The sequence below is a fragment of the Lygodium microphyllum genome, chromosome 8 (genome assembly GCF_053477565.2).
Source record: "Lygodium microphyllum isolate KBCC chromosome 8, Lygodium_microphyllum_v1.1.10, whole genome shotgun sequence".
NCBI classification, from domain to species: domain Eukaryota; kingdom Viridiplantae; phylum Streptophyta; class Polypodiopsida; order Schizaeales; family Lygodiaceae; genus Lygodium; species Lygodium microphyllum.
The window spans coordinates 58,660,331-58,732,419 of NC_141142.1; the positions used below are offsets into that span (position 1 = coordinate 58,660,331).

Sequence of the window (72,089 nt, forward strand, 5' to 3'; positions counted from 1 at the left end):
GAGATGCTCTACTAGAGTTAGATATCAACCTGAACACTTTTTCACACACTCCATGGATTATGTAATGGTGACAGATGCAGGTGAGCCTCTCTCCTTATGATGAGGCCATGCATAGAGATGATAATCACTCATGGGACAAGGCTATGCAATCAGAGTTTGACTCTTTGTAAAAAAACCATATATGGGATTTGGTTCCTTTGCCTAGTGTGGCAAGAAGGCATTGCCATGCAAGTGGGTATACAAGTTGAAAAGTATCCTTGCACACGCCAAGTCCACTTATAAGGCCAGATTGGTAGCTAAGGGTTTCAAGTAGGAACATGTTGTTGACTTCAATGAAGTATTTTCTCTTGTAGTCAAGGTGATGACTTTACGCTTGATACTAGCATTGGTTGCTCAGCTAGATCTAGACCTTTATCAGATGGATGTAAAAATGGATTTTCTACGTGGGGATTTACATGATGAGATTTATATGCAGTAGTCTAAGGGCTTTGAGAAAAAAGGAACGAAAACACCTAGTGTGCAAGTTGTAAAATAACCTTTATGGCCTTAAGCATGTACCTAGGGAATGGTACCACACATTTGATGATTTTATGCATTCATAGGGCTATAGCTGCACTGCTATAGATCCATTTTTAAACATGAAGAAGGCTCGTGATGGAAGCCTTATGATTGGTACTCTATGTGGATGATATGCTTATTGTTGGGAGAGCTCATGATGAGTTGGATGCCTTAAAAACTCAACTCAAGAAGAGCTTTGAGATGAAGGACATGGGACAAGCCTTGTATATTCTTAGGATGCATATTACATGCGATTTCTTTAAGGGGCTCCTTTGTTTGTCACATAGTCCTTAAGGAGTATATCCAAAAATTCCTTGAGCGGTTTCATATGTAGGATGGTAAGCTTATTGGTTGTCCTGTACCTTCTTATGTGAAGGTTTGTTGGGCCATTTTCAACAGTCTGATGAGCAAAGGGCCAAGATGGCCAAGATCTTGTATGCCATGATAGCAACTCGTCCTAACATAGCATTTGTAGTGGGAGTTGTGGTATGCTATATGGCTACACTTGGCAAGCAACATTGGGATACCATGAAGGGTATCATGAGATAGCTGAAGGGCACAACATATATGTGCATATGTCATGGTGGCCATGATATAGGAGTGGTGGGATACATTGACTCTAATTATGTAGAACATGTAGAAAATAGGAAGTCCACCTCTAGCTATGTCTTCACTTTTGTTGGAGGTGATATTTCTCGAATGTATAAGGTGCAGAAATGCAAGGCCCTCTCTACTGCCAAGGCTGAGTATGTTGTAGCCCCCACTAAGGCTTGCAAGAAGGCTCTATGGTTAGGCCCACTGGTGACTGACCTTGGCATGACTAATGTGATCCCTACACTGCCTTTTGATTCTATGAGCACTATTCACTTGGCGAAGAATCAGGTCTTCCATGCGAAATGAAGCAGGTGCATTACACTTCATTTGAGAGGTCATTAAGGACATGTTTGTTGACCTTGTCAAGATCTCAACTAACCAGAATACTACAGATTTGCTCACAAAAAGTCTATTCACAGCGGAGCGTTTCTTAGGAGGTTGTTGGGCGTTGGATGAGATGATGTCTATTTCTCATCCTATTGTACTGTATTTACATGTTGTACTTTTTTTTTTCTTTTCACTCCTCACTTGAGGCACATTTGCCTTTAAGTGGGAGGTTGCTAGGGGTAAAGAAGTTATTTTAAATTACATTTATATAGAGACTATTTATGCTTATATATAGTGTGTGGACTAATTAAGTCTCTTTGCATCAATCTTCAAACATGACATTCTACTTAAAATTAAACTTTCAAAAGGTTGAAACAAAAAATGAGAATTAATGAGAAATATTAGAGACATGTAGAGAGAGAGAGAGAGAGGTGGCTACATGGGAATCTTTTTATGATGATATGCATGCTCTCTCAATCGTGCATTAAGTTGTATTTAGAAGGTTTATTGTTGCCTATACAGTTTAGAGAGTGTGTGTGTGAGAGAGGAGAGGAGAGGAGTTTAAATGGCATTGTGTTACAAGCGCCCTTAAGACCCACACTTGCTTGGGTTCTAGTGCAAATCCTAGTGTGAAGCAATAGGATAATGAACACCTACACTTGCATGGGTACTAGATAAAACCTCTCTACATGCCAAGCCCTTTTCTCCACCCTCACTACCACCACAATGCCACCACATTGTTACCATATGGGAGAAACAAGAGGAGGTGCCACCAACCAAGAACATATCAAGGGGGAGGAGAGGAAGTTGCATAGATGAAAATATATGCTTTTATGGTGTTCAACATGTGATAATTAAGATCGTGGGATCACATGGATTCATGGGCTCCTTTTTCCTCTCTTTATCCCTCTAACACTCTTTTTGTATGCAAGGGAGGATCAAAGAGGAGTTAAGGGGAAAACAATGGAATTTTATTGCAGTTGATAAGGGTGTATATTCTTAATAGGCACCACTCTATTACCCATAAATGATGTCTTTCTCTTCTTTAAATATACCACTTTATGTTGATTCTGGATTAATTATTAAGGGCATCTCATATGCACCCTTGTGCATTGCACACATGTGCACTTTTGCATTAGTTATGCATGTATTTCTACACCCACCACTATGGACATGTGCTTGCATGCAGTAGTGCACCCATGTATACCATTCTACACATTGGTGTGCCTAAGTGCACATCGATTACCCTTGTTTTAGTCACACATCTTGTACATAACCTCTAAGTTGAATGTAGTCACCATTGCATCTTGTACACATCATCGCACACACACCCACCTTGCACTTCACCTAGGGCACATCACAATCCTCATTTCAACCCTAGTGGACATATACATTAGTTCAATATCCTTCCACATAGGCTAGGGTACACTAGCACCACTACACACTAGTGCACTTATGCAAAACTACTGCACCTGATCCCAATAACCTAGTGCACATACCTTTGTGTGCATGCTCTTGCACACTAATCCCTTACATTATTCCTGGTACACATATGTGCACTCGTGTACCTACCACAATGTTGCATAAATGCACTAGTGCACCCACCCTGCACATGGCTTAGTGTGCACACCTTGACGCACAAGATTCTACACACCATCCTTGGCACATCACTTCACCATCGGCACCTATAGCCCCACTTAGGCACAAGAAGTCATGCATCACATAGCACATATAGCTCCTTGCATCTGGACCTTCATGTAGTTGGTTTTGTCAGAAGTTTCATATGTAGAGACTAACAAGCATATGTATGCCTTATGTGCAAGGGTCTTGGACACTCATCACATTAGTGCACTCTCATAATAGAGATATCACTAGATTTACACCTATGAACACTCTACATCAATACTCGTGTGCTTGTCCACTAGCATACATATGTGCATATACACTACTGCACTTGGCCACACATGCACACCCTCGCATTGAGACTAGAGTCAACACTCTCTCCCTAGTGCATGGCATCCTTTTCCTTGAGCACACCTTGTGTACAAAGTGACATCTACACCTTGGAACTCATGCACTTAACCTTGGGTGCACTTATGCACTTAGCTTGTGCACCCTACCTTGTGCACACCCCACGCATACTTTGCATCTAGTCTAGTATGTATCACAACCCTTAGTTCTACCCTAGTGCAAATATACACTAGTACAATCCCATTGTACCAATACAACCACCTCGCACTTGACATAGTATATATTCTTTCATACATGTACCTTGCACACCATTGTGCAGTCGTAAAAAGGAGTGCACCCTTGTGCATATCCTCTTGTGCACTAGCCCATATTTATCCTCCTTGCACTTACACCCTCACCCCTATCATAGCTCACACCCTCACATCTTAGAGCATGTACATCGATGTGCAAGCACAAGTGCAATCCCTTGCACCTTGTCATGTGCACAACCCCCTTTCATCCCATTATACACCTATTAGTGCACACACAACTTGTGTACTTGTGCACTAGTACACCAGTTGTCCTGGCATGCACTGGTATACATCCCTTTGTACATCCACCATGATACCCTAGTGCACTTGTGCACTAGTGCACCCCCAACATAGATCATTGTATACCAGTGCACACTCTAGTAGGTACCCAATACATAACTCTTTGCATGTAGCTTAGTGTACAACACTATATTTAGCACACACCAACAAACCCCTTTAGGCATATACATGCACTTGTGCACCTAGTAGTGCACACTGTGCACCTACCTTATAGTATCTTCGTGCATAGATGCTGCTGCATACCTCTATGCATTGTCCACCTAGAACTCTAGTACTACACACTCCTCGATGCACCCCTCCTACTGCATGCATGATTTCCCATTGTGGACACTCTTGCCCTTAATACATATGCTTGCACCCCATAGTACACCCGTACATGACTGCATCATAACACTCACATCATTGCACTGTAAGAATACTTCCAACCCATCCATGGATCCAGCCTATGCACTGTTGAGATATCAAGCTCCACACGAGCTAGCACTCACTACATGCCTTGGTGGTGTGGTAGGACTTTATTCACTAGTGCATTAGGTGACAAATATGGGATTTCATCCCTACTTTATGTGCTCAAGTCTCCATTTTGTTGTGCGCTCTCTCTCTCTCTCTCTCTCTCTCTCTCTCTCTCTCTCTCTCTCTCTCTCTCTCTCTCTCTCTCTCTCTCTCTATGTTAAAGCCTTGCTTCACCTCTCCCTCCTCTTTTCCATTTACATGGTATAAGAGCTATCCCATAATTGTGTGGAGCTCAATCAAAGACTAAGGTAAAAGTTGCATAGCACAAAAGTGAGTAGACAAGTAATAGGTAAGAATCTCTTCCATCTTGTTTGATTTGCCTTGGAATATAGCCAAAGAGACTCTTGAGGCTTGCAAGGTTGCGACTCCAATTATAGTGCTCTTGTTGAGCATGAAGAGTAGTATATATAGTAGATATTATCCTTTCAGGCTTTTCCTATAGTTATTATTGTCATTTGAGGTCTTTTGGTCTCTGTTGTGGCTCTACAAGTTAGTCAAATAAAGTAGTTCCTAGGTATATTGCAAATTCAATAGTTGTTTATAAGTGTAGTAGTTAAACATTTAGAATCTATAAGGTTTCACATATTTGCTAGGTTTTAGACAAAGAGAGCATCCATATACAGTTTGCATATTGTACTTATTGTTGTGCAGTCAATAAAAAAAAGGATGCTTGTTTTGGTTATAGTACAGATGGTATTGGCTTGGTACAAATTGAAAGTTCTGCAAGATTACTTATCTTATAAAAATATTTATCAATTTTAGCAAAATTTTCAATGACAAAATTCATAAAAGAATAATTAGTCTATGTGGAAGTTCAAGATGATAAATTTTTGAAGGGCAGAGGCATTTTGAATTACATTGAAGGAGACATGGCATTGGCATCCAAAGTCCCTCTGCAAAATGTTGCTCCTGCAAAACAAATAAAGGCTAAGAAGAATTGGGAGCAAACAAAAATTAATATATTTTCTATCTCTCAATATCATAAATAATATGATGGGCTATTTATAGGAATCTAAAATCCCTAGTATTACTTGGAAGAATCTAGCAAGGTTGTTTGAGATAAACACAAAGACTAGAAAGCTATAGCTCGAGTCAGAGAGCTAAATCAAGTTAAAATAGGGAATCTATCTATCGATCACTATGCATTAAATATCAAGAATATTATGGAAGCTCTTGGATCTATCAGTGTAGCAATTGATGATGATGATGTTGTGTGAGCATGTTTAGATGGACTTTGATGAGCACAAGAGATTCGGCTCATCTATGAATACTAGGCGTGATATCCTTGACTTTTTGTAGATTTGAATTTTTATGCTGACACTTGAGGAGAAGAGCCTTGGTTTGGATTTCTCTTCTTCTTAAAGTAAGAGCAAGTATGAATAGGTGTTTTACTTGAATTTTTATGCTGACACTTGAGGAGAAGAGCCTTGGTTTGGATTTCTCTTCTTCTTAAAGTAAGAGCAAGTATGAATAGGTGTTTTACTCGACTAGTAGAGAGTGGTCATGGTTGGGGCCAAAGTGGTGGTTGTGGTTAAATTTATGGTACACAATAAAATAGGGGGGGATGTTATCAAGGAAGGGGGAGCCAAAGAGGACAAGTTGCAAATTTTAACTAACAATAGAATTTTGCTGATAGTAGAAAATGATGGCATTGTGCTAGGAAAAGCCACATTTTAAACAACTATTTCAAAAAGAAGGCTAAAATTAGAAATGGGAAAAGCATCAATGTAATTATGCTTCCAGTAGCAAAAACAATGATGATAAAAGTGAGCTCTTTATCATGGATCATTTTATGAATACTATGATTGCTGATGATTCATCTAAGAATGGTGTATGGTATGTAGGCTTAGATGCCTCTAACTATGAATTTTCATGGAGAGCGTTTTAGAGAGATGGGCAATCCAAAGTCTCTTGGTTATGTGGAGATGGGGATGATACAAGCCACCCCATTACTAATCTTGAAAATGTTCCTTTGAGTACGTAGGTTGATAAAACAAAGTACTTAGCTGATGTGCTACATGTGTCAACCATAACTAAGAACCTAATTTCTGTTGTTCATATAGTGGGATAAGGATTGTAAGTTCAGCTCGCATCTGACTGTTGTTATGTAGAGGACCCTAGAAATGATTGCAAGTTGATTGCAAAATGTAAGTGTACTAGTAGATTGTTTACGCTTGATGTAGATCTATTTGAAATGGAGGCTACTATGTTTGCACAATGCTCAAGTATTGTGGTTGATATTGAAATCTGACATAAGCAAATTAGTAATGTAAATGTACAGCATTTGAAAAATATGTAGTCAAAATAGATTGTGGATAGCTAACCATTCAAAGTTAATGGGATGCATAAAGTATATACATTATGTGAATTTGGAAAGTAACTAAGGTCTGCATTTCCACATGAAAAGCATGTATGCAAGAAGCCACTTGAGTTTATATATTTTGATGTGTAGGGTCCTCCAAAGGCTACAACTATGAGTGGTTGCAAGTATTATGTCTACTTCATTGATGATTATACTCAATAATGTATGGGCTTATGTTATTCATGGAGGGGAAATAGTAATTCTCCAATGAGTTTTCTAATTTTTTGTAGAAAATGATATTCAGAGGTAATTTGCATGTAGATACACTCTGTAGCAAAATGGAGTTGTTAAGCGAAGAAACGTGCATATTGTAGAGGTGGCTTGTTTGAAAGAGATTTGCCTCATTACGATTGGGTTGAAGTGGTTACTATTGTTGCACATTATGAACAGGACACCCACTGTTAGTGTACATGGTATGACAGAGAAGTATACAAGAGGTAAAACGGCAAATCTCTCATCGCATGTCACTTCACCAAGTATATCATAGGAGAAAAGGCAAGAAGGTTGGTGACTCGCCTCTTATAACTAATGTATTATCAAGTTTCTCTCATGTTGATGTGGATTTAGATGGTTCTAAGAAAAACTTGGATGAAAAGTTTGGGATTCCATCTATTAAGACACCTGGTGTGAGGAAGGCACAAGAGGATACTAAGGCACTTAATAGTGATCTAGGCCCATACAACTCAACTAGAGTAAGAAAGTGAATGCAACAATTGACATATGTTATCGCATGTGCATTTGATGAATGGGTTAGACACCCATACAAAAACTTGGCATCTTTTTCCATCAAGTTCCTTATGTAGCAACACATAATCCAAAAGGGGATGGACATTTCCTTCAAAGTCTTCATGAAGTATGGGCCATGTAGGTGAGTTGTACCTAAAAGCGATGAGACACTGCCATTTGCAAGCCTTGATGAGCATTCCATGACAATAACTTGCTAGTCTTTTTCTCCTACAAGTAGTAGTGATGTTTCAATAGGGATGGGAGCCATTAAGATGTGAGTAAATTTGCAAATAAGGATTATAGACACTTCGCAAGCCTTTTGGTTTCAAAAGGCAAAAGGAATCTTATTAATGTAGAGCACATACTTAAGGAGCTTCCAATCTAATTACCACGAGCTGGGTTGTCTTTCTTGATATATTTGTGGATATTTTGCACTAATGAGTAACTTTTGTAATGATTGCTTGTAGATAAGTGACATGGGTTTGATACAACTTGAGTTAACAAGTGATATCAAGCTATAGTAGCAAAAAGATTGAGAATCACCGTCTCTATTGAGGGCATTTTTGTCAATGTCAATTCATCCTATAGACATCTAGGTCCTTAATGCACATGAATAATCCTTGCATAAATGTTGGAGGTGTAGTGAGGGGGTCACCATAGCACAAGTTAGTTACTTCATCATACCATACGTTCTAAAATACACAAAGAACAAACTAGTGATTCGTTCCTTCATTAGTTATATAAATCTATAAGGACAATTGATTGTGGCTATTTCTAAAATATCATCCGTAATGTGTACATGTGCACGGGCGATGTGCATGTATGTGTGCGCTCATGTACATGTGTGATCAAATTGCAAACAAAATCATATAAATATTTTTTTAGGTACAACTAATTAATTTGAACTTTCACCATAAGATATTGTTGTAAGGGGTGGCTATATATATATATACAAAAAGTTTGGGTACAATACATTTATCATAATCTCTATGATGCTGCATTACGCATATAGGCCCAACTTCCATTAGAAAAAAATGTGGTATACCTAACTAGAGGATTCACTACAATGTTGCCAATAATCATATAAAAGTGCAACCGATATGAATCCCGAATCTTCAAACATTTACAAAATCCAAACGAACAAAAATTATGAGGGAATGGTACCCACAAGCCAGCCATAACCATGAATTAGTGAGAACTAACACACAACTATGAGTTACATGTGTCAAAGACACATCTCGATTGTTATTCAACACATCATAACCAACACTTAACCTTTAATATTAGAGGAAGAAGACATTATTGCAACAACATTGTCGAGGTTTTTTTATCACATAACAATATTCAAAACCGATGTGTCACCCCACACCCCTATATTTGGAACCAAGTGTGTGATGTGTCCTCTAACCATTGCAAAGGCGCATGGGACTAAATGCAAATACATGGAATTCCATTATAGTTTCCACTTGGGTCTCATGGGACAATCTGAACTAGAAACACATAGTTCTAGTGTAGCTCATTTCTAAGACTTTGACATTCCTTTAAAATTGTTTTTGCAAGAAGCTCTTGTTTACCTTCTCTCCTAATTCACATATTTGCAATTCCACCTAGCCTTTGGAACACCAATACACATCATACTTGCATTGCAATTGTGTGATGGCACTATCTTAAGACATAAGAACTACTTAGTCATAGGAGTCCTCGTTTTTTGAGGCCATCTTGAATTCAGCTTAAGCCTGTTGAAAGTTCAAAGAGACCATTTATCACACCTTGGCATGACCCATCTCAAATACCTAGAGCAAAATTACCCAAAATCTACCAAAAAATTCATTTGCTAGAGGCATATTGCAAAGAACACATAGCCTCTAACTTGGCATGACACAAAAGATTGGCCCAATTGGGCCACCTTTCTACAAGTGCTACCAGCTCCCTCAGCCTAAACAGTCATGAATTGCAACACCTTGGGATTATTTTTCCTAATAATTGAAAGACATATCGACTGTTAACATGCCTTTCTCTCCCTTGATTTATGGACCTTTGATTCTCCTTGGTCTTGAGGGGCTCAATGCATTCTACAACTCCAATGAACTTGGAGCTATCTTTACTATTAGTTAAGGGCAGCCCCCAACCTCCCCACAAAGAAACGCACAAAGAAACGCGGGGGCGGGTGCCACGCGTCCAGCACCTGCCCTCGCCACGAAAATTGCGCCCACTCCGGCGCGAAGCACCGGGGCGAGTCTAGGCGCGGAGCACCTAGTTTGAATGATTAGAAACTTGTATTGATACTAAGCCTACAACACGCCTACATTTGCTTTATAGGACATAAGTAACTACAATATATGGAGTTTCCTTTCGGTTCTCATTCCCATCTTCATTCACAGGACAATATATCACACTTCAGGATGACATATCAACACTCCCTAATTTTTAAACAGTTGTGAAACTCTCGTCATGGCTTGACAAAACTTGAGCATTAACTTCAAAGTTCAGAAGCTTCGCACTTACATTAAATCAAATGTGTATGAAAACTGATACATCTTTCTATATCAACAGCCACAGAGTCTTGATGACCATTGAGGGACCCATCATAGGCATGAAAAATTTTCGGCACAGTATAGAATTTGAAGGGCCTTAATAAAGTTTCAGGTTACTTTCACCACCAGGAGGCTGTCTCACTCCACGGCGGTCTCTAACATTGCAAAATGGGGCATCAGAAAATATGTCATTGCCAAGCATCTCCCGCCGCTTCGCAGCACTGACATTCTTATCACAAGAAGAGGGCAGCTCATCCTTGAAAATGTTGCTGCCTGACAGCTCTGCTACTTTCCTATCGTGCCCAAGCGTCCGGAGCTGCTGCTGTTCTCCTGAGGACCCTTCCTCACAGCCAAATGAAATCTGACTTCGCCCACCTGCAGGCTGCACAGTGACGAGCACATGATCACAGTATAGTCACACAGTTTTAAAGCTTAGGATCTATCTGAAAGTGAAAATTTTCTATAAATAATTTTGAACTACACTATCTCACACAATCTGCAACGACCGAGTCTCATTTATGGCTTTGTAAAATAAGAGGCATATGCTCATTTTGACACAACCAAATTAATAAAACTCACATTGGAGACCTTCACGCTCGTTCTTGGAGCTTTGTTCTCTTCAAGTTCATGCTTGTTGCCAGAGCATAATGGATTACGCAATTTGCCAAAGATATTACTGCCCTCAAGCTCTTTACTTTTTGCTGATGAGCAAGGTCGCTTTACAACTGAATTCTCACCTGCAGCCTCAAATCGTGTCCCACAAAGTCCGCGCTGCTTTGCTGCCTCGGCTGCAGAGCTGGACTTTTTAGGGGACACACCAGGAGCAGTCTCACCTGCAGGCTGCTAAACTTATTCCATTAGATTGACCTCTAAATCAACTTGAGGGTAAACAAATAGGTAACTATAATATTGCAAATTAGAAATTACTAGCCCATTGTCCACTTGCCCCACACATATACAGAAAACAGACTTCTAAGAGACACAGAGACTGGACATATTTTTGAACATCCTGTCAATTTAATAAAAAACTTAGATAAGATTCATGCCATCTTATAAACAATACTACATAAAAGTCAGCTAAAATCTTATGCTGGCTTTATGCCTTCTTATAAACAATAAGACATAAAAAATCAGCTATCTGAATTCACTATTTGCACTTGGCCCGCATTGTGTTCATTACATGGTTTTTGTCAAAGTACAACAGTTGTTGAGTGTCACTAACAAGGTATCTAAGATTCATGCCTCTGTATAAACAATACCACATAAGAATCAGCTGAACTCTTATACTAGCTTTGTGCCTTCTTATAAACAATAAGATACCAAAAATCAGCTATCTGAATTCACTATTCGCACTTGACCCACATTGTGTTCATTACGTGGTTTTTGCCAAAGTACAACAGTTGTTGAGTGTCACTAACAAGGGTAGTCACAGACAATAACTTAAAGTTATGATCATTACAATCCTTGATTTTGTAGCTTGCACAGCTACAGATGGCTCATCTTGATAGTGCATGTATTGACTTTAGACCATGGCATTATTATCTTGAGTAAACATGTTCTCAAAGTTTCAGCATTAAATAATGTATATCAGTCTAGCTGTTTTCTGACCAAAGATTTGTTTGAAGGCAATGCATCCTGTGACTCTGAGGTTGCCTGAAGATTAAAGATTCCATTTCCTGTCATTTCTCTTCTCTTGTGGTCAGAACCTGTTCTCCTACATTGCAAAAGATATTGGGTTTGCATTTATCAAGCTTCTACTAAATGGAGGAAAATAAAGCATGACTTCAAAAACAGCAAGCTTGCTTAAGTATAATCGACTGCTTGAGTCATTCCTGTTTGTGTGCACTTTTTTTAGCTAAGAGAAGTTGTTCTGGGACACCCTTGATAAAAATGACACCTTTCAAAATGAGCCTTTCCGATGAAATGACAGCACTAGACAGACAGAACTTACCTCCGTAGAGATGTCTCGGTTTCTTCGAGGGACAAGTTCGAACCAAATGCTATGCTGCTGACACCTCCTGCAGGCTACATCAATCAACAGAAACCATGATGATACAAAACTTGCAAAAGATTCCAAGATACTGTTGCTAATATTACAACTACATGGCACCCTGTATAATCTTTTGATTGGACAACTATGAGGGGCAAGGGTTCCCTGTGAGCAGTATCTATCACATGTTATGTGCTAAAGACCAAATTCAAAACAACTGATGTGTATCTAGTCAATTTCTTTTGAAACAAAGATTTGTATAGACCTGATTCGTGCGAAGGGTAAAGGGATTAGGTGGAGACTTCTCAGGAGGCTGTGTCTCTCTGGATGCATTGACAAAAGCGCTGCTATCATTTGTGGCAGAAACCCTTGGAAGAACCAACTCAGGAGGCCGTGACTCGATAGATGCATTGACGAAGGCGCTGCTATCGTTTGTCGCCGAGAACCTGGGGGGAGGCATTTCAGGAGGCCGCAACTCGATGGATGCATTCACAAAAGCACTGCTATCATTTGTTGCCGAGACTCGGACAGGAGGCGCATTCTCAGAGGACAAGGCGTCCGACCAGCGGAGAAGGTCCAGGCTAGAAGCAGGCCGTGTACTGGCGGGGGTGGGGGGATCTTCGGCAGAACCCATGGCGATGGCGACGCCGTTGAAACGGGGCGCTGGAGGCCTGTTAGCAACTTCAAGCAACAGGGCAAAAGCAGATTCAATGTACCGTGTCGGTCTTCTTCTTCTGCTTACTTATTCGTTTACAGAGCCTTACTGTATATCCTGATGCTGCATCTTCTTCAATGGCTAAACCCTAAAACGCGCGCAGGTTTCCCGGCATTCCTCTCTCTCTCTCATCCTCCCTACCCTGGTAGCTTGCTCCCGGGGCATGCATGCAGTTTCTGCGGAAGAGGACGGGAATGAAGGTAAGTAACCAACGGGAAAAAACGTGAAATTTCTTGTGAGGACGAGAGGATCGGTTCCATTTTGTTAAGCGAGTTGGTTAGCAGTTTAAAAGGCCATAATGCCCCTCCCAATGGTTCACCCAACAGCCGTGATGAAACTCCATTATCAAAAGAACTGTGATCTATCTATCCTTTGCCTAGATGTTGATTATTTCTTTAAGCTTTGTATGAGAGCTTGTTTTCCACAAAGGCGAAAGTGTTTAGGGTTTTCTAATCTTCTCATTTCTATAGTATTGTCTGAATCATTATACATACACATGATGCCAATCATGTCAGTGAAAGTGTTCAGGGTTTTCTAAACTTCTCATTTCTATAGTATTGTCTCAATCATTATACATAGACATGATGCCAATCATGTCAATGTCGTGTACAAACAAAGAATGAGTGGTGTGATGTTTCTTTTCTTCCATAATAATGTGGTGCCTTTTAAGGCATGTGTATTCAGAAATGGGATGTCACCCAAACCCCAATAGGAGCCTTTCACCCCATAGGATCAAATGCCACAAAGGTGCGCAAATGAGAGGATTTGAACCAAAAGACCTTCCAAAACACATGTACCTGCCCCTACCATCTAAGCTACCACTTATTAACATGATGTTTCTTTTTACTTAGTTGTTTATATTGCTTTGTTTTTCAAAACTAGGTGCCCCATGCTTAGCTCACATAAAGCATGGCACCAGCCCTATGCTTCATACCAATGTTACTGACATTAGGGCACTTCACATTCTAAGACATGCTTCATGCAACGAGAGGGTTTACGCACACACATGTACATACAAAACTTGTGTGTGTGTGAACTATTTTAAAAGAAATTTCTTAATAATTGAAACATACATGAGAGAGTGTGTGAGTGAATATGATAGAGAAAGTAGAAGTATTAATTGGCCATACCACTTGGCGAGTTCTCTACACTTGTAGTGCATTGTTTGACCTTGTTGTTACCCTGACTGCATGCAAAGGAAGCACCCTCTAGATCCCTTGGGGGAATCCCAAGAGGGAAGGAAGGTCCTTCACACTAGTGGCGATGTTAATATGGAGTAGACATCTTATGTTGATCATATAGAGAGGCCTTCATATGACTCAAATGCTATCTTCAAAGCTATGACAACCAATCTACAGAAGATTAATAGTGACTGAAAGTTGTGTCTTCGAGAGAAACCAAAAGAGTGCATAGAGCTAAGATTAGTTTGGTAATGGAGTCATTGTGTAACAGGTATTATGACATGGTTGCTTTTGATTTGTTCATGTTTTTTATGAGAAAACTACCTTTCGAGAAGGAATTTTCGAAGTGGTTTTGTAATGCACGTGTAGATGCCTTGCCTTTAGCAAACATAGAAGTTAGGAAAAGCTTAGTTCACCTCCCAGCCACTTAAGACAATAGTCTTTTTTGGCACCACACAGATATCTTTAGCCATATCCATGGACTATTTTTAGATGGACTTTTAGTAAGTCCATTCACACCAATTTCCTATCCTTTGTCCCTTTGGTCCATATATCCTTATGCTATAGTGTAGACTATCTCGTGACCCCTTAACCCTACCAATGCCTTAACATAATGGTCCATTACCTGTTATTAGCACTACGGTCCTACACATTGTGTCTGCTTAGTACCTTTGTTTTGACATTACTCTCCCCTTTTGGAATAGTTGTTCTCCAAAACAAAAGTGGCAAATCACTTCTTGAGTGCAATAATGTTCTCCTAAGTAGAACCTTCTTCAAGTTTACCTTTCCACTTGACCAAAACTTGTTTTCGAACATGACGACATGTACAATGCTCATGGAAATTCAAGATCTGTTCTAGTTCATGAGGTTTAATTGATGGTTCAATAATTTTTACTAATGCTCGTTAGTCCACCAAACTATCATCATTACCAAGTTGCCTTCACAATTGGCTAATGTGAAAGACTAGATGGACTCCACAAGAGTATGATATATCTAATTTGTATGTAGCTTCACCAACACATTTAAGGATTGTAAATGGGCCACAATGCCATGGAGATAACTTAGGAACTAGTCTAGACTTCAAACTTCTTGAATGTTCTGGAACACATAAGTAGACCTTATCACCTTTTTCAAAAGTGACCATAGGTCTATGTTCATTTGCATATTTCTTATTACAATATTGAGCTTACTTAACATTCAAGCATGCTACTTTTAGCATATCAAAATGATCTTGAAGAAAGTCATTGACATGTTGGATTTTCTCATTTGATAATCGTACCACAATTGGTGATCAAGGTTGAGATCCATACATAAGCATGAATGAACTAAACCCTTTAGTCACATTCTTACCACTATTGTAAGCAAACGCTAATATGGGTAAATAATATTTCTAATTAGATTGTTTTCTAAATATGCTCATAGCATATCTTATAGAACTTGGTTTACCTGCTCAGCTTGCCCATCCATTTGAGGGTGATCAGGGATACTTAGATTAAGCATTGTATCTAATATTTTGAGTATGGCTCTCCAAAAATGGCTATTAAACTTTTGAACAATCGCTTATGATATCGACGACAATTCATAGAGTTGATACATATTCTCCACAAATAGCCATTATAATTCGACAGTCTTAACAATTGCCTTTGTTGGAATAAATCTACACATCTTAGTGAGTCTATCCACTACTATCCTAATGGCATCATGATATTGGTAGTAGGAAGTCTAACAATAAAATCCATAAAGAGACTTTCCCACTTACCATTAGGAATCTCTAAAGGATGCAAAAGCCCACCTACCGTCAAGTGCTTGGCTTTGTTCACTTGACACTTTTGGCATTGAATAACATATTGCTCTATATCCTCATGGATGACCTACACTAGGACTATCATGACACTCATAAAGAGTATAGTGTTGTGTTTCTAAGTCCAAGGGTACACATATTTGGCCTTTGTAAAGTAAGTCTCCGTCATCAATGGTAAAGTTCTTCCATTAATTGAGTCATGACACTCATAAAGAATTTAGTGTTGTTCATCTAAGTCCAAAGATACACATATTCGACCTTTGTAAAGTAAGTATCCATCATCAATGGTAAAGTTGTTCCATCAATTGAGCTCATAACTTGTAAGAGAGGAGCCTTGTGTGGAATTCACATCTTGTGCTCGAGTTGGTGAGGGGTCCCTTCTTTTTACCCCATTTCACATCTTTTCATAAGACCGATTGTGCTCACATTTGCCTCGTATAGATTCTAATAGATCACTTCTCAATATTATAAATGACATAGTATCAATCTCAAGCATTCTTCTTAGAGCATCATCTACAACCTTATAGTAACCCTTGTGATATTGCAGCATGTAGTCAAACTCTTGAAGAAATTCAGTCCATCTAGTCCTTTCTTTCAAATCCTTTTGGGTAGTAAGCCTTTAGTATCTCAAATGTAGCACCATACAGTTATTGGTGCCATTTTTTCAAAGCATAGATAATTGCATAGAACTCAATTTTATAAGAAAAATAATTATGTTGAGCCTTATCTAGCTTTTTTCTTTCAAAAGCCATAGGTCTACCTTCTTGGAGTAGCACGACCGCAATGGTTGTGGCATTAGTTTCCTCCATAAAGGATTTGTGCAAATCCACCACAGTTAGGATTGGAGTAGCAGCAATAGCTACTTTACTAAAGTGCATTGTTATTCCTCACCCCAAGATAAAGTGTAACCTCAAGCTTTTAATTGGTTTGTCATAGAAACAACTATCTTAGCATAATCTTTACTAAACTTATGATAATATCTTGCAAAACCAAGAAATATTTGCAACTCCTCTAGATTTGTAGGATGAAGCCATTGTAAGATAGTTTAGATCTTTTCTGGTTCCATTCTAGCACCTTCTTCAAATGTGATATAGCCAAGGTAGTGAACTTTTGTCTTAAAATTTTCATATTTACTTTCCTTAGCATTAAATTTGTGCTTCCTAAGCAACTCAAAGACTAAGGAAGATGTTCCCTATGTTTTTCTTAGGGACATCATCAACGAAAATAACAATATTTTTTTCAAGATATAGGCATAAGACACTATCCATAAGTGTCATACATGTGGTAAGAGCATTAATTAGACCAAAGGGCATAACGAGAAACTCATAATAGCCCCGAATGCGTTCGAAAGTTAGTTTTACATACTTCCTCTGTATGTATTTACACTTGATGGTATCCTGACCTCAAGTCAATCTTTATTAAGTGTTGTGCTCCTTTAACTTGAGGAAACAACTCATCCATACGATGAAATATATATATTTTTTAAATTGTGATCACATATAGGCCACGATAGTCTATGCACATATGCATGGACCCATTTTTTTCTTTATTGATAATATTGGAGAAGCCCATGGAGAATAACTAGGTTGAATAAACCCTCATTGGAAATAATCAATTAGTTACTTCTCCCCTTCGCTAGCTTCACTCACACTAAGTTAATAAGGTGGTTGACTAATAGGATTCCTTCCTGGTAAAACATCAATACTATGCATTACATTACATGTAGCGAGTAAACCTAGAGGCAAATCTGGAGGAAATACAATGTTATTATTTGTTATAGAGTTGGTACATATGGTAGAAAATGAGAAGAAGAGTTTGTAAAAGAATGTTGTAGTGAGGAATTTTCTTTTAAAGATAGAGAAGAGAGACAGCATGTACTTCATTTATTATTGGATTTCAATTGAAAAAATATCCACAACATCATGAATAGAAGACAAAGACTTGTGCGAATAAACAAAGGGATACAATATATAGCAGAAATAGACATATTTTATTCCATTATGTTTGGACAAATAATGAAGTTTAGGTGTACATATAGGAGGGGATGATGGAACATTCTCCTCACCATGTAACAAAACATGCACACCATTGTCCTCAAATGCAATAGCATTATGCTAATAACTACATTTTAAAAAGTCAGCCAAACCATATAACCATTCTCGACCCAACACCACATCTGCCATAGTCATGTTCATAGCTTGAAAATTTATTTAAATAGTACACCCTTACACTTCTAATGGAACATCATGAACTATTGTATCCTATACATTCTTGACACTCCCATTTATGAGAGAGATGACATAAGTATGAGTACTAGGTACTTGGGGCGAAAGTAGCTTCTTAACCAACATATAGTTAATGAAGTTGTGAGTCGACCCATTATCCAGACTTGTCATCCATTAATCATACCATGTATACGAACCAAGTCATGGGGGCTAAACATGAGTTGCCATGGTGCAACAATCAAGCAACACTCATGCTCATTAGTTTGATGGCTAACTTGTATAGCTAAATATTTAAAACAAGCTTCCAAAGGAAGCATTTACACCATGTTCACTACTTTTGCTTTGTCCTTATTCTTATTAGGCTTGTTGCCTTTGAGTTTTAGACAATTCCTTTTTTATGAGGGCCTAAGCAATTGAAGGGTAACTTCTCCTTACATGCTCTCACAAGCTCTTTCCTTGGGAGTAGCCCTCTAACCCCTTTGGGCTTCTTAGTATTCTCCTATTTGGATGCAACATTGAACTTTCTCTTCCCTACTAATGTCAATGTAGCTTTTGAGCACGTAGATGCATATGTAGATGTTTTCCTATCTAACATATCATCAACAATCTATGCACTCTTGATGGATTTTTTTAGTATTTAAGGATACCAAGCTTTCACCTTAGCGTTTTGCTCATTATCCAAGCCTCCAATGAATCCCCTAACCTTTTGAATATCATCTAAGGCATCATGTTTGAGAATGATTTCTCTATATTTGGAGATGTACTAGGTTAATGTTAATAAACCCTCCAATCGACACTTATCCCAAGTAGTCCAATTTTGATCCTTTTCATTCTCAAGAGTCGATATGATAGGAGAGCATGATAGCTCATCCAATTCCTCCCACACATTTGTATATATATCCTTAGGCTTAATCCCTCTACATTTGATCGACTTCACCTACTTCTTTTGGACCAATACATTGTATTTTTGCCCTTTTCAATATGAAAAGTTTTTATGATCAAGTTTTTCATTATTGAATACGTTCTCTAAACTTGATGAAGAAGCCATAATGATAAGTACATGTTTGCACAAAAAAATAGTAAGATATACCTAACTGTAAGATTAAAACAGACTAGCAAACTATAACGGAGTGCCCTACAAAGCCAAGCGATAGCTACCTAAATATCAAATAGGCATAAAAATGATGCAAAAATGATATTTAAACACTCTGAAAGGCATATAAATTGTCTCCAATGTTTTGAGCATAAAACAACCACTGAGACCAAGTACATGCAAATTGCCTTTACAAATTGTTTTCAGCATGTATAATCTCTACAATGTGAGTGTAAACTAACATGGGAAATCCTCCAAGTTGACATCAAAATCCCTATGGAATCCAAAGCCTGAAGTAATCTGCGAGCTTCCCAATGTGAGCTAGACACTGTCAACTAATGTTTGAACCTTATAGAAAGGTTTTTGTGATAAAATGGATGCCTTGTGGCTTCTAGATAATGAAAAAAGGTGGAAAACTATAGAAATCAACCCGGATAACCAAAGAGCATTAACATATGTCATTTTTACCAACCATAAATAGTCTTTTGTAGCATTTGGATTAGTAGCACTCCCCTTGACAAATCATCACTGTCATGTCACATCATCAACTCTTTCTCTCTCTTTTTGTTTCTCTATTATAGGCATAAGTAGATCCTCTACTTCAAAACAAGTAGATCTTGACCTTAAGCAAACCCATTTCTAGATCCAAGTAGAACTCTTGCTTAAACCCCTTACTTCCAAAAAACAAGTTGCGCCTATGCTTACACAGCCCCTGTGCTTGCATACATCAAAACTAGGTACCAAGATCTCTTCTCGAGTATCTAATGTTAAGCTATTTTTCTTCAATCCTATCCACCACTTATGGCTTCTCAAATTCATGCCAAAATGGGCTACTACAACCTCAAATCAAGCCTCAATGACTTAAGCATCTATAAACTCATACTTAGATCCTAGTGATGAGAATAATATCTATATCAATATGTGGGCAGCAAATATCAATGTCAAAGAAGAAGCTCAAATCCTTGACCTTCATGGAAAAGCTTTGCACTCCTTGCTCCAAGCACAAGTTCGCATTAATACTAAATGCCCTCTGATACTAGTTGAGAGGGAAGCAATGGTGAGATGCGAGGTACAAGCTATGGAGTACGTGAGAGTTAAGAGAGAGATGAACACAAGGCAGTTATGTGGATAAAAATTTAATATCACCCTTATTCTTTAGCGTCTTCATCATTTATATATGGATGTGCATTGTATACATATAATAGGAGTACGTGCTTGACTATTGGCTATTGGCCTTTACCCCCAACAGTAGTAACTTAAGGCCCACTACATCAAGTTATGGAATGTTGGAGTTCTTAGGGATCTAGAATATTTCTTGGCTAACTAGGGAAGGTTCATAATATAGTCAAGTACGTTAACTAGACTACCTTCCCAAGCTATAAAAGAAAGACCCTCCAAAGTCATAATAAATCTATCTTTCACCCAATCGGAGTTTTTTCAAATATTATTAACTTTTTGACTATCATCTGTTTGGATCACCATCTAAGCTTCACAATGGAAGTGCATAGGTGGATAGAGCTAGCTTTCTATTAATTTAATTGGAATCAAAGAGTTTTTGTTCTTCTCATATTTATTGTGTATTCTCTACTTCTTTCTTAGACTTCGTTCACTCCATTGTATAATTTTTACACTTGAATCGTGATCTCAAGGAGGAGGTGTATGTAGTTTAGCCACCAAGGTTTGAGGCCCCTCGTTCTAAGAATAAAGTTTATAAGCTTAGGAAAGCGCTATATGAACTGAAACAAGCCCCTAGAGCATGGTACCAATGGATAGATAAGTTCTTTTAGGCTTAAACTTCAATAAGTTTGACTCAAATGCTAACTTGTATATTTATATGGATTATGAAAAGTTTATAGTGATTGTCCTATATGTGCATGACCTTCTTATTATAGGTAACTGTGAGGATATGATCCATCAAACTCAAAAGGCTTTGAGCTTTGAGTTTGAAATTATAGAGTTGGGAGCATACTTTACTTTTTCTTAGGGATTGAATTTTGCAAAATCTTCATCTCTCAAGAGAAGTATGCATGGGAATCTTGAAATCATTTCGCATGACTCAATGTAAGGAAATAACTACACCTATAAAGGTCAATGGGAAGTTATCCATTGCAGATACATGAAGGAAAATCTTAACTATGGTATCATATACAATTCTAAAAATTGTCTTAAGGTGAACTATGACTTAAACTAGGCAGGTGACAATGATTATAGGAAGTTAGTTTCTGGATATTGTTTCTCTTTGGGTTCAAGAAACTTCTATTGGATTAGTAAGAAACAACCAATGGTGGCATTGTCTTCTACCAAAGTAAAGTACAAGCCAGCTTGTTTTGATGCATGTAAAGCTATATGGTTAAGAAGTATTCTATGCCATATGGAAGTGCAAGATGATCCAATATTTCGCACACACACTAAAGACATTAAAATCCACTATCACTATGTGTGTAATTTGATCAAGGATGGGATAGTAGAGCTTGCCTACTATCCAATAGTGGAGAATGGAGCAATTATCTTCACCAAAGATCTTACAAAATATTTGCTTTGAGTTCATCTTCAGAGACTTTGAGGATATAGTTCATGGACCACGAGTTTCTTATATTAGATATGCGCAATACCTCACCCTTGTGTAAGGTGCCATCAATGATCTATGGTGCTCAAAGTTGCAAGGCCCCCATTATGAGGAAAAGCGATGTGTAAGCCCAAACATTGGCTAGATCTTGACTTGTATGTCAATTGAGGCCTAAGTGATTGGATGGCACAAGGTGACCTTTGTGGGTTTAGCCGTTAGATTAGATAGAGTATTTAAGCTAGTAGCAACTCAAGGCACAGTGCATCAATTTGTGAGAAGTGGGAGTTATCAAGGATCCCTATTTTGGTGTCCAAGGGGCCATAGAAGCGACTCCTGGATAGGAGATCTCAAGGTTGGCCCCCCCAACAAGGGTTTAAGGATAGTGCCCTTGAACCCAACAATAAAAGGAATATTCCCTAGAATATTTCCTAGCCAACTAGAAAAGGTTCATAATATGGTTGGATAAACTAACTAGACTATCTTCCTAGGCTATAAAAGAAAGACTCCTCCAAAGCCATTAACAATCTATCTTTCATTGAGTCCTTCTTCTAGCTAGCCTTTAGCTTTTTGCCTATCATCTATCTAAATCACCATCTAAGATTCAAAGTAAAAGCGTACAAGTGGATAGAGTCATCTTTGTATCAATTTATTCGAAATTAAATAAGCTTTTGTTCTTCTCATATTTATTGTGTACTATCTCTTCTCGCTCACATTTGTTGTGTACTTTCTCTTCCTTGCTTAGATTTTGTTTTCTACGACATGTAAATTTTACACCTTATCACTCATGATTTCGATGAGGCAACCAAATAGGGAGATGACTTGCTCCCATAAGAAGTTTGTTGTTGTATACCGATTATTCTTTCTTGTAGCTCTTGCCCTAGCTCATTTCATTAAGTAGTTGATGGCTACTATGATATGCTTTGCTTATGTTGAGTTATGGGACTTACATGCCTTATGAAGTTTGTTCCCCATTCTTCAAATGGTTAACAACCTGTGATTAGTGTCAACTCCAGTTTGTCTTTCCATATTGGCACTCTTGTCTATTGACATCCTACACAATGTTTTATGAATTGATCCATGCTTTTAATTATTGTGGGCCACCATAATTGGGCTTGCAATTTCACAATGTTGTATTACCATTGAAGTGTCCTCTAACTATTCTTTTGTGTGATCCTTGGAGCCTCATCTAGCATCTAATGCTTATATACATATCTCATCAAGAGTCCATTGTACCTTAAACAGTATAATCATCATGTGATTAGCCAATAGGATTGGACCTTGATGAGAAAGCATGTGAGTCTAGTCTCTTTCATTGGGTGTCCATGTGATCCATTTTAAAGAATATGCATGATATTTTTAGTCCAATATGGAGTTAGGTCTACCTTGAACAAGGTTGTCTCTTGTTGAACCTAGAATAAGTTGACATCAAGTAGATTATCCATTATAACTTGTTTTGTTGGCTCTTAGTTGTGATTTATGACATGTGGTCTACCATGTAATGTTGCTTTCCTTTATGCACAACCATTGAAAAGTCAAATTCAAGTAGAAGAAGTAGCCATTTAGCAATGTGTCTAATTGTGCACAATTTATTCACAAGATAAAGCAAGGCTTAGTAGTCTACAAAGATAGCGAAAAGACTGCAAAAAATAGTGTCAAAAGCTTCTTCATAGCATAAACCATCCCCAATACTTCCCTTTCCATCCCCAATATTTCCCTTTCCATTATTAGGTGTTTCATTTCAGTATCAATGAGCTATCTATTTGCAAAGCTCATATGGAGTTCGTGTTATGTTTAATAACTTGTCATAATATTGCTCTAATAAATATGGAATGTAACTAACCCATCCAAGGCTCATAAATTAGGTGTTATTATTATATCATTTTTTCAAGTTTCATATACTCTTTGGCATTGTGTCCAAAAAAAGGTATCATGTATGTCCTAGGAGGCACTAAAGTCCCTTTGAATTTTTGGTGGAAGATTAACAACAATCACCTTCAATTTTGAGAAATTAGTTGTGATATCATTTCTCAATACCACATACCCTATAATGCTTCCATGGTTTTTTCACAACTAGCACTTGAAGGGGGTTTAAGGAGAGACTATGTTGCCTACATCTATCTAAACTTGCCTCGGTTTGTCTAGGTGCTCTTCCAAGTTAGAGACACAAAGCTCCTCGACAATTTGAGAAACTTCCTTAGCATGTCTTTGAAGATGATACACATAAGACTTTGAAATGTGGCAAAAGCATTGGCTAAGCTAAAAGACATTTGCAAGTGAATACCCCCTAGTCTATGGTGACAAAGTTGTAATGGGCCTATCATCCATGTGGACTTACACTTGATTGTAGCCTAAGAATTTATCAAAGGAAGCTATACATCTCCTTAGCTCTGCCATGCATTTAAGTATGTGCTCTGCGTATGAGAGTGGATAATTATCCTTATACTAGCATTGAATTTTGTGTTCATAATACATGCTTGGATCTTCTAATTTTTCTTGAGTACCATAATCATCAGTGATGCCTAATTTGCATGCTCAACCTCATGGATTAACCTAGCTTTTAAGAGCTTGTACAACTCCTTTTTTACTACATGCATATACGTTAGGCTCTGCTCTACTCTTTTCATTTTTCCTCTCTCTCTCTCTCTCTCTCTCTCTCTCTCTCTCTCTCCAAATGATGCTTTTAAATTTCCAAAATCCACCACAAAGCACTACAAGGATATGGAGACATAGCGACGACGTTTTTCGGCGCAAAATAGCAACGGTGCTCAGACGAAAAAACGCAGGCCGAAACCCGAGCGCGTTATTTTGCATGCAACCCACCCACTGCAAGAACTAAGAAGCCTCATCTCTTCTGCTCTCGCACGAAGTCCAGAATTACAAGCTTGCGATCCATCGTGAGACCTATCTTTCATGAGCAGCAGAAAAACGGCCAATCTTCCCTTGATGAGTTAGAAGAGAATCGATTTACTAATGGAGCAGATGAATACAGATTGGCATGTACATGCTAGCAAGGTCGGAGTTTTACTCGATTTGATATGGTTAAAGTCCAAAATCACTAGAATTACTATCACTCGTGTTTAGTCAATGGTTCATCGGCCCTGAAAAGACGGGCAGGTGAGAGTCAACTCTAAACAACCACGCTGTGCATGTCTGTAACAAACAGACTGGCTCACAAACGAACTAATGATAAAAATCCATAAGCATCTGCATGCTATCAAGGTTGATACTGCAGAACAAGAGAAACATGTTTACTCGGCAGAAGAGATTTCCAACTGCAACACATCAAGGCCCTTTCAAAGACTGCATAACAGATATTGTAAGTTAGGATTATTATCCATCACCTCCAACGGTGTGCTGATTTGTATCTGCTACCTGTGTAAGAATCTCTCCTTGCAAGATCCGTCTCCTTCTACTGTCAATCATTGTACTGGTAGCCCTGCAAGCATCACCATCATGATCGTGAAGATCTCTGTAGTGGTATATTACTGCAGATGTATCTGTATACTTTTTAACTTCATCCCATGCAACAGCTGTGTGCAAGAACTGCTAAATGGCAAGAACTGTAAAATGCCATGTTCTGTTTTGAACTCTGCGGTTGGGTATACTGTCATACATACTAGCTGTCCAAAAAAGAAGCACTCCACATGGAGCTTTCATGCTGACTTGTATGCTCATCAGGTTCCCTTGACAAAATTGAGCAAATCTCAGTGTCTGGAGATAAATTTGGGGCTAAATCATACTCTAAGTTTAAGTCTTTGATAAGTATACTGTCCCCAATATCTAAACAAGACACATCCACAGCAATCTTTGGCATGTCCACATCATCATCACACATGTAAGCAAGGAAAGTCAAATTCCGGTTCAAAAAACCACCTGCAATAGACGAGTAAGGTGAGTGCCTCTCCTCCCTACCTACCTCCCTCCCAGCCTCATTAGTCCCGAAATAACTGAACTCAAAAATACTTAGGTATATATAACCACATGCAAAACAGGTGTCACGTGAAAGCTCACAGGAACAAGAAGAAAACTTCACAGGCAATGCTTAGGACTTTTCACATGAGAGGGGTAGAGATCGCATAGCTGGTATAGACACACAACTCCGATGCAGGTGCGATGGCTGTTGGATAAATCCATCTGCTATTTCGCACTAAGGTCTTGGTGACCTACATACTTGTGCATCTCTTGAATCATGACTCGTGCTAGTGTCAGCGCATCCTTTGATTATGCCTATTCACCCTTATTTATTCATACCATCTTCTAGGGAGAGGCTTCTCTATCTGACACCCTCTTGCACCACCTGCTTCCTCTACCTTGCTAATGACTGAGTTTGTCACACTAATAGCATTGACTGCCTCTATATTTTCAAGTTGCAAATGCATCACCTAATTTTCACCTGCAAGGCTTTCTATTCGTTATTCCTGAAGAGTACTCTACACTCCAAAAAGGTTAAGATGAGGAGAATGAATATCCATGTTGCAGGATAAGATTATGCTTCAAGCAACAATGTAATGGATAAGTCAAACTTGGATTGAAGAATATCAATACCAAGTTAGGGGTATAAGATGGAGCCAAACTGTTATACTGCTTTAAGTGACCTATCCAACGTGATAGGCTTAACAATGGGCATTTTGCTTATTCTCATAAACTATAGGGCATTTAATACGTCTTACCAATTTTGCAAAGTTAAGTTGGCAACCTTCGAAAGCTAAGCTGAAATAAATTACATCCATGCTACACCTAAACAAACATAGGGAGTACCACAGAGATTTTTCTTTCTTGGGAGTACCACTGAGATCTTTCTCTCTTTCTTTCTTTCTTTTCTTTTTCTCTTTTTCTCCTTTTGTGTGTGTTTTTTTTCCGGGTGTGATTTTTTGTGGGTTTTTTTTTGTTTTTTTTTTGTGTGTGTGTGTGTGTGTGTGTTGGGGTGGGGCGTACCTTGGGACTGAACTCAGTACTGCACGTTGAGGGTGAAAGAAATTGAAAAACTATTGCTCGTGTATATTGAAAAATGTATATGCCAAACTTATCAGGAACAGTAATTAGATACTTGATCACTAGTGGGGCGCATGTTTCTGCTTGGTCCAAGCACCTTGACACTGAGCTCAGCACTGAACATTGACGGTGAAAGAGCTTGAAAAACTATCACTCGTGTGTATTAAAAAAGGTCTACACCAAACTTATTGTGCACAATAATCAAACACTCCATCACTAATGAAGACTTGTATGCAATTTTATCGATCCAGCCAGACTCCCAAGCCAATAATCCTTTGTATGTGATAGATGGCCCTTAAGTTAGGGCCACAAGCCTATTTAAGCCATTAGGTGGAATGTCTACTATTGATGTTCTTGCCCATTGTGGGTCCACTGCAGCATGTCCTCATTTATTTATTACTATTTTCATCTCTTCCAAATGCATCCCCTTTCAAAGGAAAATCAAAAGTCACTTTTAGTGGAAATGCTATAATTATTCCTATTTTCATCTCTTTCAAATGTATCCTCTTTCAAAGGAAAATCAAATACAGATTTTACCCAAAAGAATTAAAAGAGAAAAGAAAGTCATTGAGTTGTAGCAATTCCTAATGTCATCGGTGTAATTCCATATGTGCATCACAAGAGTGTATCACGAGGCTATGAAATTTTCATACTTTGCTTAGCAATTTGATTGAGTTGTTAATCAAATGTGCAAGTTAGTTATTTCATAATGACAAATGAAAGACCCTGAGAAGTATATGAGTACCAAAGGCAAAAGTTGTGATGAGTTATCCTTAACAAGTACTAAGTCGTACTTGGTAACAAATTTTGGCCTAGATCATTTTATTAGCCATTAAGGTTGGTGGTGACATTAGCAACTAGGTATTACTTAATTTAATTAACGTGAATTAGGGACTAATAAATTCTCACGATCGTTTGGATGATGAATTGGCCTAGCTGTAACGTGCCCGCCTATCGACTGTCCAAGCACATTTTTAGCGGTCCATCGAGCGACGAGTCCAAGCAACGCCGCTCGGCACTCCCATGGAATGTCATGAGGTTTGTCGCCTAGGGTTTTTCGAGTCCACCTCGCAACAGAATATTTGCGGCCAAACCCACTAGAATCAACCTGAAACTTAAAGTCCCTGAAGGTCAAGGTCTTCTGACAGCATTCTAGTGTCGGTTTTGGACATCCTACTTTACACAGAGATGACCAAGCCAAAGCAGACCCATGCCGCACTTGATTCAAAGAGAATGGGAAATGAGAAGGATGCGGCACTCCACCTCTCTGCCCATAGGACATAGTCCCATTTCGATCCCCTAAAACGACATGAATCGGGGTTCTAACCTAACAATTTCTAAGCATCGATCGTCAGTAAAACCTTGTGAGAAACCTCCCAGTTCTTTGGGACCACCCTGCCGTAGGACAAACTCGTCCGGGGTTCTGTCCTCCCACTTCCCTCACTTGGTGTACTTTAGTTGTCTAATTAGCCCTATCACTTTTAGGTGTGACATGTAAAAAAAACAGCTTCTTTAATTAGCCTTTTAAAAGGACCGGATTCATTCACGTAATCTTATGGCACTGACACGAAAACAAATTCAACAAGTTCCTTGGAAGTACCTAATATTAGCAATTTATTAGAGATACAAATCTTGTTCAAAAGGGACAATATCCGCAATCTGTAGGATGCACTTTATTTCCACCAAGTTTCCACCTTGCACTACTAACAAGGGCCCCTCCAAAATCTATCCCAAGTCACGCTGATCGTTTGAGTAAGACCCGAAGGTAGGGAATTTCCAGCCAGAGCCCCCCCTGGCATCCAAGCGTTCTCCTACGTTCAAACCAATTTGCGAAGAGACCTCTCATGACGGGTTCGGTCCATGTTCCCATCACGGCTATTTAGAACCCCCTTAGCAAGGGTTGGCGGCCAGCTGGGGGTGGTTTGGCACGCCCTTCAAAAGTTTAGCCTGATTCATTATTCCCATTTCTTTTATGAGTTTGGGACTATAAAATCTTTTATAAGCAATGTTCCTAAACTTACAAGTACAATCAATGGTGCAGGCGAGTACTCGGGACATCTGCTAAGGTGGAGTCCCTCTCTTGACCCTAGCATTTGTCCTTCTTACCTTGGCGGTAATTTACCAATATCCTCCGAAGGATAGGAAATACCTTCATTCCGTCACCCCCTGTGTGAAGGGAACGAGCAATTATGCAATTGAATCTATATCTGATAGTTCACGGATAGTAGCTATCTTAGCTTGCTAGCCTTTAAATCCAATTTTTTATCTTGGAAGAAACGGACATGAAGTTATCAGGCCTAAGGCAAAAGTGAACCACTTCCCTCTGAAGGTTTATAGGGTCCTAATACCTGTTTTAGTATTGCAATGGCCTAGATATACTTAACCGTTATCATAGCAATTCAAGAACTTCATGTACTTCACTTACAAATTTCGTTATGCAAAGAAAAAAATGTACGATTTCCGCTTGATTGACGAATATGCATAAGTGTTTTAACAATCCATTTTTTAGTACCTTCAAGCATGCTAATGTTAGTGCATCATCTAAAGCATTACGAGCACAATCAATAAGGTCCTTGATTTTTTTGCGTGCATGAATGCAAAATCTTTCGTGCAATTTTACTCGTTCAAAACATGCCAAAGTGCGAGTAAACACAATTTCCAATATGATAAAACGATATAAACTAAATGGTGGTTAGTTATCATAGACTTTCACCAAATACCTTTCCCTTCCCAATGAAGTCGGCCTATGTCCTTAAGGCCTCCCATCAAGGTAGGATTTATGGGACGCACTTGATTACCAAGTGGCGCAGTTCCTTGACCTGCAGCTCCATCGATTGAAGCGGGATTCATGTTTGATTGGACCTTACTTCACTTGGGAGGCATCGTATGATTTGGCTTTAGCTTCGCGGCTACACACCCAGGTTACGAGAGAGACCGGCTCCTCGTGGAAGGAACTCATCTGCGAGGACCTTCTCCAAGGGGGGGGAGAAAGAAAGACGGCAAGCTCGGAGTTCTTCAAAGAGGGAAAAAAAACTATTTCCTTCTCTCTCTCTCTCTCTCTCTCTCTCTCTCTCTCTCTCTCTCTCTCTCTCTCTCTCTCTCTCTCTCTCTCTCTCTCTCTCTCTCTCCTCTTACCCTCCCTTCCTCTCTCTCTCTCTCAGTTTTTTTTCTTTCCAACGTGAAAAAAACTATTTCCTTCTCTCTCTCTCTCTCTCTCTCTCTCTCTCTCTCTCTCTCTCTCTCTCTCTCTCTCTCTCTCTCTCTCTCTCTCTCTCTCCTCTTACCCTCCCTTCCTCTCTCTCTCTCTCAGTTTTTTTTCTTTCCAACGTGAAGGGTCCCTCCTATCTCCCCACGCTTAAGCCCTTTTTATGGGGTCTTGGGGGGGGGGAGGGGATTTAGTAAGGTATGGGGTTTCTCCCCCCCCCCTCCTGCCACGACACACGGCAATCCCTCCTACCTCCTCTCGGTACGTGGCACTTCCCCTTGCCCCTCCAGGGCACGCGGCAGTCCCCTTGCCCCTTCCAGGCATCCGGCAGCCCCCCTACCTGCCACCTCCAGGGCACGCGGCAGTCCCCCTCCCCCCCGCCTCTTCTTTGCCACGCGGCACCCTCCCCTGTTGATATCACGACAGCCCGCCCTGGCCCATCAACCACGGCAGCTCCCTCCCCTCACGCCGTCCACCAGTCGGTGGCGTAACCAGGGGGGTTAATTCTTTTTTCAAAAAAAAAATCATTTAGGGGAGGGAGGTCATACGGCGGGAAGGAGGGGGGGAAATGTTACAACCTAGCCAAGATGACTACATGTAGGGCTCTTGTTGATGGTGGTTTGCAGTCAATCAGCTATTCACAACAAGGCAACAATAAATTTCAGCCAATTTTAGCAATTGAAATCTATCATTTCTCTCTCTCCAACTTCCTCTCTATTCTCTCAGTCAATTCACAACTTCTCTCAATAAATCTCAGCCAAATAGGAGGGTGCAATTGAAGAATTTTTGCTTCTAAACCCTAATTTACAACAAAAATTAGCGTTTACTAGCACCCTGGCAAGAGTGTTTAGAAATTGGAGGCTAGTACTTGGAATTCAGTAATTGAAATTTGAAGATTTCATAGAGTTTCAAGAGGTCAATTGGCAACATTAATTTTGGGGCAAAATTTGACATCAAAGGAGCAAATTAAAGGCCAATCCCCAAGCAAACCAAGCAGCAAATTGGTCTTAAGGCTTGTTCGTGCTATGGACAACCAAATGTGCTGAAGATTAAAGGAGATCCGGCAGTGTACTTCAACCTTTAGCAATACAAGTTAAAGAAATACAGCAAGGGGCGCCAAATTTGGTACCAACCAAGTGTCCAATGTTCAAGATTGATTGGTAACATTTGTATTTCCATTTATGTGAATTTTATTGCTTGCTGTAATTAGTGTTGGATCAGGTCATTACCACCTTATCGGAGAAGATAGGATGCTTTCAAAGTGTATGGACTGTTTAGTGGCTAATCTAATAAGCCTTCTATTTTCAAGTTTTTGGCTCTGCAAGTCTTACTTGACATGCACAAGCAGCATCTAATGGATGTGTCAGACCAGAAAATGTGTCACATGATCAACAATGAAGATAGTATCAATAGTAAAGTGCATCACAGCTGCACTATTTAGATGTGCAATCAGGTCTGCATAGTGACTGTGAATCCACACCTGGATCTCACTTATACATGCTCAATTTGTGCACATTCTTGTGTGCTTACTGTTCAGCTCACCATCTCCAAGGTTTTGTATAGTTCAGCCCTGAGCTCGAATTCCCCCTCATGATAGATACCTCAGCTAGAAATAGTCTATGTCAGAGTGGAAGTTAATCGACACAAGCCCTTAAACAGAGTTTGAGAATATATATACTGTTTTCTCTTCTCTGTGTACCCTAGAAGCAAAGTTCCACTTTAGTTTATGCATTGATGCTTAAAAATAAGCAGGTCCAGTGTGGTGACCAATGCACTAAACTGAAAGTACAATGAAGCTTGAAACTGTTAGAGCTGGACAGCTGGCCATTCCCTGGACAGGCAGGAGCAGCAAGAGCAGTCGGTGCAGATGGTGGCACGTCGGACAGGAGCAGGTTACACATGGTAGCAGGTCGGACAGGCTGGTCGGGCAACACTGCTATCAATCGTTTGCATTTCTATTGGCCCTGGTTTCAGCAGTCTTTCATAGTTGTTCTCACAGATTTCAAATTGTAGACCATGGAGACTACCCTCGAGGCTGACGGAGACTGACATCTTGGAGGTGGAGACATGCCCAAACATTCTCTTTGCACCCATGTATATTTCTGCATCCTTATACAACATTATTCAATGCAAATTTTCTGCATTTCACTGTCTCTTTCTCTTTTTCTTCTCTCTTTGTTCACTCTTTGTCTTGGTCATTCACTTCAGCATTGCTTCACTCTAACATGGTATCAGAGCATTGAAGGACTGACCTGGGGTAGACCCATCTAAAGAGGAGATTTCAATGCGAACACAAGGCTGTGTTTTTCAGCATTCAAGTGCAAGCAGGAGGGTTGCCCATCAAAACAAGGCTGAGGCGAGCGAAGGTGTGCCAAAAGGGAGAAGATTTGTCGAGGCTGCTGTTAGAGAAGGAAAAGGCTACGTTTTGGGCCTTCAAGTGCAGATTTTACCTTTTCATCGCCTCTGGCGGGTGAAGGAGCAGGATGAGTGGATAAGAGCCCTAGTAGGCTATATTCTCACAATCAAAGGGGGCTGCTTTTTGTGTTTTGTGCAAGCACTGTAGGTGAAGATGTCTTTTGAGGCCAAGACAGAGTTTCAGGCAATCATGGATTGGAAGATGCCCATCTTATCAGCTCTTCCTTCAAATCAAAAGCTTGATGGCAAGAATTACCGCATCTGGCGTGTGATGATGCTTGCCATTTTAGAGTCCTATGATTTCGCGGAGCTTGTTATGGAGGCTATTCATCATCCTTCCTCGCGAGACGAGTCCAAACTCTCTTCTAGTCATAAGGTGGAGTTGGCAAAGGCTCATGCACATTGAGATAAACTCAATGCTCGCATTCGCTCGGTTTTTTCTCTCATATGCTAAACTGTTCTCTCTTGTATTGAGCATTTGACGGTGGCCCAAGAGATATGACTGGAGCTTGATCAGATGTATAATTGAATGACCATCATGAAGGGAGTTTCTTTGAAAGTGCAAATGTAGACCATGAGTGTTAACAAGTCATCTTCTATGCGAGAGCATATTAACAAGCTAAGGTAGCTTTAGATGCAGGTTCAAAACGCAAGGAAGGTGATCACTTTTGAAGACATGACGATAACTCTTATTTCACAGTTACCACTCCATTTCAATGGTTTTTATTCCGCCTTGATTGCTACAAGGCGGTCTAAGACTCTTCGATGGAAAGAGTTGGTTCCTATGGTCTTGGACCAAGAGGAGGAATTGAAAGGAACCAATGCTTCTAAATCTGAGATCTTGGTTAGTCAATCCTCTAGAAGAAGGGAAAGGACCAAAAGAAAAAGGAGGAAAAATCTAAAAAGGACAAAGATAAGGAATCTACTTGTCACATCTGTGGCAAAACAAGTCACTAGAAGAAAGATTGCCCTGACAAGGAGAAGAAGAATAAATCTTCAAAGGATTCTGGAGCGGTGGCTGCTCCCTCATCAACTGCTTTCCTCCACTTGGAGGTGGTTAAGGATTTGCCTCTAATGACTTTTGATGCTATGTTGACGGCCCCATATACTCGTGAGTGGATTGTTGACAGTGGTGCCTCACGGCAAATGACTCCTTTCGCAGGTGTTACTCATTTGCGGCCTTCGCATGGCCAGATTCTCATTGGTGACAGTTTGTCTATTCTTATACAGGGATGGGGAGACATGCATCTTATTTGAGATGGACAAGGTGGTGCTTGTACCTAAGAGGTGCTTTATGTGTCGGCCTTGGGGTATCATCGCCTTTCGATGCACAAGATTTATGCCCTCAGTCTTTTGGTCGAATTTGATAAGGATTTTTTTCGGATTCTTGATCGTGGATCGAGACAGGTTCTTTCTTCGGGTTATGAGGAGAATGGAGTCTACAAGTTGCGGTAATCTTCTACCTTGACTTCTCTTCTTCTTACCTCCCAAACTCAGTTCGAGCTTTTGCATGCTCAGGTTGGCCACCTCAATTATGATTACCTTCGAAAGGCATCCAAGGGACAACTTGTTCGAGGTTTGCCGGATTTTGTGGTGAGCCAGTAGCCTTGTATATCCTACATCCATGGGAAGCTGACTCATGATGTTGTTCCCAACAAGGCTTTGAGACGGTCTTCACCACCCCTTGTTTCTAATGAGCTTGCTTATTTTTGTGCAGATCAAGGTATTCACCAGGAGCTTGCCAATACAAACACCCCTCATGAGAGCCATACCATGATAGAGAATCGTCAGACACCTCAGTGTCTATGGATTGAGGTTGTGACTACTGCAGTTCACATCCTTAATCTTTCCCCCACTTCCATTATTGTTTGTATGACTCCATATGAGGCGTACTTTGGGTCTAAGCCAGATGTTTCTTATTTCAATATTTTTAGATGTGATACCTATGTTCACATCCCGAATTATGTTGATCTTTGTGGGTCAACATCCACTATCGCCTTACACGGCACGCTGTACTTCTTTTTGATAGCTGGATGATCATTCTAGATACATATGGGTCTACTTCCTCAAGCACAAGTCAAATGCTTTCACATATTTTTCTGCTTGGGTGTTACTGGTTCATAACTAGACTAGATGTCGTGTTGGTTGCATGAGGAGTGATAGCGGTGGTGAGTTTATTTCCCACGAATTTTCTGAGTTTCTACAGCAACATGGCATCTCCTCTACCAACTCCCCCTCTCAAAATGGAGTCGTAGATCATAGAAACCAAACAATCATGAAAATGGCACGCTCTATGCTGTGCATAGCAAAGCTCCCTCAAAGCCTTTGGGTCGAGGCTATTAATACTACGGTGTATATCCTCAAATGGTGCCTGATTGTGGCTCTTTCTCAAAAGACCCCATATGAGACATTCTTTGGCTCTCGGCCTGTTATTTTCCACTTTAAAGTCTTCGGGTGTCGTGTCTAGACACATACGCCTGATGATAAGATAGGAAAGCTCACTCCCCAAGCTGATCTCCTTATTTTTGTCAGATATTCCTCTAAAGCGAAAGCCTATCATTTGTTCGATCATAGAACAAATAAGGTGATCGTCATTTTTTACGAGAGAAATATCGTGCAGTCCTCTGTACCGGATTCCAATCCAATTCCTCCTTCCACATCATTGGAGATCATGCCTACTAAGCATGGTCTACTTCTCGCTCCCGACATTCTTGCAAATTCTTCAGCTCCTAAGCCCCCTCCGCGAGACCCATTACCTCGCTGGTACCAACAAACCATGCAGGATTCAAGGATCTTACCACTAGATTCCACTCCAAAGGGACCTAGAAGATCTGCTCGGCTTGCTCCTCAGGCATCATTTGCATCTTGTTTACAACTGATTACATAGTGCATTCTGAGCTGGATATATGGCAAGAGGCTCTTCAACACCCTCAATGGCGAGAGGCCATGGAGAATGAGCTAGAGAGCATTGATTGAAATGAGACTTGGACATTGGTGGATTGTCCGAGCCACAAGAAAGTCATTGAGACAAAGTGGATTTTTAGGACCAAGCTAAAAGTTGATGGGACTTTAGAAAAGTACAAGGCTCGCCTTGTTGTGCAAGGGTTTCGACAGAAGTATGGCATTGATTATGAAGAGACCTTTGCCTCTACTGCACACTTCATATCTTTTTGGTTGCTTCTCGCACTAGTAGCCGCTCACCACGATTGGCTGATACATCAATTGGATATCAAGAGTGCCTTCCTGAATGGTTTTCTCGAGGAGGAAGTCTATGTGGAGCAACCACCCAACTTTCCTTCTAAGAACCCGCGGGATAAGGTATTCCGCTTGCAAAAAGCTCTTTATGGACTGAAGCAAGCACCGCGATCTTAGTTTCATAGGATGGATGAATTCTTACAGACTCACAGATATCATTCTACCCCTTATGACCCGAACTTATATGTTTGATCTACTGCAGAGGGGATCAGCTCTATCCTACTGTACGTTGATGACTTACTCATCACACGCTCAAATTTTGCTACCATTGCAAAAATTAAGGCAAAGCTTAGTGCTACCTTTGAGATAACAGACCTTGGTTTGTTGTCTTATTTCCTGGGGATGGAGGTAGTTCGATCTAGGAGCTGTATTTTTGTATCACAGTATAAGTACACACTTCAACTTATGGAACAATACACTACAGATCCGACACAGCCAATGGCCACGCCTCTTGATCATAGTAACAAGGGACGCCCGTCCCGAGTCCCCCAAGACGCCGGAATGCCGTCCTGAAACGGGACGCCTCTGCAGGACACGGAGGTGAAATGGGGAACGTCCCCGTTTAGATTCGTCACAAGGGGATGGCTGTCCCCACATCCCCGAGATGTTTTACCTATCAGGGACGGGACTGTCGGAAGACGGACAATCACCATTCTCCGCTTCTCGCGCAACTCTTGCTTGCCTGACTCGCGCATCTCCCGCTCTGACACATGCTCCTTTGACACCTGCTCCAGCTTCCCCCACAGCTCGCAGCGCCTTACCTGCTCCAGCTTCCAACTCCTACTCCCCCCGCAGCCCGCCTTATTGCCCGCCGTGCAACCCGCCGCCCTTCTTTGTCTTCTTATTCTTTCTCTCTTGTCTCCTCCTGGATCTCCTCTTCTTCATTATCATCATCATCATCTTCTCTTCCTTCTTGCTCCTTACAATTTGGGCTCCTAGCCTCTCTACATCGCACACCTGCGTCTCGCAGTAAGCAACTGAGCAACCAACATGGCTTCTTCACGCCGGCTCGTCGGGTTGGAGGGAGAGGCAGACGCTCCGACACATGGTCGTGGTGGGATGAGGTAAATATTGAACGCCCATCAAGTGGAGGCGGATCACGCCCTTGGTCATGTAAGCTATGTCCATACCGGCGTACGAGTGGCACAAATAAAGTAAGGGTCCATTTATTGCATGAGCCAAGATTGGAAGTGAAATTTTGTCCCAATGTCACGCTTAAGAAGAAAAGGGAGCTTCTAGATCGTGTGACTGGACAAGTGGCTCATTTCTTCTACCACGACCATATTGCCTTTCATACAGTCAAGTTTTGAGTCTTGACAAATTGATATGCTTGAATCTTGACTATTTACATTTTTTCCCCCTTAAATAATATAATTTTTAAATTTATAACTTGGTTATAACTTATATAATATAAACTTATAACTTGTTCTAAAATCATGTCATCATGATAATTATTGTGTTTATTATTTTCTGTCCCTTGGTCGGAGTACTTTAAAGCCATGTTGAAAAGGTTGGAGAATATGGGCCTAACTATGTACCCCCTCTTCTGAGACTTTATGCACTACCTTGCTCGATAAGAAAAAGCGTGTTGTGGAGCAAGTTGCAACAAACATAAAGAGAGATTGGGAGAAAAATGGTGTCACGCTTATCGTTGATGGGTGGAGTGGCACGAGAAAGAGATCTATCCATGGCATTGTAGCTTATTCTCAAGGGGAGATGTATTTTATGTCATCCCATAATGCTTAGGGATTGGGAAGTCCACACATCAGCTTGCAACAGAGTGGATCTCTGCCATTGAGATTGTTGGGCCACATTTGGTGGTTGGTTTTGTGGCTGATTGTAAACGCCCCGAACAACGTAGTATGCTTAACAATTATGATATTCGCTTGTTTTCGAGATTTAATATAAAAGAGAATGAACACTTAAAGCTAAAAATGAAAATTACTCACAAAATTACAGCCATGAAAATGTAAAAGTAATGGAGACAAGATTGAGGGTTGAAGATGGGCAACCCCTCCCCCCCCCCCCCCCCCCGAAGGAATGTATTTCTGCTCAACCCAAGTCCCTTAGGGAAGAGCTCAGTTACAATCAACCTGAGAGTGAGGAGAAGTAATTCTCACTCTCACAAGATCATGCAAAGATGTACAAACACACATGCATTATCTATTATGCAATGATAAGAACTGATTTCTTTACAATATGAGAGAAGAAAGAGGGGAAATCAGCCTTTCTTCATCGTTGATCAGCAGTACATGGATAGGGCTTGCTTCTTGTTGCTAAAATGAAAGAAAGAGCTCGAGAAGGAGGTGCTGTAATGAATTTACAGGCTTGCTGTCCTGTAAAACAGCAGTGATAGAAGAGGGAATATGGAGGAATTTGATAATGGAGAAGTGGGGGATGATGATGGGGATGGATGGGGCCAGTTTCTGGCTATCTGTGGGTGCTGTACATGAGTTTACAGCAAAGAAAAATGATCCTGAATGAAGAAAAACGAGCTTTTATTTATAGGAGAGGGAAGAGCTAGTACAAAAGGGGAAAGTGGAGTAGCACAAGACAAGTGTCCAGCCACATGTCATGAGATGTGACAAGTGGTGGGACACTTGGAAACTTGTGTGACAAGTGTCTTGACACTTGTCTCTTCTCTATAGCCTTCCTTTTAAGCCTGAGTACTGTTAAGAATAGAAACAACCAAATTTAGTAAGCACCGTCAGAGTACAGAATTTACTATTTTTAGAATGACATCCCTATTTTTTAGGACTAGCACTTTTAGGCTAATTCGAGGCTCCTAAAATTTAGGGACCCCCCTCAATATGGGCGTCATATGAAAGCTTTTTCCGTGTACATCGCAAAAACGGTATCAGAATTTTCATGTGACTTTCCTATACAAAGAAATGTGCATTTCAAGCTTTCAGCCCACACATGCACATTGTACAAGCATTTCATGATCATGCCATCTTGTTGATTGTAACTGTCTGTTCTGGCGGATCTAGCCCACACTTCAAGGCATCAATCCTTTCTATGTGCGAGTCTAACCCTGATATGCGTGAGTTCTAGTCACAGGCGCCCAATCGGGCCATATAGGTGGAAGTGTGAACTATCTTTTCTCTAACCCACCGCGTGGGTCCACCATAACCTGTGACCACTCATCAGTGGCCAGCTCCAATGCACTTTTTTTTATATCTAATTAGTGCAAAGGAAACAAATTTAATAAATCATTATATAGACAAATTAAGGAAAAAGAATACAAATTCTGTTTCTATAGAGTTGTGACAGCCCTCTGGCTTTTATTCAGCTGTCCTCAGCTGAAAAGCTTCTTAATATAGCTGAAGAATGTCTGGGTAATCCTTCATGAATTTTTCATCTACCCACTGTGCATCTGTTATGGGTAGATTTTTGAATTTTAATAAGAATTTTCGTGTCACAAGGCCACTTCTCGTGGTTCGATCCTTGTGAAACAAAATCTGTTCAGGTTCCAAGAGTTGCTTTGTTTCTTCAACTTCTGGGGGATCTTTAATAATGGGTTCCTTTGGTTCTGGTCCTATGTATGGTTTTAGCAAACTTACATGAAAAGCACTGTGTATTTTCCAATGAGCAGGAAGCTCAAGTCGATAAGAAACTTCATTTATTTTCTCAATCACTTTGAAGGGTCCAAAGTATCTATTGGAGAGCTTTGGAAAAGATGAATTTTGACCGGAACCTTGTTTGAGCCTATTTTTATCAAACTTTAGCAAGACATATTGACCTTTTTCAAAAGCCAAAGGTCTTCTTCGTTTATCTGCTTGCTTCTTTTGTCGCTCTTGGGCAACTTTGATAGTGGCTCGAACTTGATCCATTGCTGTTTTTAAATCTGAAGCAAACTCATCAGCAGCAAAAATCTTATCTTTAGTGCGAATAATTAGAGGAGGAATCACTCTACCCTGTACTATTTCATTTGGAGCTTTCCCTGTGGATGAGTGCACTGTATTGTTGTAAGCAAACTCCAATAATGGAAGATATTTCTCCCATTGTGACTTATGTTCACTAACATAAGCTTTCAACATATCCAAAAGAGTGAGATTTATCACCTCTGTTTGGCCGTCAGTTTGAGGATGAAAAGCTGAGGAGAACTTTAAAGCGGTTCCCAAATTCTCAAATAAAGCACGCCAAAAGTTACTTGTGAATTTGGAGTCTCTATCTGAAATGATCTCAGAAGGCATACCATGTAATCTGAAGATATGTTGAATGAAAAGTCTTGCAGCTTGTGCGGATTTCAATGTTTTATGACATGCAATAAAATGTGATTGCTTGCTGAATCGATCAATTATGACCCAAATCATATCATGACCTTGAGGTGTTCTTGGAATACCTGAGATGAAATCCATTGTGATAGATTCCCATGGATCTTTGGGCACTCGAAGAGGTTACAACAATCCTGGAGTCTTCTGCCTGGTAAATGGTAAAAAGAGTAAAATTTTTCATGCATAAAATAAATTACCTTGGGCATGTCATCTATTCTGAAGGGATTCAGATGGATCCTGAAAAGATCAAGATAATCCAAGAATGGCCTCATCTTCATGATGTACATGAGGTGCGATCGTTTCTTGGCTTATGCTCTTATTACCGCCGCTTCATCAAGCATTTTGCACATATGGCTTCTCCACTTCATGACCTTACAAAGAAGAAGACCTCTTTTCAATGGAAGGAAAAAGAGAAGGCAGCCTTCACAAGGCTGAAAACAACTCTTACTTCTGGACTTGTTCTTATCATTCCAGATTTGGTAAAACCATTTGTGATGGAAGCAGATGCTTGCGGTATTGTATTGGTGCAGTGCTAAATCAAGAAGGCCATGCCATAGCCTTTGAAAGCCGCCATCTAAATGATGTGGAGAAAAGGTATGACATTTATGAAAAGGAGCTCTTAGCAGTGGTTCATGCTTTGAAGATATGGAAACATTATCTTTTAGGGAATGAATTCCTTATTAAAACTGATCATCAGAGCTTGAAGTATTTCAGGACTCAAAAGCATTTGCAAGAGAAACATGCAAGATGGGAAAATTTCTTGTCTATGTTTCACTTTCAAATTATGTACACTCTAGGGAAACAAAATGTAGTTGCTGATGCACTTTCTAGAGTGCCTCGCATTGCAACTATTACAGTGGCTCATCATGAAGATTTTCAAACGATGAAGAATACTTATGATGAAAATACTGATTTTGCAGCAACTTGGTCAAATTTACAGCAAGGAGGTTCTCATCCAGATTATTTCATCAAAGATGGTTACCTTCTCATGAACAATCACCTTTGTGTCACTCTTTCTGTTCGACAAAAGGTGCTTAAAGAAAGTCATGAACCCCCTTATGCAGGGCATAGAGGGAGGGCAGCCACTCTAAGTGCAATTGAGCGCTACTTTTATTGGCCAACATTACGAAGAGATACACATAACTTCATTGAGGCTTGAAGTAATTGTAGAACAATCTCCAAGTGCTGATGATGCTCCTCTTCATCCTTACGTTAATTCAAAAGGAACCACCAAGAATTCATAAAGACTGTATGAAGTGCGGAAAGCAGTTTTGTGTACATCTTCTGGTATTACCCTAATTTGATGATAACCACTCTTTAGATCAATGCGGCTGAAAACCTTTGAGCCTCCTAGACGATCCAAAATGTCGCCAATTCTGGGAATAGGAAACCGATTCTTCACAGTGATTTTGTTGAGGACTCGATAATCAATGCACATCCTGAATGTGCCATCTTTCTTTTGAACAAGAAGAACCGGTGAACAAAATGGTGAGCTAATTGGCCTAATTAGCCCACAATCGAGTAGGTCTTCGACTTGCTTTCTGATTTCTTCTTGTTGAGGACGGCTCACACGGTATGGTGCTATATTAGGAGGAGAACTGCCCGGAATAATGTCAATATGATGGTCTTCTGGCCTTTCTGGGAAAAGCTAATAAGGAAGATCTTCCGAAAAACAATCTTTATACTTTTCCAAGAGCTGAAGTCGCTCTTGGTTTTCAGCATTCATATTATCTTTTACATCAGTGACATAAAGCAAACAACATTGAACACGATCCTTAATTGCTCTAGAGACTTGCATATGGCTTACCATAGGTATGGTGTCTCCAGAAACTCCAGCTTGGATCTCGTACTTTTTGCCTTTGTTGGTGAGTTCTACCTTCTTTTTCTAAGAGGAGATGGTTGAATCTACTCTATGATTCCGGGGCATGCCAAGAATCACATCGCAACCATCAAGGTCTCCGATACAGAAGGTATCTTCGTCGCTGTAGCCTTGAATTTGAAACTTGAGCTTGCCAATGTAGGGTGTCACAGTCTTCACTGTGTCACCTTCATCGGCATTTAAAGCTTGGCGAACTTCTGCCGGAGTGTCCAACTCTTCATTCTTTAATCCAAGCTCTTTAGCTAATTGCAAGGAAATGACATTTTCATTTGCCCCAAGATCTATCAAGAATAGTGGTTGCTTACCTTGCAACTGTCCCCAAGCTTTTAATAATTTGCGCATCTCTGGAGTGTGAGTTGTGTTTGCAACTACATCACTGATAGCATTGATTTTCACTGGCGACTTAGGCTTGTTGTCAGAAACCTTGCTTTGTCCTTTGTTTGGACATTGCTTCGCTATGTGGCCTGTTTGTCCACATTTAAAGCACTTCCCTTCTTTCATGAAGCGCTGCTTTTCTTCTTCGGAAAGTTGCTTTGCTTGTGGGTATAGATTGGAGCGAAATTGAGGAGCATTAGGAGGTGCATAGGGCTTCATCTTCTTTTGATTTAATGGCTGCTTTTGCTGCTATTTTTGTCCTTCATTTGGGGCTGAATACTCCTCATCATCAGCTACTCTCTTCTTATCATTCTTTTGGAATGATTTGTTGCCATTGTGCTCCATTTCCCATGTCTCAGCATGGTCAATGAGTTCCCTGAGACTAGAACAATGATAATGATTAAGAGCGGTACGAAGTTTAAAATGCAAACCTCCTTGAAACTTCCTAAGCTTTTCCGAACTACTGATCTTCTTGAAATGTTGGACTTTCAAAAGTAGCTCCCAAAATCTCTTGGTATAGTCACCAAGTGACTCATTTTTCCTTTGCCAAAGCCGATCCCATTCCATTTTTACATCTCTTTTGAAATGAATAGGAAGAAATTGGCTTTGTATCATGAGAACAAAGGACCGCCATGATTTTGGGGCAGCATGATCATATTCCAACCCCGTCCACCAAGTATGGGCTAAGTCGGTCAAATGTAAAGCTGCAAACTTAATCTTTTCTTTTTCTTTATACTTGTCACGACTATACAAAATTTGAAATTGACGAATAAACTTCAAAAGAAGATCAGGATTTCGAGAACCATCATATATACTGAACTTGAGCTTCTTTTCAAGTTGAGATAGTGACTTAGTCTTCTTCTTCTTCTTATGCCTTCGTCCATGCCCGGATCTTGAGGTTGAAGATGATGAAGTGCTTGATGGGGATGAAGATGGAGACGAGGGTGAAGAATGTCGACGCCTTTGACGATGATGAGGTCTTCCACGAGAAGGGTGTGACTCTTTGTCACTAGAAGAGAGTCCATCAGAGTAGGCGCCAGATGACTTTGAAAAAGAGGATGAGCTTCGACACGATCTCTTTCTTCATCTTGAAGTAGAATAGGACTGCCTCTTAGAAGTAGTTGGACTTCTTGATCGGCTCCTTTCATTGGTATGGCTTTGTCTCCTTGAAGCAGATGGACTTCTTTCCTTGAATTCTTTGGGATTCTCAACTTTTTCTAGTTTGAGAAGTTGCTCACGAATTTGCTGATTCTCCTCTCTAAGACTCTGAATGGCTTGCAGGATAGCACTCAACTGATCCATTGAGACTCTAAGAAAAATATGCTCAAGCACTCGATGCAAGGGCTGAAAACAAACAAACTTATAATTGTAAGCACTACCAGTGTTGGGGTGAGGACCGAGCCAAAGCTCTGATACCACTATAAACGCCCCGAACAACGTAGTATGCTTAACAATTATGATATTCGCTTGTTTTCGAGATTTAATATAAAAGAGAATGAACACTTAAAGCTGAAAATGAAAATTACTCACAAAAACAGCCATGAAAATGTAAAAGTAATGGAGACAAGATTGAGGGTTGAAGATGGGCAACCCCCCCCCTTCCCCCGAAGGAATGTATTTCTGCTCAACCCAAGTCCCTTAGGGAAGAGCTCAGTTACAATCAACCTGAGAGTGAGGAGAAGTAATTCTCACTCTCACAAGATCATGCAAAGATGTACAAACACACATGCATTATCTATTATGCAATGATAAGAATTGATTTCTTTACAGTATGAGAGAAAAAAGAGGGAAAATCAGCCTTTCTTCATCGTTGATCAGCAGTACATGGATAGGGCATATATGGAGGAATTTGATAATGGAGAAGTGGGGGATGATGATGGGGATGGATGGGGCCAGTTTCTAGCTATCTGTGGGTGCCGTACATGAGTTTACAGCAAAGAAAAATGATCCTGAATGAAGAAAAACGAGCTTTTATTTATAGGAGAGGGAAGAGCTAGTACAAAAGGGGAAAGTGGAGTAGCACAAGACAAGTGTCCAGCCACATGTCATGAGATGTGACAAGTGGTGGGACACTTGGAAACTTGTGTGACAAGTGTCTTGACACTTGTCTCTTCTCTATGGCCTTCCTTTTTGGGCTGAGTACTGTCAAGAATAGAAACAACCAAATTTAGTAAGCACAGTCAAAGTACAGAATTTACTATTTTTAGAATGACATCCCTATTTTTTAGGACTAGCACTTTTAGGCTAATTCGAGGCTCCTAAAATTTAGGAACCTCCTAAAATTTAGGGACCCCCTCCCCCCCAGTATGGGTGTCATATGAAAGCTTTTTCCGTGTACATCGCAAAAACGGTATCAGAACCTTCATGTGACTTTCCTATACAAAGAAATGTGCATTTCAAGCTTTCAGCCCACACATGCACATTGTACAAGCATTTCATGATCATGCCATCTTATTGATTGTAACTGTCTGTTCTGGCAGATCTAGCCCACACTTCAAGGCATCAATCCTTTCTGTGTGCGAGTCTAACCCTGATATGCGTGAGTTCTGGTCACAGGCGCCCAATCAGGCCATATAGGTGGAAGTGTCAACTATCTTTTCTCTAACCCACCGCGTGGGTCCACCATAACCTGTGACCACTCATCAGTGGCCAACTCCAATGCACTTTTCTTTATATCTAATTAGTGCAAAGGAAACAAATTTAATAAATCATTATATAGACAAATTAAGGAAAAAGGATACAAATTTTGTTTCTATAGAGTTGTGACACTGATGGTGAGCCCACAAATAGGACAGCAAGTGCCATTGTTCAAGGAGTGTATAAGCATGCCACATTTTTTTATTGCATGGCACATTGCTTGAATAACCTTTTGAAGGATATTGGTAAGTTATCACGGGTCCATCCTGTGATACAAGATGCAAATCAAATGGTTACTTTTATTTTAAATCACCAATACCTTCGCTATAAGTTTACAAAAATGTCAAAAAAGATGTTGAAGTATTCAGACACAAAGTTTGCCTACAACTTTTTGATATTGGGACACCTTAGAGAATGTGTGCGTACAGTGACAGTTGTTTGTTAGTGATGAGTTTAGTACTTCTTCATTGGCACTCACTCCTATGGGCATAACATGCAGAGAAAATGCAGAGAGCAATGAATTTTGCAATAATGTAAAAAATTTTGATGCAATGATTGTGCCTATTGTACAATTGTTAAGACTCATTGATGGTATGCAGCCATGTATTGGCAAAGTATACAAGGCAATGGAAAGGATGATTGAAAAGTTAAAACATGTAGTGCCTAATACTGAGCAATATGAGAAGATACATGATTTGTGTATTGAGAGGTGGAATGCCTATAGCTCACCTCTACATTCAGCTGCATTTATTTTGGACCCTGAGTTTCAAGGTAAGGATCAAAAAAAGGATGCTAAGGTCAATCTCTGTTGGAGGCAAATTCTTGTGCGCATGGTGCTTGATGTTGACACTAGGTGCAAAATTAGCGATCAGCTTGCTCTCTATAGGAGAGCAAAAAACTCTTATGGCTGTGGAATGCTCTACATGACCGATGCAAGGTTGGGGCACCTTTGTGGTGAGAGGATTTTGGATCAGATGGGCCAGAGTTACAGAAGTTGGCTATTCGTATCTTAAGTCAAGCAATAAGCTCCTCTTGCTTGTTAGCAGTCATGTTTGTCATGCCTTGTCATCTCCTGCCTGTGAGCCTCAGTCTGAGTCAGACGAGGACATTAGGAGCTCTGACTTGTCTATCACTTGTATTGACGGAGGATGTAGCTCATTCTAGAGCACTCAGATGTGCATTTCCCGGGGCAGTTTCTGCATTCATCAGCTTGCCTCACCTGCCGGACATTGTCCACCCTTTCCGGGATTTTTCTGAGCATTCCTGGCATTTTTACCAGCATTAAATGCTAGTCGGACATATTTATGGCCTCAAATTTCAGGTCGGCCAGTTTGTGGGTTTTTTGGCTATTTATAGCCATTTCCCACTTGGCAGTCAGTTGTATTATCAACTTCCCTCCTTCTTTGGCAGGTGCACACTCCGACTCCGTCATCTTCCTCCGTCTTCGGTGCTGCCGTCATCATCAGCCTGATCTGGTGCCCTCACTGACGCTTTGGGCTGCGTGCAGGGACTGATCAGTCCATTTCAGTGTATTCAGCATTCATTTCAGTCAGTGCAGATTTCTCTTCCTTATTTTCTGCTTTCTCTCTCTCTCTCCCTCCGTGTTCGTATTTCCTCTTCCGTTGCGCACTCTCACATGGTATGATCGCCAGACTGAGAGCACGGAGGTCTTCATCGACTGGAGAGACACCACACCTATCATCTGTTGCTGCCCCCCTTCTCTCCAACAGCCAAGCAGCCCCTCCAGGTGGTCTGAATATTTGCGTTTGCTGCATCAGCCCCTTCCAGAGGCTGCCACATCATCAACCAGCCCTGTCTCCTTGCGTTTTTAGCTGGGCGGCCTTCTTTTCAGCTGGGCGACTCCACTACAGGCTGCGTTTTGCATCCAAGGTGGTCGTATTCCCTCCTGGCGGCTCATCTCCAGCTGGCGCTTCTTTTCTTGGCTGCGTTTTGGTGCCTGGCAACTTTCCCTCCGGATTTTGTGCCCTACACAGCTGCGTTTTCACCTCCTGGTGATAGGCGACCTGATTTCCTGGAGTTTGGTGGTTCTTCTGGTGGTTGGTGACCCTTCTGGTGGTCATTCTTCGGCATCGGCACAGTTTTCTTTGGTGTTTGGTATTTTGCAGATTGGAAGATGTCTTATCATCAGTTTACAGGTTTTGATGACTCGGATGATGAGCTTTTGTCTCGACACTCATCTGAACGAAGGCGTGATTTCTATCACGAGGACCGTCGTCCAGAGTCTATTCCTCTTTCCCGTCCCCCTTCTATTCATGTATCTCAGCGAGCCTCTTCTAGTGGGCCGAAGATGCAGCCTTTGGTACCCCCTGTACAGGTACCCGTACTTCCTCAGCTGCCCAAAGAGGACCGGTTGGATGGCTCCAACTTTTCTCTATGGTCCTGCAAAGTGGAGTGTATCTTGGACTCCTTCGATCTTTGGGAGCTTGTTTCTGTTCCTATCCCTCGGCCTATGGTGGATCCCGCAGATGGGACATCTATGGATCGTGCAGCCTTATGGGATCGGCTCAATTCTAGAGCCCGATCTTTCCTCTTTCTGAGTTTGCAGGATTCTGTCCTTGTTCATGTTCACAGGTTGAAGACTGCAGCAGACGTGTGGAGAAAGCTCGCGTCTCTCTATCAGCAGAAGACGTTTGCCCACCGGATATCTCTTGAAAAGAAGTTGCGGATGCTCGCTATTGATGATAGTCCTTCCATGAAGGACCACATCAACAGATTACAGGATATGAGGGATGAGCTTGCATCCCTCGGTCGGACGATATCTTCTGAAGACATGGCTATGATTCACCATGTGAGAGTGCGCAACGGAAGAAGAACACGAACACGGAGGAGAGGATCCTTCTTCCGTGGCTGCAGTGTCTTCTGCGCAGCCTTGGTTAGTGGACAGTGGTGCTTCGAGTCATATGACTCCCCGAGGTGATTTGTTACAGGATCTCCGTCCATCACAGGGTTCAGTCACTGTTGGTGACATTTTATCGGTGCCTATTAGTGGTGTTGGCACATTGCCTTTGTTTACCGACCGACCTTCGAGCTCCTTTTCACAGGCCCTACATGTTCCGGATTTGGGCCTTCCCCTCCTCTCAGTTTATGGCCTTACGAGGCTTGGCACACGAGTGATCTTCACCGAGCATGCCGTTGTTATTGAGGATTCACTTACAGGAGCTGTCTTATCTACAGGTTGGCAGGAGAGCGGGCTTTATAGGCTCCATTCCCCTTCTTTGATGCAGGGTCCTCCGAGGCAGTCTATTGCTCCACCCATTCCCGCTTGTGCACCTTCTATTCCACAGGTTCCTTCCCATCCCCCACCTTCTCCTCCGGTGGTTCCCTCGTACCCCCCATCCCTTTCAGAGGGGGACGATCTCGATGATGCGGCTGTGGATTCCCTGGCCCCTAGTGTTTTAGAGGGGGATTCCCAGGATCGTGAGGAGCTCCTTCAGCAACAGTCTACATCGACGGACTTCATTGACCTTGGCATTCCTCTTACCACCCCAGGATCCGTTTCTCCCTTGGCCTTCAGCCACATCCAGGATCTGAGAGGGGGTGTTAGCAGTCATGTTTGTCATGCCTTGTCATCTCCTGCCTGTGAGCCTCAGTCTGAGTCAGACGAGGACATTAGGAACTCTGACTTGTCTATCACATGTTTTGACGGAGGAGGTAGCTCATTCTAGAGCACTCAGATGTGCATTTCCCGGGGCAGTTTCTGCATTCATCAGCTTGCCTCACCTGCCGGACATTGTCCACCCTTTCCGGGATTTTTCTGAGCATTCCTGGCATTTTTACCAGCATTAAATGCTGGTCGGACATATTTATGGCCTCAAATTTCAGGTCGGCCAGTTTGTGGGTTTTTTGGCTATTTATAGCCATTTTCCACTTGGCAGTCAGTTGTATTATCAACTTCCCTCCTTCTTTGGCAGGTGCACACTCCGACTCCGTCATCTTCCTCCGTCTTCGGTGCTGCCGTCATCATCAGCCTGATCTGGTGCCCTCACTGACGCTTTGGGCTGCGTGCAGGGACTGATCAATCCATTTCAGTGTATTCAGCATTCATTTCAGTCAGTGCAGATTTCTCTTCCTTATTTTCTGCTTTCTCTCTCTCTCTCCCTCCGTGTTCGTATTTCCTCTTCCGTTGCGCACTCTCACATTGCTTGGAGCAATTATGGAGCACCTACAGTCATATTGCTTCAAAGAGGAGGAATCGCCTTGGAGTAGAAAAAGCAAATGATTTGGTCTTTGTTAGTGCCAACTTGAGAATGCTTTGCAGAAGTGTTACATCACAGACCGATCCATTTACCCAGTGGGAGATGGAGCAAGAGGAGGAGCATACTTGTTTTATGGAGACTATGCATGGCACCCATGATCATGAGGCTAGCACTTCAAGAGCTGCAGATGAGCATTTTGCTAAAGATGATGATGATTCCCCCCTAGATTTGGCCTTATTCCTTGCTAGAGTTCATTTTGTATGTTGGTTCCAAGTTTATGGATGGTTATAGCTTGGTATCCAGTTGCCAACTGCCTATATGATGTCATAATCTATTGCCACATGGCACAGCTTGTAGATGCTCATTTTGTTGCAGATCATGATAATTTTCTTTAGATTTGTTCTCCTTGAACATTTGTTTTTAGTTTCTATCTTTGAAGTTTGAAGTTTGAACTCTTTTGTAATACATTGATTGTTAAAGTTTATCCATACGGTTTGTATTTGTCATTTGCTCATCTCATATTCATTATGCGATATGCTGATAAAATTCAATGAAAAATGATGTTTTTAAAGCTCAAACTGTGCTTGTTTATATATTTCATTACAGTAGAGTCCAATGTGATGAGCTGAAAGCTGTTTTATATGTGAAAATGCATTTTTCTAATATGTTGTTCCCCCCCCGTCCCTGTTCTTTGATTTTGGCCGACCCCCGACCTCCACCCAGGGCCCGTTCCCGTCCCCAATCCCTTGTTTCTATGCTCTTAATCCCACTATCCACTTGTCGAAGGATACCCTAGGTCAACCCTTCGATGCATATGCATATCGGTCTGTTGTAGGAAAACTTCTTTGGTTGATTCATACTAGGCCAGATTTAGCTTACTCAGTTAGCATACTCAATCAATATTTCATGGCACCTGGGATGTCACATTGAATTGTATGTCTTCGTATGTTGCGTTATTTACAATGTACTTATTCTTATGGATTAACATATGGTTCTAGTTTATGCTTGCAAGGATACACTGATTCTGATTGGGCAAGATATCCTAACACCCGACGTTCCCATGGCCGCTATCTCTTTACCTTGGGCACGACTCCCATTTCTTGGTCTAGCCGTAAACAAGAGACGGTGGTGGCTTCCACGGCCGAGACTGAGTATAGGGCTCTCTTCAATGGCACCACCGAGGCCATCTACCTGAGGAGTTTACTGGCGATGCTTCATTTTCCTGGCGACTTTCCCACCGTTGTCTACTCCAAAGTGCCATTGCCCTTGTGGGCAATCCGCTCATCACACCACGGACGTGGCATGTGGGAGTCCACTTCGACATTTCCAGAGAGTAGGTTCAGCTAAGCACTATCCGCCTAGAGTTTATGCCTTCATCAAATAATTTTGCGGACATCTTGACCAAAGCGGTCAACTGGCTGGTTCTTCAACACCTACTCCCCAGCTCTTGATAGTGACAGTGATGATGCTTCCAGTTTTTAGACATTCATTCATTCTTTTGTATTGTATTATGGACATTTGTAACTTCATCCGCACTATCAAGATGATATGATTGTAAAAGGACACTTGGGCATGTGAGCAATTCCCCTACGAGGGTACTGTCCAAGTGGCACCGTTGCATTGTGAACATGCATCTATGCGTATTTATCCCTTTTCGGTCCTTTGGAGTGGTCGACTTTGAATCCACCATATTCATAGTATTGCACATGGCAATCTCCAAGGTGGGTTTTTCCCTAGCTCGCTTACTTGCTTTGCTTGTCTTGCTTGCTTTAATTATTTGCCATACCCTCACCTTAGTCATTTTCCTACTTCATCAACACCCGGTATGGTAGGGATAGTATGCTTGTTTTGTGAAGGTCTTGGGTCTGACCATCCCTTATCACTCTCCTGTATCGGGACACGTATACTCAACAAGACGAAAACTGATTTGCAACCCTCATTTAATGCTAAATCTATTAAATCTTTTAAAAAAGCCCTCAAAAACTTAAATAGCCCCAAAACATGCTTAATTAGTGAAGTAATCTTATTTAATTAAAAGAAATGCGTTCCTAGAGAGTGTCTATGTCCCACAAGCACAAACCCACTTGGGAGGGTCCAAACTTTCTATAAATAAGTATGTTGCCCTCGATTCAGTGACACATCTCATTTTTACAAGTTTCAAGTGTTTTCAGCTTGCTGCCCACACCCCTCTCGTGGAGGATATCGCAATCTCAGCTCTCCCTTGCTGTCATCTACAGTCTGGTGCCTATTTCCAACCTTTCACCTGCAGTTTGCAGTTGTTTACAACAGAGAGACTGTTGTTGATCACTCTCTAACTGCCGCCTGCTCAATTTTCTCTCTCCTCCCTGCTGTTGCTGTTGTTTTTCTCACCTCAGCTTATCGCAGCAGATTCTCTCTCCACTACCTACGTTTGCTGTTTTCTCTCCTGCAGCTTGCGTTTTTAGTCTTTCTCTCCTGCAACCTACGTTTTTAGTCTTTCTCTCTCCTCACTTGTGTTTTTAGTCTCCTTCTCCTCACCTGCGTTTTTAGTCTTTCTCTCTCATGCACTACCGTCTACATCAGATCCAACCTTTCTTGTCTGCATTTATTTGTGTTCGATATCCGAAGGCTACCTTGCTGAAATTCGGGATCCATTCGGAGTGCGACACACTCCAGCTCATTGCCCCTGCCCTGATCCTTGAGACACAAGAGTTCGAGGTTCATTATTCATTCACTGCATAGTGTGTTTGTTGCATGGGCATTGTCTATTCAGCAATCATATCGCTTCATTTATTTTCTATGTTCATTGTCTCTGAGTTACCCTAACCCTAATTGTGTTCTTTTATCAGTCTGTGCTTGTCGTACGGTTTCTATTTATGTTTCTGTGTTAGGGTATTTCTTTACAAAGAATGGCACTTAGTATCTTGTGCCGAAGCCTCCTCATTAAAAAATCAATGGAGTCAAATGGGTCTTCAAGACCAAGTACGGCAGTGGTGGCACATTGGACAAGCACAAGGCCCGCCTTGTTGCTAAAGGTTTTGCATAGCATCCATGCATTGATTTCCATGATACTTTTGCCCCTATAGCTTGGATGGTTACTATTCGCATAGTTCTTGCCTTGGCTAGCCATAGACGATGGCCGATCTATCACAGCTAGATGTAAACTCTACATTCTTGAATGTGGAGTTAAAGAAGAAAATCTATGTTGAGCAACCTCCTAGCTTTGGTTCTTTTGATGGTAAGGTGTACAGGTTGAGGAAGGCTCTCTATGGCCTTAAGCAAGCCCCCCAAGCTAGAAATGAGAAGATTGACTCGTTCCTCCAGGAGAAATTTGAGTATTGGCGTTCCAAAGCCGACCCCCAGTTGTATGTATATACTTCAGGTGGAGGTCGTGTGTTGTTTGTCCTTTATGTGGATGACTTGATTGTGACAGATGACCATACTCTAATGGTTGAGCAGACGAAGGCAGCACTTCATGAGAAGTTTGAGATGATAGATATGGGACTTCTTCGTCTCTTTCTAGGTCATGAGATCTATCAGACTCCAAGCGAGATCCTTATTTCCCAACAGCGGTATGTACAAGAGCTCTTAACTATGTATAAGATGGAGAGGTGCAAGTCTCTTACCACTCCTATGGACCCAAATTGGAAGGCTATAGCCCATTCCGAATCTCCTTTGGCGGATGCTACCCGTTATAGACAATTGGTTGGCTCCTTGATCTGGCTTCTTAATACTCATGTTGACTTATGTTGTAGATGTGCTGGCCGAGTTCATGAGTGAACCCAAGATGGTGCATTGGCAAGCTACTCAGAGGATTTTGTGGTTCCTACAGGGGACTCTTGATCTTGGGATCTATTATCCCATTGGTCCAAGTGCTACAAACTTGGTACTTATAGGATGGAGTGATTTAGATTAAGCTGGTGATATGGATCATCGAAGGTCTATGACAGATTATTACTTTACCTCAGGTGCTGGTGTTGTTTCATGGAGCAGCAAGACGCAACCCACGGTTGCCCTATCTTCAGCTGAGGCGAAGTATCAAGCGGCGTCTTCTACTACATGTGAGGCAGTGTGGCTTCGCAGGCTCTTGGAGGAGCTTGAATGCCTGCAAACACGTCCTATTGTTCTTCAGTTGCGACAATGAGAGTTGCATTGCCTTAGCCAGGAATCTTGTGTTTCATGCTCAAATGAAGCATATTGAGATCTAGTACCATTTCATTCGGGAGAAGATTTTGGATAATACCATTTCCCTAGTCTATTGCAAGACAAAGGACAATCTTGCAAATTTGTTTACCAAGGCACTTCCTCAGGCTTTACTCTAACAGCACTCCAAATCCCTTAACCTTCTGCCATGTCTAGGATCTGAGAGGGGGTGTTAGAGCTGGACAGCTGGTCATTCCCTAGACAGACAAGAGTAGCAAGAGCAACAGGAGCAATCGGTGCAAATGACATGTGGCAGGTCTGACAGGAGCAGGTTACACGCTGCAGCAGGTCGAATAGGCTGGTCAGACAGCACTGTTGTCAGAGCAGCCAACCTGGTCTTTTTTATGATTTCCTGCTGGCCTATTTATTGGCCCTGATTGCAGCAGTCTTTCATAGTTGTTTTCACAGATTTCAGATTGCAGACTGTGGAGACTGCCCTCAGGGCTGACGGAGACAGAGATCTTCAAGGTGGAGACATACACAAACATTCTCTCTGCACCCGTGTATATTTCTGCATCCTTATACAGCATTATTCACTGCAGATTCTCTCTCTCTCTCTCTCTCTCTCTCTCTCTCTCTCTCTCTCTCTCTCTGTTCACTCTTTGTCTTGGTCATTCGCTTCCGCATTGCTTCACTCTGACAAAAACATGGTAGGAGATAGCTCAATCACTGGCTGGTTAGCTGAGAGTCTGATGGAATGGAAATTCTGACAAAATAATCTTAGTTTTTAGGGCTTTGTATTTCAGGCACACTAGGGATGGATGGATGGCCAAATATCACATGTATACAGCAAGATAGATCCAAAGAATATGTTTTGAAAGCTCTATACAAAAATATTCAGCTAAAAATAGCCTCATGAGAGAGCTACCCAGTATTCTGAAGGTTGCAACAAATAAGAAAAATTCCTCTGCTGATGATTGTTAACAGAGAGTTTCATGGAAAAGCAGAAAATGACACTCCAATAGGACAAATAAACAGCATTGCGGACCTTTCTCCAACAAGGTGGTGCTCTACTTTAGAGAGCAGAGAGATTACCCTTTTGGACACCTATACATTCCTCCTCTCCAGTGAAAAGAATTGGGACTCTCCTCCCCCACCTCCGAGGATTGACAAATGTCAAGTTAATAAATTCATCACCTCCAACTAAATTTACCTGCAGAAAACATGCAAACAAGCATTCTATCAACCACAGAGAGCAGTAGAGTTCACACAAAGTAAACAACAGGATTAGTCATAAATTCCACAAAATGTGAACAGCAAACACTGCATCATATTATGTAGAACGGATTAATTAATTCTTTAAATTATGTGTTCATACCAAAAATTTTGAACATACTAGAGGAATAACCCTTATAATGTCAGTATGCTCACCCATTCATTTTACACACAACATTTTACTGCTTAAAGAATTTGATGCTTTTTTAAAATGTAACCCAAAAAAAAGTGTGAGGCCATAGAGAAAAAATTCTTGAAGTACTGGAAACATAGGCCTTGTGAACCGTAGATGAGAAATAAATGCTTGTTATAGTTTATGAGTGCATCATGGCATCTACTATAACTTGCATTTTTCACCCATCATAAGCAATAACCCCAATTTGTTGCATTTTCAGTCTATCATAAGCAATAACTCCAAATTGTCAAGCTACCCCTTTTCACACAAGCTTAAAGGCAATCCTGAAACACCAAGTGCAGCTGACTCTTAAATGATGATGAAAATGCTACTGTACGATGTTGGGTCTTAGCATGAATACTTAATCCCTTTAAACCTACATCTTTAACAAGAGCAAACAAGTAGACTCAAGATTGAGACAATGTCAATGGATGGGAAAAGAACCCCGCCATCTATCAAAAAGCATGGAAAAGGAGAGCAAGAGGAAAGCAGGGCATGAGTGCACTGCCAGTGAGGATGCTGTGAAGATAGAACAGAAAGAAGAATGTTGGATTTTTTTTTTAAAATTTGTGTGCACGCACGCGTGTGCATGTGTGTGTGTGTGTGTGTGTGCAATCAAAGGGAATTTTCAAATGAGAGCTTTTGTAAAAGCAATTGTCGCATTGTCTAAAGTGGAACAATAAAAGGTTCCAGCTCCCTGTCACTGATCAGTTCTTAACATGCATTGGTAGGAATCCACAATATGCTTGGTGCAAGCATGGAATGCTGAATTCCTATCGATAGTTAAGTCATTCTGGTTCCCGTTGAAGCTTGACCAGCCTCTGCTCTGGAGAAGGCAGCCCTGCAAGCGACTTTTCAGTCACAGCAACTCATACATGTAGCCCTGTTCTCCAGCTCTGTAGACAAGAATGCAACAATAGGTTCTTTACATGGAAATGCACAATGGAAGATGATCATGAACACAAAGAGAGAAGGGAAGACAGAGGCAAGCTGAACGTAGAGAATGAAGGAATGAAACTGCACTGACCAAAAAATGAAGGCTGAATACAAGACTGCACCAATCAGCCCCTGCACACTACTCGTCTCAGGACATTTATTAGCATTAACACACAATATATTCACTCTGTGTTTGCCCCTGCAGATGTTAATTATTGGAGTGCAGATGCTAAGGATTTAATCAGTAGTCAAGCTTATGTGTGCATACCATAATTAATCTATAGTGTGCCAAGCTATTAAACTAACGCCCTTATCACTCTAGTGAGTACCCACCCACTGAGTGGTGTGTGAGTCGTAGAGAAAAGGCGGTAGGGGACAACCTGATAGGCTCAATCACAATACCAAGCCCTGCACCCATAAATACTCATGTGGATTGTATTAAGTGCCTTACCTATTGTGTTGCCATGGCAATCACAATGGTGGTGGAAGTCGATGACACCTCTTGGTTGATGATAGCTACGGGTATAAGATTCCTCTTCCTAGAGTCTTATTCAATGATAAGATCAACCCTCGGAGCAAAGCCGAGTTAAATCGCATACAAGCCCTACTTCAACAATGCAGGGTGAATCTTCAAAAGGCATAAACTCACATGAAACTCTATGATGATAAGAAAAGAAGGCATTTGGAATTCCAAGGGGAGGAGCTAGTCCTCTTGAAAGTGTCTAAGTCCAATTACTCCACTCTTAAAGAAGGCAACAATAACAAGTTGGTCCACTGTTTCTATGGCCCTTACCAGATCCTCAAGAGAGTTGATGATTTGGCCTCTCAATTAGAGCTTCCCCCTATCACTAAGATTCACAATGTGTTTCATGTCAACCAACTGAAGCCCTTCATTGGCAACTCAATGGACCATGTGGAAGAGCTTCCCCCCCATAGACGAAGAAGATATCATTTAGTATAACCCCGAGGCAATCATTGGGCAACGAGATAAACACTTAAGATCTCAATCCATCAAGGACTACCTCATCAAATGGCAAGGCCCACCCCTAGAAGAAGCCTCCTCGCGCCCAGCCACTATTGTCAATGAATTTTCTCACCTCCAAGATGCCCAACAGGCTAAAGACTAGCAAGTTATGTCCCCTTTTGACCACACCCTACCTACATACTGCATACTGTTTTAGAACAATTTTGTACTTGCCCAAATCTCAGCAACATGCGTCCTACATGGGCTGAAAGTACACTTCATAAGCTCCATTTCAACATGTGGCATGCTCCATTTGAAGTAGCCTATCAAAAGTTATTACTGGTATGTAACAACAATTTAGTTAATAATATATTATGACAGTCCATCTTTTCAAATGATTAGTTTCAAGGCCTTCCATATAAGTAGTACTAACAGACTATGCATGGATTCAAAAGACACTCCAAAAGGAACTAGGTAAGAAAGGAAAGTGAGCTTGTTGCTTGCACATACTAACATGTCAAGGTAGAAAAGTTATATAATCAAAGAGGCAATGTCATGAGAAAAGGTTTTAACTCTCTCATAGAGGAGAGGACTTTAATGCAAGACAAAGGAATTGGAAAAAAGGAATAAACAACATGTAATAGCAACTTATAGAGGCTAAGGAATAATATTTCTCCTTTCTCATACATTACTGATTAATTCCGGTTTTTATCATTCAGCCTTTTGAAAAGAGATGTTGTCAGCACACCTTCCGATAACTTGTATTGACAATTGGCTGAATACAAGCAGAATAAATACGACAAATAACAGCAGCTTTTACAGGCAAAGACATAAGCACACATTGCAATGTGCAGACACATACCACTTGAGGGTAAGCTTGCACGCTGCAGACCAGTTGAGAAGCCCTGGCGTCGAACTCCCATACTTTGTCATAGATGTCTAGCTGGAACTTGGTGCAGAGGAAGACGAGGTGGCCGAGGCTCCAGAAGTACTGATGCGCCTGCAGTCTGTCCACATACACATGGAAGCCTCCGAAAGGTGCAGGAGGCGTCGGCAATCCCACTACGGAGCTGTCGATGCAGGCGGGAACCCTCCAGGCCTTGAGAGAGGCTACGAGCCGCCCCCTTTTCGTGGTGGTCCGAACCATGGCCCAAAGCCTCGGCGCTGAAATGGAAGAAGAGGAAGATGATGATGATGATCCATGGCCGGCTGCGTGCTTGCCTGCTGGTTGGTGCAGATCTTCAGCAGTGCTGCTGCAGTAAGGCCTTGCTGGAGGACGGGTGAGGAGCTTTCTCCATCTGAGAATGCCTTGCATTATTTCACGCAACCGTGTGTCTGGAAATCTTGCTGCCAGCCTCCATAAAGAGCAAGAGCAATTCCGGAATTTACAGGGCCAAAACAAACTAACAGGCGGGCGGGTCCTTTTGGGAGCCCGGAGTGTCCACAAGACACGCCTCCGGGGTTCTAGGCCTGGTGTGAAGCGGACCCTGTAGGCACAAGAGGAATTTCCAGTGCCATGCTGAAATGCATGGAGATTGGAAAGAATAAGTCGAATGCAAAGACACTCTAGGGTACATATTTCAAGAGGACAAGTGAGGGTCATTAAGTTATCACCAATCACGTCAAATTGAGATTGGCGAAGTGGTTATTTTCAATGGCCTGTCACACCCAAATCTACCCTTGACAAAAGTTCAAATGCCATTTTATTGGCTTGGCTCTAAAATTTTCCTTTCACTCCCGCACGTTCTTTCTCTAGCCCCCAAAAAACTATAACACCAATACAATGAAAGTCCGTGTTTGTGATCCTTCGAGTGTCGAAATGCAGATTTTTTTTAATCAGAGCTTCGCCTTGGAGTAGCAAATTAAATGAGCTATCAATTGTGCAAAAATGGTGGAATATACTCTAGGCTCAAATTGGTCACAATCTCTTGCTTGTGGACCACAATAAATGCACTACATTGAGACGAAAGTGATGATAACAAGAGACAAGTGTGATTACCCAAGTTTAATGTGTAATGTTCACAACAAAAATCTCAAACATTAATGTATATAAATTGCAAAATTTTCAAAAAAAAACTTCAAAATCTAAGCAAGAAAGCTTTAAACTTTATAATGTATAAAAATTTGATTTATGAATGGCAAACATATATAATTTCAATTCAAGAACTCCTCCAAATTTTTGAATTAAACGTTCTTGTATACAAGGTCAAGGGATTAATAGAGTGTCATCTAAAAATCGCCTGTTTGTTTTTTCCAAGTGAGATGCATAAATATTTAATGCTTAAACTATATATATATATATATATATATGTTCTAAAAAATTCAAAATAATAAAAAATTTGCATAATTCAATTGTTCATCTCGCATTAAGCTTATACGTAATATGAAAAAGATTTATCATAACTTTAGGTGGCTAAAAATCTACCTTAGTTTTGCAAAAATCTTACTAAATTAAGGTTAAGTGTGTTTTGCTTTTAGAAGGCATCACTTTATTAGCCCCTTTAACCCCCATGGTTTAAGCTTGGTGTGAAACGAAATGTGTAGGCATAGAAGGAATCTCCAATGCAACAACAAAATTTGGCGAGATTGGAAGGAACACCAGTGGTGAAGGCAAAGGTACTCTACTAGGCCGAAATTAACATGTAAGAGATGAAAGCAAGGGAACAAGCATGATTGGAAAACCCCACATTTAATGTTTAATATTCACAAAATAGTGTAGATGAATTGCAAAATTTTCACCAAAAACACTTCAAAATTTAAGGAAGAATGCCTAGAATTTTCTAGCGTATAAAAATTTGATTTGACAAATGGCAAACACATGGAGTTTGAATTCAAGAACTCATCCAACTTTTTAGATTGAAGGGTATCTACTATCCAAAAAAAAAAAAATCCATGAACATTGCTCAAGCAAATTGCAATTATTAACAAAAAAAACTTATGGTTTTTTAATAGAATGCCTTACATTGATAAAACTACAAAAAAAAGCTTGCAAAACCTACAAATTTTAAGGTTGAAGGTTTTTGTATGAAGTCTCAAAAACATGTTTTCTTCACCTTTGACATGACATCGACATCCAAAGTCCCTAGTAATCCTATGTTGATGAGAAATCAAGATTTGATGCTAATCAAATTATTAAATTGAAAACTAAAAAACTTTCTAGAATGCAGGCTTATACAAGTGCAAATAAACACCAATTTTTGGTTCTATTTCTTTTATGCTTTAGCTTTTTAGTGGATCGAAAAGTTTTCTTTGAAAAATACATTATCTAGACAAGGAAAAGCTAAACTCTTCCATAACTTTATAAGACAACATTAGTAAAGGAAGGAATTTGGGTTCTCTTTCAATAAGATGAATATTGGCTAATTGATATTATTGATCTTTAGAGCTTCCAAAACAAACTTGTAGAACAACACAATGCGATGTGGACCTAAGAGATTGATAAGGAGTTTGAAAGTGGCTAAAGATGCAAGAATGAGTAGCTAATTGCATCCTTGGATGACAAAATGCTTGTGGTTTTTTGATAGGTGGGAATGTCTCCCTTTAACTTGAACACTCACTTGAACTTGATTATTTGGGTATGGTGGGGAGGGAGTCATAGCAATGTGTGATGTTCTTAGCCTTGAGAAGACAGCCCATCCTCCATTAATGGGATCCAAAGGAATAGTACTTGATTCATTCAAAAACGTGGTCTCTGATGCCATAGAATCCTACACAAAAAAAGGAGGAAACAATTATATCGGTGTCCACAAGGTTTCCTTGATGAGAAATGAAAGAGATATTAGAGTCAAAATGTGTAATGAAAGTTTCTAGCACCGGTTTCATTATTTTAAGAAAAAACACAATTTTTTTTAAAGACCAACTTGACTAGATATCTACGATATCCTTCATTTGTATAGTCTATAATTGATGCATAGATTAATCACAACAAGTCTCTATAAATGTAAAATGCAGAAGTTGAAGCATGTGGGAAATTTAAGAGGAGTTAAGGTAATAATACCCCAATAAGGGGACAAAAAATGGCCACATCATGTAGCAATCACATCACTCGATGTCTATATGCAGCCCAATAAGCATCGCTCGTTGTGTGTGCTTATCAAATCGACATGGAAGTGGAGTGAAAATTGCACAAGAGCCTTAAAGAATGCAACAAAAGGTGCAAGGGTGTAGTCCCTAAGGCGAAGAATATTCCAATGCTATTGTCTACTATTTTCTAGGAAGGATGCAAGAAAAGAAGGAATTTGAAAACTAGTTCACTATTGCAACCTACCAGTTCAAAGCCACCTTGTACCAATATCATTTCATTGAGAAGGGGTTCTATTTTTCCCTCCTCATCTCTCATGCAAAGAGAGAATATGTCCTAGGAAGCTCAATGGGCTTCACTAGGAGCCTAGTCTATGCAAAGCCTTAGTCCACAAGGTTTTTGCTACAAGCAACTCTACTCCATGAGTGTCCTATTTGGGTGTAGTTCTTCTCAACTCTTTCCTAATCGGCTGGAAGGTGAAATCTTTGTACTGGTACAAGTGCTAGGTAAGGTCTTATATGTACCAACCATAAGCTTTTGAGAGTAGAAGCAAGTTTGCATCTTGTGGGATTGAAGAAGGAAAGTCATATGATGCAAATGGGCTACATATGGTTACAAATGTCAAGTTCTCATTCTTCTTGAATGCTTGTGGCATTTGCAAATCATCCAAGCATTTTATCAAGAACTATTCATGCAAGGAGAAGGATATGGCCAAAGACACATAAGAGGTAGGCAAGGTGCTTGTAGTGGAAGTTTCCAAGGAGGCTCCAAACAAGAAGCAAAAGGAAGCATCTAAGTTGCAAAATAACAATGAAGCCCAAACCAACAAAGCTAGGAAGGAAGCCAAAGTCACAACTCTAGAGAAGAAATACAAAGTCAATGAGGTAACCCACCCTCCTCCAATGAATAAGAGTGATAAAGGGCAAAACAAAGAAAGTGTGTGCCCGAGAAGCAATTATTGATAGCCAAACAAGAGGAAGACAAAGCCCCTCCCAAAAATCTTGCTAGGCAATTGTTGGTGGATTGTGATATCTACATGGATAGTACATGCACTCTCGAGTGCCTAAAGAGGAGAACCTCCTCCTAAACACGCCATTCACAATAGACTCAAGACTCAAGAAGCAAAATTTACTAGGCCCTAATGGGCTACTAGTTGAATTTTCTAAGGTTTTTAGTACACCTTAGGTCATGACTTGTGCAAAATTCTCAACCAATTTAGGCAAAAGGGAGCACTATTACCCTACATTAACGAAGTTACATTCAAAGTAAATCCTAGATTAGCTACACAAACCAAGCTTATCAATTAAAGGCCCCTCATAATGTTAAGTACAAGGTAATTGCAAAAATGTTTGCATTGAGATAAAAATTTTGCTACCCAAACTATTTTATATGTTGCTACAACACGACTTTACATATGGAAGGAGAATATAGGAGCCAATGCTCAACATGATCATATTAATTGATCATGCATTAAGTCTTAATGAGCAGCACGTCTTAATTAACATAGGTTTTTAGAAAGCCTACAAGTCAAAATTGGTGTCCAGGATGTGTGGAGCCCTGAGACTATCTAAATCTTGCCTAAAGATAAGATTCAATAGGATCACAACTTGACCAAGAAGAAGAGTGAGTGGTTGCATACAAATTTGACTAATAAGTAAGACCAATGATTGGTGTAGTGGGAAGGCAAAATATGCTAGCATACTAGGAGGTGAAAGGGAAAGTTGAACTCTATAAAATTAGAGGAAGGAAAGACTTCCCATGGCAAGAAAGGGCACAACTATTGAAATTGAAAATGAGTTGGGAGAAGAAGTTCCCATGATACACTGCAAGTTTTGGTGAAGAGAGTAAGAGGGTTTGGTATTTGACTCCTTCTAATAGGCTCAACACATTACATTGGCACAAATTACTTTAGAAGCTCCACACCAAAAAGAAATTTGTTAAGTTATGTTAATGGAATTTTGATAGATCTCTCGTTGAATGAATAAGGGGTGGCTTGTGATTGTCTCCTGATCCTTTAAAATGTCTCTCTCTAACATAATGTGCGAGGTTTGAGACAAGCATGTGAAATTTTTTAAATCTTCTCCTATGTTTTCTCTATCTCATCATCCATGGTCTCTATACTATGTAGTAAGGAGCCTCTCATTGTCCTTTGTAACCCTTTGAGGATCTTCTTAAGTTGGCCATTTAATTTCTTGGTTAATTGGAGCTTAGCACTAAGCAAAGTGCCCATTGCTTATTCTTGTGCTAGCAACATGTGTAACTATGCAATCTATTTGTTAAGGGCTTGTTGGGTCTGTAAGGTTTTCTTGGAGCTTTATGCTTGATCATACTTGTTAACCCTTGCAAAGAAAAATAAAGACTATTTGGAGGATTGAAGAGGACTAACCAAGGTTTTTAGAATTTGATTTCTTTTCAAATCAAGATCTTTTCAGAAGAACCCAATGTATTAATTCATGCAACATTCATCAATAAGTTGCTCTTGTAATATTTCAAACTTACTACTTATAGTTGAAAGACATTCTTAATGTTGTAAATATTTAGTGAGAGCTAGGCTCACTCCCATAATTGTAGTAGAATACCCATAACAAATGTGAGGATTGTGGGTAACCTCTATTGAATTTGACCGAAATTGTATCCACCAAGGCCAAAGTGTATGTAATAAGGAAAAGGACCAGTCTCATCACAAGTCACATTGAATCAATGCCATCAGCCATCACTCCTAGAAACATCTTCTTCCTCATCGACCCAAATATCCTAACCATTAGACCTTACCCTCAACATTATCCATCACATCTTGCATCAAACCCTTGGCATCTTCATGACTCACTATCATGAGCTATTTGCCATCAATAACCTCCATTTTTCCTCTATTCCTCTCATCCATCACACCTTGCTACATAATCACACTATGGCTTGGCCATACCTCTCATTAGAACACACCTCCCTCCTCACATTTATTGAAAAAAGCAACATCACCATTATCATCATAAACCCATCTCCCACATCCATCAAACCCTACAATGAGACCAAGAGATGTAGGGTTGAAGAGTACATACTAAGAATGGTCAAATTCCTTTAGGAATATATATATATATATATATATATATATATATATATATATATATATATATATATATATATATATATATATAGAGAGAGAGAGAGAGAGAGAGATTAACATCTTTGAAAGGCCAATGTGGCCTATGAGACTACACCAACACATACAAAGAACGGTATCTCGCATCTAAAAAAGGTAAAATACATGCTTATGAGACTAGATATTAAGCAATTTTCTATGTAAGAATATATATGTTGTACAAATGTAAGTGATACTACCAAAAAAGAGAAGAAAAAAGATGGCAAAGCTCTTTTTCTCATTAAAGTATCTCCTTTAGATGAAAATGGAGCTCTGTGTAGCTAAGATACCTCTACATCTATCTCTTTGTGGCACTCAATGATAGGTCTAATATGTCTATGATAAGACTGACTAGGTCTCCTCTTGAGCAGTTGTGGTTGTCTTACTTGACTAAGTGTAAGTGATCTATCCAAGGAGATACCCCTTGAGACTGAAGCTCCTTGACAATGTAGCCCTATTGGCTTGCATTAGAAGTGGTGGTGATCAATCACATGCTTGATTGTTTGGTAGTGAAAAAGCCTATGATAATCCTCTATGTATGTGGACCTAGCTACGGGGGACTCATATCTTGTAGAATAGTAGTTGTGCACCTCTAAAGCTCCAAAAAGAAGAATCCCAAACTCATACGATCCTCAAATCTCATCACATATTGTGCAAAGAGCAAAAAACCTCTCAAATTAAACATCGGCATTTGCCTTGTATATCATTATATATTATACAATAGCAAATGTAATACTCCTCAAGCTCTAACCCTTTTTCACAAAGTTAACATATGGTACTTTGTCTCAGCGCCCTCCAATTTGTCTATCTCAATCCTTAAATGATCCCTTGAGATATGAGTCCACCCAATACTTGTATATAATCCATGTGGCACAATTGAGTATCCATATAGGTCAATTAATGACAAAATGTTGATCGGGTGGTAAAACCATCCTCAAAGAGCAAAACGAAATGAATATGGTAGTGTGCCATCTTCATATCATGTGGGAAAAGGGGTCTAATGTATGTCTACTCTAATCACATGATACAATTTGAGTGTGGGGGGATAACAATTTGTAGACCATGCAAACTCATCCATGTATCCATCTAAGCATACTGGTAATGTCTATCATCCTTTGCTATTGTCTAGACGAGACATGGCTAGCTACATGTATCTATCTTGAGGGAGCCCCCACAATAAGAAGCCATTACCTGAAGTAGACCCTCAACTACCATAATTGTTGCCCCTATCTCTACTCTGATGATCTCCTGTAGGGTTGAGCTCTTTGTTTGTATCATACACAATATCATCTCATGATCAACGGTCACTCCATATGCTCCCATCCATCGTAGACCTCCCTCCCTAGTCCATCATAAATTGCTAGTGGTTATCTCCTCATATGATAGAGGCTTGGGCTCCAAATGGTTGCTCCATAGAGGAGCATGGGTGTAACCAATGTACCAAAGAGCAACAATTTAGTGCATGATTCATGGAATTGTATGTGTGCACACTACCTCTCCAATGTGTGCAAGCTTATACTCAATTGCGTGTTGCCCATGTAACAATCTTGTTCTGACTATATAGGAATCTTATGCTATCTTTACAATTGTGTGCTACCTCGTTAATAACCACACATGACCAACTAGCAATTATGTGGCTTACTTAGCAACTGCATGTTGACAATGTGGTGATTGGGGGTAGCGCAAGCACTTAAACTTCAAACTATCAGTTAGACACCTAATCAAAGGAGGAAAACAGGAAGTACCACATATAACTCAATGATGCATGTTCTCTTCTAGATGATGAATAATGGCATGACTTACACTTTCCTTTCCTTCCATGTTGGTAGCTCCATTTCTCTTGCTTTGATGCATCAATATCAAGGGTATATTAGATTCAATTAGTAAGAATATTGGGTTGAAATAAGGATGCCCACTCTTACCAACTTTGACTGGGCTTTATATAGATGAGGTCTCACATTATATTGATAGAAAGGGAGGGGTTGAAGCTAGTTTAGCTGGGGTGTTGATGCAAATGACATCGTGCTTATATTTGACTCACAATGAGGGACTACATATACAATTTGGATGCACTATCAACCTTTCATAGAGTGCAGCCCCAAGAGGAACACCAAGGAAAAGGGGATTCTACTGCAAGAAAATCTATCTTGTAACATCAACAAGCCTTTTTTTCATTCTTTTGATCATCAAAACAAAGAAAACGTCAAATCTTCATGTAGCATCATAGTAGATATCTCCCACGGATTTGATAGAATCAACCATAATCTTCAACATCTTCATAGAATCCATCAATAGAACAATGAACATAAAAGAATACACCATTTTTGAATGGAAATCAATCACATAGTATTCATCTTCAATGTCTTCATAGTTTTCTCTCTTGATCTCTCATATACAGTTACATTGTTTTGATAGAATTGACTATCTTTGACTCTCTCACTCTCTCAATAGTACATCATATCCTCACTAAAATACTCTCATAATAACTCTCAATAATCCTTCTTAGGTCGTGGATACACCTCCAAAGAGGTATGTTTGATGTGAAGAGGTACTAGAGCCACTACAGTGTCTCTTCATAGCTCACTACTATCACTATCACTCCAGTCTTCTCTTCAATCTTCAACAACTGCTTCTCCCATTTGTTTTAGCTCTTTTGAACTTAGATTCATCCTTTCCAAAAGTTAGAAAACTTTCCCAAAGTCACACATACATTCTACAGAACACTTACAGAAGATCTACAAAACAGGACAGAGTACAGTACCAGAGCAGATACAGAACAGTTATAGAGCAGAGACAAAGCAGAGACAGAAGCTCTACAGAAGGTTTACAGAGGGTTACAGAAGGTCTTCAGAACCTCATAACTCATACTAAAACCATTCTAAACTATCTAAAACTATTCAATAAGCTTCCAAAAGATTCCAATATTCATCAATCATCAATCCATGCTTCATACAGAAGAAAATCAGAATAAAACATAAGTTATACAGAAGGTATACAGAACCAATCAGAACCTCAATAGAACCTATCAAAACATCACAGAGCTTCATATCTCTACTAAAAATCATCATGAACTTACAAAACGTAATCAATATCATCTAAAACACTCTCAAACACTTCCATTAACAACCGTACATCACTCTAAATCCATAAAAAATCAATCATTCAGACCTAAAAAACAACAAAAATCAGTCAAAAATTCAGTCTTTTTCCACTCTCAACATATCCCCATACTTAGAAAGGAAGCGTCCTTGCAACCTAAGGAAAAGAAGAATATAAGTTGACTAAAGAGCTTAATTTTATCTTTCGTAGGATCTTCAATAATCTCGCCAAACCACGACCCCAACTTATCACCTGTATCTCTAAAAAAAATACTACTAAAGGAAAACTTCGTTATTCATTAACACATCTGATTAACAAATTAAAAGTCATAACAAATTTGTAAAGGATATAAAAGGTTCTTCTTTAGCTTTCCATCATAGGCTTACCATCCACCATCAATAATTTGAAAAGAGCTCTCGAACAAATTATTCAACCAGTATGCACTCATCACATAAGATTATTACAACACAAACTCAAAACACTAACACAACCATCTGAATGACACCTCCAAAAAGAGATATATATATCATTAAGAATAATCTAAAATACATTGCAAAGGCATCAATGAAGGTGATCCCTTTTGAAGGCTTGGTGGTTTTGAAAATGATCCATGGAGAAGGACTCATCCACAAATGTCTTTGGAGGATTTTGAAAGAACTGAAGGCATCACATCTTTTCTAGCAAAACAAGGTATTTGCTAGGTAGACACAGGGCATGAAAATATAGGACATCCAACTGTTGGGAATCAATGTTCACATTGACATTCATACAAAGCTTTGGAATGGCCTTTTGATTGTTATGGGAATGCCTATACATGTATGCTAGATACCAAGCAAAATGAGCTGTCAATCTCACTGAAGGATATAGAGATTGTGAATATTGGTGAGCAAAATGAAGGTAATTCTGGTATGCTTGACTAGCAGTTGTCCAGTCCCCTGGAATTAATGGCAAGTTTATCTGTGGTCCTGTGAGACAATCAATCGAGCTCCATCCTCTTCTTCTCGAAATCTGCTAATCAAATCCATCGTACTCATTAACCAATTGAGGGGGTTGAGAAATAGAAGTGGTAGGAGATGGAAGTGGAATAACTAAAAGAGGATGAAGAGATGGGTAGGCAAAATCATAAAAGGAGGAATAGGCTAAAGAAGGAGTGGCTGAAAATTTACGTGAATCAGTTAGGAAAGGTGTCAATCGATAAACAGGAAAAGTAGAAGGTATATGGATAGATGGAGAAGGGCATGGTGGAGAAGGGGAAAAAACTCAATCTTCAATGCAGTTTGGTACATTGATTTAGGGGCATCGAACCACATGACCGCTCATGGTGATTGGTTTACTCATATGGTGGCTGAAAAACATGGCTATGTCTGTACATGTGATGATACGCAGCATAGCATTGAGCATAAAGGCAAAGTGCCTCTTGTGGTTTATGATGGCAGAAAAAAAAATTTACATGATGTATTGCATGTTCCTTCAATTACGAAGAACTTACTGTCTGTCGGTCAGATGACAGAGCAGAACTTGTAGGTTAGATTCAATAAGCATGGTTGCTTTATTGAAGAGTTTGGCAATGGATGCAAGTTGATAGCTCGCGGTCACAGGAATTGTAGAATGTTTACTCTTGATGCTACCTTGCCAGAGCTGAATTCAGCTATGTTTGCCCATGGTTCTCGCACTATCAGAGATTTGGAAATTTGGCACAAGAGAGTGGGGCATGTGAATTTGCAAAGGCTGCAAATTACGCAGAAAAAATAGCTTGTTACAGGTTTACCCAAGTTGCAATATTCAGATATTGGTCATGTATGCGATACTTGCCAGTTTGGTAAGCAATCAAGGTTGCCATTTGTCAAGCATTTAAGGCAGAGTACACGTTCATTGCAGTTAGTGCACTCTGATTTTTGGGGGCCAGCCCATAATGCATCTATGGGAGGCTCGAAGTATTATGTGACATTCATTGACGATTACAATTGCTATACTTGGGTTTACATTCTGAAGACAAAGGATGAGGTGTTTGCTATTTTTCAGCAGTTTAGAAAGTAGGTTGAAAAGGAATTTGACTGTTATATCTCTTACTTGAGATCAGATAGCGGTGGGGAGTATGTGTCAAATGAGTTTGACAACTTTCTAGCTGAAAATGGCATACGTAGGCAGCTTACCTGCAGCTACACTCCTCAGCAGAATGGGGTAGCTGAAAGAAAGGCCATTGTCTTGATGGAAGCTGCTCGTGCCATGATGAATGAGAAGAAGATGCCGATCTATTATTGGGCTGAGGATGTCACGACAACCATGTATATCTTGAATCGGATTCCCACTGCAAGTATTCATAAGATGACACCGTTTGAGAGGTTGTATGGCTATAAGCCAAATGTAAGTCACATGAAAGTCTTTGGCTGTCTTGCTTATGTGCACATTCTAGATGAGAAAAGGAAGAAGCTAGATCCAAAAGTGCATAAGTGTGTTTTCATTGGATATTCGCAGGAGAAGAAGGCATACAAATGCTATGATCCCTCTACCAGGGAGACCTTGGTGAGCAGGGATGTTATTTTTGATGAGATGGATTCTTGGTATGTATCACCGGCTACAGTGCCATCGAATATGCCTTTCACTCATGTATCTACAGTTGATTTGTAGGCAAAGCACTGCTATGACAGGTCCTAGTGGTCAGACAGTATCCCCATGGACAAGGAGATTGAGGAGCTCACTATCCATTGACATCAGTATGTCTGTGAGGGGGAGATATGATGTCTTGGACAGCAAAGGAAAAGAGAAAGCTACTGAGGATGGATCTGGTATGATGACACCTGGTAGAATGACTTCTGGATATGAATCTGCTAACACTTTAGACAGTGAACTTGGTATTCTGACTCTTTATACGCCTGGCACAAGGCAGAGCAGGTACATTCTGCCTCATGAGAGAGGGAAATCGAGCAGTGCACCACTGCCTAGACGCTCACAGAGGGTCAGATAACCTGTTGACAGGTTGATGTACAGTGGCTACTTTGCAAAGCATTATGCTTACATGACAAAAGTGATGGAGATCAATGAACCAGGTACATATGCTGAAGCAGTGAAAGATGAGAACTGGTGTGTAGCTATGGATGAAGAAATGAATGCCTTGGCTGAAAATAAGACATGGGATCTTGTGCCACTGCCTGAAGGGAAAAAGACCATTGGCTACAAATGGGTCTATAAAATCAAATGCAAGTCAGATGGCAATGTGGAGAGATACAAAGCCAGGTTGGTCGCAAAGGGGTATGCCCAACAATATGGACTTGATTATGAGGAAAATTTCAGCCCTATTGCCAAGATGGCAACCATACGCACCGTGATTGCTTTGGCTGCTGCTAGAGGCTGGAAATTACAGCAGATGGACGTGAAGAAAGCCTTTCTTAATGGTGACTTAGCAGAGGATATCTATATGGTTCAGCCGGAAGGGTATGTTTACCCTAATTTTCAGCATTATGTATGCAGGCTGAAAAAGGCGTTGTACGGGCTGAAGCAGGCTTCGAGAGCTTGGCATGCTAGGATCAGTAACTACTTGCAGAGATTGGGATTTTCTATTGGTAGGGCTGATCATAGTCTATTTACAAAGAAGATTGACAGTGGCTTGGTAGTGCTGGTTATCTATGTTGATGACCTGATAATCACACGTGATGATGATTTGGGGATACATCATGTAATGAAGATGCTGAAATTTGAATTTGACATGAAGGACCTAGGAGAACTGAAGTATTTCTTGGGCATTGAGATAGTTCCAGTTGAAAATGGTTTATGGCTGATGCAAAAGCACTATGCCATGGAAATGCTGAAGAAGTATGGCATGGATGAATGTAAACCATTGGATACACCTCTTGATTAGAATGTCAAGCTAGACATGAGCACTGGAGCTGAAGTAGAGGATGTGACTATGTATCTGATTTACTTGACCATCACTAGGCCTGACTTGAGCTATGTTGTAGGGCTCATAAGCCAGTTTATGCAGAAGCCCAAAAAGCCACACTTGGATGTAGTTAGACGCATTATGAGATATGTTAAGTCCACTGTAGAGTATGGGCTATTTTATGTCAGAGATAAGCCCTTGAAACTCATTGGATACACGGATGCAGATTGGGCAGGATGCTCATATGATCATAGATCTACGAGTGGATATGCTTTTGGATTTAGTAGCGGCGTGATTAGCTGGAGCAGCAAGAAGCAGCCTACGGTTGCTTTGTTGAGTATACTGAGGCAGAGTATAGGGTTGCTTCATTGGGCAGCATGCGAGATTTCATGGCTGCTCAAGCTTATGGCTGATTTGGACATACAGGTAGATGCTCCAGTGAAGTTACTATGCGATAATCTGAGTAGTGTACTCTTGGCCATGAATCCAGTATATCATGCCAGAACGAAACACATAGAGGTACACTACCACTTCATTAGGGAGATGGTTCTTGCAGGACGAGTTGATCTCATGCATGTAAAGACTGATGAGTAGGTTGCAAAGATAAGTTCAGTGCTTTTAGACAGCTGCTTAGTGTGCAGATGATGACTTGAGCTTGAGGGGGAGTGTTAAGACTTCAAGCTCGATCTACTATCTTTGGTATGACCATACCCGACACTTAAGTTATCCAGTTGTACCACACTATGCGGACATTTAAATAAGTCAGTGCTTAGGACTTAACTGCTTTGGTGTGAATAGTCCTTTGTGACCTTAGGTTGTACATTCACTAAGGAGTGTGTGGAATGATAATGAAAGTGAGAGAGCACTCTGCTCTGACTGTTGCTTCTTCACTCTTGTCTTTGTCTCTGATTGTTAACATTTATAAAGGGAAAGATAAGTATCATAGCGATGAGCCATTTGTTGGTAGTATAATAGGCTAGGAACAGAGGGACCTAAAATAAATCTTCTCTGATAGGCATAAAAAAATGATGAATCAAATGGATGGTTTTTGGAAAGATAAGCTAGGTGATCCACCCTCAGTTGGTTAGTGCTCTGCACATAAGTAGAAGTTGTATTCTAACGTTGATTCAGGACCACAGAATCAATCATTGAATGCCATGAATTGTCAGGGCAAGTAGCCACTTTTGAAGAATAACACTGGATCATGTATTCTATCCTCAACTCCAAATAGTTAACATACAAAACAACTTGCAAAACCATATCCCCCACATACCATGCCATATCTACATCATCTGAAATTAACAGATCACCTCGTACATACATGTAAGACCGCAACATGGTATCCGTCATCACAGAATCTGTAAATACCATACGGACCACTTCTGTCAGCAAATTAGGAGACCAAGCCCCACTCCAACCATCCTCTAGAAGAAGGAGATCTATCGTTGAAAGCTTCATATAGAAGGCCAACTTTTGCAACTGATAG

At 40.4% G+C, this 72,089-nt stretch overlaps 2 protein-coding genes across 3 annotated transcripts; both read right to left on the minus strand.

Moving 5' to 3' along the window:
• Positions 1-10,126: 10,126 nt before the first annotated feature.
• Positions 10,127-13,174, minus strand: LOC148032343 (uncharacterized). Of its 2 annotated transcripts, XM_087682973.1 has the most exons (6): positions 12,930-13,174; positions 12,431-12,846; positions 12,127-12,200; positions 11,784-11,889; positions 10,755-11,018; positions 10,127-10,557 (listed from the first exon to the last, which is right to left on the minus strand). In XM_087682973.1, exons 2-6 carry the CDS (start codon positions 12,797-12,799, stop codon positions 10,273-10,275), a joined length of 1,098 nt encoding a protein of 365 aa, XP_087539099.1. In that variant the 5' UTR covers positions 12,800-12,846; positions 12,930-13,174; the 3' UTR covers positions 10,127-10,272. The 2 variants fall into 2 exon arrangements, with proteins under 2 accessions (XP_087539099.1, XP_087539100.1); XM_087682974.1 differs by having other exon boundaries at positions 10,755-11,015; positions 12,431-13,172.
• Positions 13,175-24,575: 11,401 nt separating this feature from the next.
• Positions 24,576-57,898, minus strand: LOC148032344 (uncharacterized). Its single transcript, XM_087682975.1, has 3 exons — positions 57,333-57,898; positions 54,216-54,333; positions 24,576-25,619 (listed from the first exon to the last, which is right to left on the minus strand). Exons 1-3 carry the CDS (start codon positions 57,783-57,785, stop codon positions 25,363-25,365), a joined length of 828 nt encoding a protein of 275 aa, XP_087539101.1. The 5' UTR covers positions 57,786-57,898; the 3' UTR covers positions 24,576-25,362.
• Between the last annotated feature and the right edge of the window lie 14,191 nt (positions 57,899-72,089).

Coding starts and splice junctions, on each gene's coding strand:
- LOC148032343 (XM_087682973.1), bottom strand. CDS start 12,799: ATGGGTTCTGCCGAAGATCCCCCCACCCCCGCCAGTACACGGCCTGCT. Junction 11,890..12,126: donor ACCGAGACATCTCTACGGAG/GTAAGTTCTGTC, acceptor TTTGCAATGTAG/GAGAACAGGTTCTGACCACA. Junction 11,019..11,783: donor TGCCTTCAAACAAATCTTTG/GTCAGAAAACAG, acceptor GAATAAGTTTAG/CAGCCTGCAGGTGAGACTGC.
- LOC148032344 (XM_087682975.1), bottom strand. CDS start 57,785: ATGCAAGGCATTCTCAGATGGAGAAAGCTCCTCACCCGTCCTCCAGCA. Junction 54,334..57,332: donor TGCAAGCTTACCCTCAAGTG/GTATGTGTCTGC, acceptor TGTTTTCTGCAG/GTAAATTTAGTTGGAGGTGA. Junction 25,620..54,215: donor ATGTATAGGTGTCCAAAAGG/GTAATCTCTCTG, acceptor CGTCTATTGCAG/GTGGTTTTTTGAACCGGAAT.